Consider the following 71450-nt stretch of genomic DNA (forward strand, 5'->3'; position numbering starts at 1 on the left):
TGGGAGGGGGTCATCCGAGTGATAATATAATTTCCAAGGAAGGGGGGGGGTGTTCCAGGCGGTTTTAATCGTCGCTCCATTAAACACAGATCGCTATCATCAGCACCGCTCCGATGGACACAGATTGCCGTTATAAAATTCTTTATAATTTTTTGGGGGTTTCAAAATTATTGTAGGGATGAGCGCAGTCTCTGTATCTTAATATGTGCATAAACTAATTAAAGTATGTTTGTTTCCTATTATAAATTAATCGGTGAAAAATATCTCTCTCTCTCTCTCTCTCCCTCTCTCTCTCTCTTCTCTCTCTCTCTCTCTCTCTCTCTCTCTCTCTCTCTCTCTCTCTCTCTCTCTCTCTCTCTCTCTCTCTCTCTCTCTCTCTCTCTCTCTCTCTCTCTCTCTCTCTCTCTCTCTCTCTCTCTCAGTTCATCCGGTTATTAAACAAAATAAAGATAATGAACCAAAAATGCATGATTTAATTTAATAATCGGTTTAAGGTTTGTATTTTTTTTTTTCAATTTTCATTATTTCTAACTCTAACTCTAGATCTGCTAGATACATGTTAAAGATGAAAAGACTCTCAACTGCCTTTGTTATATCTGGCAGGATATTACTGCTTTGTTTGTCTATACATAGTTTTGTTCGTTTGTGTATATCTAATTAGAGTCTATTGTTTGTCCAACTTAAGAAAACCCCTGCAACTAACACAGAATATACAAGATATACACAACAGTTGTGTCGTGTGCCCAGGTGCATGTTTGTGTATATCTAATTAAAGTCTATTGTTTGTCCAACTTAAGAAAACCCCTGGAACTAACACAGAATATACAAGATATACACAACAGGTGTGTCGTGTGCCCAGGTGCACGTCAGGGTTTCTAAAGGCGTTAAATCTTAGTATGTACGAGTATACGATAAGTCTAGTGAATAAAAGTTAATTTACATTTGTAATTCATTTTCAAAGTATTATTTCCTAGCTCTGGGTTTCAAAGATGTTACGTCTACAAATTAACGATACATGTATGTAAGAGTAAAATCTTGAGGCTAATTAATTAATGTACCGGTGATCATAAATAGGGGTTGATTAGTTAAATATATGTATAAGGGTAAATATGTCAAATATACCCGGCCTGGCACATCATACAATTGTATGTACAAGTCATTTGCAATTGCCATATACAGTAAATACGTCACCGGTAATTGGTAATTTTGTTTGTTATAGAATTGATAGTTTAAAAATCATGTACATACAATTACATGTAAATATTTAAACAAATTGGAACGGCGCCGCGATCATGAAAACCGGGAAATTGCGGGATATTGAACAAATACCCTAATAGTATCAATGCATTTAATAAAAGAAATGATTTCATTTTCTTTCTTACATTTTTATAGCTATAAATTTAGGTGAACGTATATCTACTCGGTTTAAATTTATTAACTAAGAAAGCCTACTATAGTGAACCTAACGGTTTCCACTTAGGTATAATATATTTTTGTTCACTGAAGACCAAGTTCCGTATTTCATTCTAAATACATGCATGCATGTAATTTATAAATTAGATATAATTGATTGTTACAAACTGAATGGTTTGTCAAAATCTTTTCAAGTAAACACATTCAATACAGTGATTTAATATCCACTGATATATAGGATATAAAATCGCTCAGACATATGTAAGTTGCCGTGGCGTAGAGGAAGTGTGGTGATGCTAGTAAACTAAGGGTCCCGGGATCAATTATCGCCGTGGCCGGTTTTTTTGTGTTTTTTTTTTTCATTTTTCTTTCTAGAACAAAACCCGTTTTAATACCTTTTCTTTCATAAAGTTAATAATTTTGTTGGAAATTAAGCACAATATTGAATTAAAATATTTTTAATGGCTTAAAGGTGGCTTAAAGGTAGCTTAAAGGTGGCTTAAAGGTGGCTTAAAGAAGTTTGGACATTAAGGACCTATAAGTTGTCCTTAAAGGTGGCTTAAAGATAGTCTTTAAGCTGCCTTTAAGCCATCTTTACGCTTTCTTTAAGCCACCTTTAAGCAACACATATAATTTAAAGGTGGCTTAAAGATCGTCTTTAAGCTACCTTTAAACACCTTTAAGCTATCTTTAAGGAGGACTTAAAGATGGTCATTCATCCTGTGGTTCAAGAAATGTTACATTTTTATTCTCAAATCTACAAGATTACAGGAAATCCCCTCAACTGCTACATATATGAACAGGAAATAGCAACAGGCATTCTTGTTTCAAACAGAATTCAAAGTATTTCAGTTCAGAACAAACAGAATACATTTCATAGTTATTATTTCATAGGAAACGTTTAAATAAATAATACAGCTCATTGCTAATACCGGTATTGTAGAGCAGTTTTCCCCTCATAAAAAATGCAATAGAGTAGCCTTGTCCCCAGGGGAAGAGTTACTACATAGAAGTTTTTTTCTCTCCATAGTTAGTTTACACCCTCACGATTTTGGTTCAGATTTTAAAAAAAAATATTAACGAACACCCAGTAAAGATTAAAATCAATGTTTGTACACCCAACGATTGTTAACGGAATTATATAATGATAATCAATTGATAACATCACGGCATGATTAAAGTTAATTTAGTTCTTCATGGTATGATAAGGAATGCTTTATATTCAAAATTGGAAACATAAGATAATATAAAAAATCCAATAATTATAGCGTTTCTAACAAAGGACAACATTTCATCCATTTTATTGAATTAAGCTAAGAAATGAGCGTTATGATATTTGATTTGTCCGCGCCCCGACCGTAATAACCACCGAATAATAATCCTTATCACTTACATAATTTTTAACAATTATACGATTGAATATTGAATTATTGATATTTTATATCATTTTAATTTCGTATTATTATGCAAACCCTGCTTGTACTCCAACATGGGTTCTTTCGATACAAATATCACCATTCTCTCACCAGAGTTCATGCTACATCAGCTTTGCCTACCTCTCATTAATTGATTACCTCTTTTCTCATATACTTAAGGATTCTGATAGCTGTTTTTAAAGATTGAAAATGGGTTCTTATCTAGCCAAAAAGTGCCGCCTAAAAATCACAATCAAACGTAATGATAATAGGATAATAAAATTAGGATTTTTATCACTATGTGCATCAACTACCGTCAATATTCCACCAGAGTTCATTTGCTCAGAAGCCAATCTTTCTACATGAGGCCTCGACGGGAGGATTGGTTCATACAGACAGAGCGAAACACCGTGCCCTATTAAAAAAAATCGTATTTACAAACAATGTGCCGAATACCATTAGCCAATTTGACTTTCCATTTGCTCTTCCCTAGATACATCAACTTGTGCATTGGTTCATTCAGGTTAAACAGTAAGTAGAATCAACAAATGAATTTGATAATTTGCATTGAAAAGGGATTCATTTTTTTAGTATTATGAGTTGAGCATTATATTCAAACGGGACCTGGGCTAATTTAGTATATCTTGATACGTTTTATGGTAGATTTTAAAACGCTTCGACCATACTGATAGGTCAATAATATCCCTTATCACTTTTATTTATATACATTATTGAATCATTGACATTTTTACGTCATTTTCATTTTTTATATAATTATGCAAACCCAGTTTGCGCCCCAACAGTAAGTTATTTTGACACACGTCTCACACGTGTGTTGCTCACGGGTGACTAAAATCAACAAACACGTATCATTGGTGAAACGTTACAGATTTTATTCGTAATGGTATCACTAACTTTGCTATCAAAGTGATTTTTTTGGTCCACTCCGTTCCCATAAATCCTTGGCAGATGTGATGCTGCGGCGCTATCTAGCGAATAATTTTACTTTCACCCATTTGCAAATTCACGAAACAATGGGTTACATACACGCTACGGCATAACCATACAACTTGAAGTCGTGCTGACTGGCGAATCTTGGAACAGAGTTTTACGTATACGAATGAGGATAAACATGTACAGGATAAACATGTACAGGATAAACATGTACAGTAACGTAGAGAAAGCACACCACTTTATAGCTGCTGTTTGATTCCATTTTATTTCTTCACTGTTTTCAAAGTGAATATTTGCATACCTAAATCAGAAGCACACTTGAGAACCAGGCTTTCAGTATATTTAGTATGATTTAGTCCCAAATTATACTTAAAACAAATTAAGATTTGGATGATTTCCGTAATTGGAACATTTGATTAGATATTTAGGACCCCGTGAGTCACTCAGGTGACTTATTGCAATTGGTTTTTGTAAGTTGTTGTCCGTCGTCTTGCGTCAGGTGTTAACAATTGAACACTTTTTATCTTTTTAAAATTAAATGAGCAATTCTTTTCAAAATTAAGTATGATACATCTTTTGGGCAAGGAGAACATAAATTGTGAGAAAAACTAAACTCATGTACACTAGGAATCTTTTTACAAAAATTGTAAATTTCATGTCCCCCAGATATGGATTTTGGTTTAAAGGAGGGGTTTGAAATGGTCATGTAGCATACTGCACACTATATTTAAAAATTTTGTACTCCCAAACATCTATAAGTAAAACTGAATTCATTATTATGTAGACCAGGGAACCTACTACATTTTGGCTTTAGGGTGGGGTCAAAATGTTCAAATAGTGTGAATGTTTATAATAGGGTCGGGTGGAGTGTAAAATATGTATAAAATAAAAACATATTGTTACATATTATAATGAAAGTGATAGAACATAAATACTAGCCATCTTAAGTTTGTCTATAAAAATATACACGTTAAACCTTTCTTGAAAGTTAACAAGTATGGAAAAATTATTTCCTATCAGAGTCTTAACCTTTTCAATATTTAGTCATGCACTCTATTATATTAATTTTTTTTATACTTCAAAATAAAACTTAATACATGAAAATATACGAGAATCCTCGACAAGTCTGTTATAGGCTATGGTATTCAAATGACCGTTGGCCTCTTGTTTATTGAAGTTAAGGTCAAATGAGCTGATTTATTCTCAAAAGAAGTTAAATAATTCATTAGAACTTAACATATTAAAAATCGATACTTTTAGATGGCATATTCGAAATCACAAGTACCTGACACAGCTCAGCACTATTTGGTTTGTGGCATCAAAGACTGTGAAAAGAACTGTCTGTTTTACTGCAATCCTTGTCACCAACCTATGTGTGAACAATGCAGGGACGAACATCAGAAGAGTCCAGAAACCAAGAACCATGAATTGGTCCCTTACCGGCACCGCAGAGATCATCTTCCAGTAGAGAAATGCAGAGATCATCCCACTAAGGATCTAGACATTCTCTGTGACCAATGCAGTGTGCCTTTATGCTCCAAGTGTTCTACAATGCCTGTCCACAAGGGACATTCCTTTACCGACTTGGAGACCATATATACAGAAAATTTTGCAGCATGTCGTCAAGAAATCCAAAATATTCGAGCTTACTTCATCCCCATGGCAAAAGATTTGCAAAATGAAATAAAAATAGATGCCACAAAAATAAAGACAATCATGGATGGCATAAGATCATCAATGATGGATGAAGCCAAGTCTCTCAAGACACTGGTGGACGAAGTGACATCAGATAATATAGATCAAGTCAACAAAATGGAAGAGTCACTAAAGGAGATGCTTCAGAGTCAAGACAAAACATACGAAGATTACATATCTTACCTTAAAGACCTTGTTAATCAGTTCTATGGATACCTGTCTTCTACTCATTTTCAAAATAATGCCATCATTTTCCCACTTTCTGAATACTTTAAAATCCGACCCATACCAGATACCACCAAACCAGTCCCTCCAGTATTTACAGCTGGACGATACAGCAAGGAGATGGTTGCCAAAGTACTGGGCAAAGTAACAGTTTCTAAGACTAAACCAGAAACCAGAAAAGTAAAAGCCATGGAGACTGCTTCTAAACACTTGAAACCTACAAGGCTACAGGGAAGAGAGAAATATGGCGTGAAACAGAGACTGTCTTCCTCTGTCACCAAGGTTAGGGAGTACACAGTACCAGGTGTTGACGGAGTACACCATATATCACAAGGCAAATCAAGCTCACTCTGGGTCAGTGATTATTGTAGTAACATTGTCCAAACAGATCTACAGGGCAATCAGCTGCAAAAGATAAAAACCAGTGGTGGAAGATATGTAGGGAACCTAACAGTCACACAGGAAGGGGATGTTATCTATGCAGACAAAGTCAACAAAGTCATCAATAGGATAACACCGGATAAAACCATCACTGAATTCATTAAAACGGGAGACTGGACGCCACTCAGCATACACTCCTCCCATATCAATGGGGACATACTGGTGGGGATGATAAAGGAAGGAAAGGGTAAAGTCACCAGGTACAAGACAGGGAAAGAAATACAGAACATAGAGAGGGACAACAAAGGACAGGAATTGTATAGTTATCCACACTACATCACAGAAAATATTAATGGTGATATCTGTACATCCGATTCAATCAAACAGGCTGTAGTGGTGGTGAATAAATCAGGACAACACAGGTTCTCCTACACAGGCCAGGGGTCAGTGTCTTATCCCCGAGGAGTGTGTACTGATCGCCTTGGACACATACTGGTGTGTGATATTCACAGTAACACAGTTGATCTTTTGGAACATGACGGTCAGTTCTTGTGTGTACTTCTCACAAAACAACAAGGAGTGTTGTCTCCCTGCAGTGTATGTGTGGACGATGAGCAAAATCTTTATGTTGGACAATGGAAAACCAACACCGTGACAGTGTACAAGTATCTACAGTGATAATGCAATGTTACACTAACAACATGATGATACTGTTTACATGAACTACTGTAGGAGGTTTTACTGTGAAGATATTTACCATCAGATCTACATATAATTTTAATATATGATTTGTTTGGTTGTAAACAATTATTCATTAAAATAGAATGATCCATATATCTTACATTTCAATTTTGGAACCAACTAAACCTATAGATTTATTAAGAATATGTTTTTGGCAGCATCCAATAATGCTTTCCAATAGAGTATAGATCCCGTAGTGCTATGTCAAAAATGGCAAGAACCATACTTTACTGCCATATTGATCGGTTATTCCAATTTTAAGATTATTTTCCATGCATGAACGAACATTAATTGAAAGTTTAGAGGAAATTAGAGAATAATATTATATATATATATATATATATATATATATATATATATATATATATATATATATATATATATATATATATATATATATATATATATATATAAACATATCAAAAAATAGAACCAGGACAATAATCATTGTAACTCGGTTTTAGAGGTATTCAGACTCACAAATTAAAGTTAATTGGTCATCCGACACATAACAACCCGACTTAATAATGTTAAATTTTGCATTCACGATAATGATTTTATAGCATTTTTTATAGCAATAATCCAGTTTTCTGGATTTAATAGTTTGGAGAAAAACTAATTGCAGGGTACAAAGTCGATATATCTAGAAAATGATGCCGTATACTAATTCGGGCTGCGTAAGAAGAATTTAATGTTTGTTTATATTATAAAAATGATAAATATGTCGTAAATATAACTAATGTTGTGGCCTTTTTAGCTCACCTGAGCTGAAAGCCCAAGTGAGCTTTTCTGATCACATTTTGTCTGTCGTCCGTCCATCCGTCCGTCTGTCTGTCTGCCTGTCTGTATACTTTTCACATTTTCAACATCTTCTCCAGAACCAAACTTGGCACAAAGCAACCTTAGGCAAAGGGAATTTTAAGTTATGAAAAATTAGGATCACGCCCTTTTACATGGGGAGATGATTAAAATAATTGAAAATTTTCCTCAATTTTTCAAAAATCTTTTTCTAAAGAACCATTTGGCCAGGAAATCTGAAACTTATGGGGAAGCATCCTCAGAATGTTTGAATTTAAAGTTGTGAAAATCACGACCCCCGTGGGTAGGATGGGGCCACAATGGGGGTCAAATCTTTACATAGGAATATATAGTGTAATTCTTTAAATATTTTCTTTTCAGAAACCAATAAGAAAGGATAGCTGAAACTTATTCGGAAGCATCCTCAGGTAGTATAGATTCAGGGTTGTGAAAATCGTGACCCCCTAGGTTAGAGTGGGGCCACGATGGTGGTCAAATTTTTACATAGGAATATATAGAGTAAATCATTAAAAATCTTTTCAGAAAATCTGAATATTCAGAAACATCCACAGGTAGTGTGTACGTAGATTAAGAGTTGAGAAAATCATGACCCCCGGGTGTTGCGTGGGCCACAATTGGGAGTCAAATATTTACATATGAATATATATAGTAAATCTTTAAAAATCTTCTTCTCAGAAACCAATCAGCCATGATAACTGAAACTTATGTGGAAGCATCCTCAGGTAGTGTAGATTCAGATTTGTGAAAATCATGACCCCCGGGGGTAGGGTGTGGCCACAATAGAGGATCAAATGTTTACGTAGGAATATAAAGAGTAAATCATTTAAACTCTTTTTCTCAGAAACCAATCAGCTAGGAAAGCTGAAACTTATATGGAAGCATCCTCAGGAAGTTTAGATTCAAAGTTGTGAAAATTATGACCCCCTGTGGTAGGGTTTGGCCACAATGGGGGTCGAATTTTTACATAGGAATATATAGATTAAAGTATTCAGAATTTTTCTCAAAAACCAGTTGGACCAAAAAGCTGAGACCTGTGCGGAAGCATAGTAGGAGAAATTCAAATGAGTCCAAATCATGACCCCTGGGGGTAGGATGGGGCTGCAAGAGGGGTGGGGGCGCAAATTTTAAAATAGGAATATGTAGAGAGATCTTTAAAAATCTTCTAAAAAGCCATTTGCTTAGAAAAGCTGTAACTTTAGTGAAAGCAACTTAAGATAGTGTAGATTAAAGTTCGTTAAAATAAAAAACTTGAGGAGTCGGGTGGTGCCACATTGTGGATCTAATTGTACAAAGGAAAACATTTTAATTATTCACAAAAACTGAAATGTTATCACATATGGTTTTATCAATATTCAGGCATTTTGGCATAATGCTTATTCTTGAAAATTGTTTAGACTTTCGCACCTGGGCGATTCTTTGGTCTTACAATATACGAAAATATAAATGCAATATTATAAATACATGTAAGGCACTACAAACAACAAAATCATACAAAACCGCCCGAAAACGTTTGAAATTAAAAAATTACATTACTTCTATAAAAAAAAACCATAGCATGTTTGGCCTTGTAAGGGGTTAGCAATCCCAAAGAAGATAAACAAACAACAGTACTCTTAGACAGAAATTAATCCATATTAAAAGTAATAAAGGGATATAGGATATTATATTTAAGAACTTTTACAGTGTTTGGATGAGACACTTAAAATGAAATTTAAGGTAATGGTCCATACCATGCTTTGAAAATATAAAGATTACAGATTTCTTCACATGACTATAACTGAGCATATGTCCTTTCAATATAAGTGTTAAAACATAACAAAAGATATAAAGATGTTCTATTCGTATACATAAGACAGTTATTAAAATAACTCACTTATTTCGATGTATATGTTGATCTCCCGCCGTGGTTCATTCTATTCCCTTCCTGAGGATGTTTCCACACAAAATTTAGCCATTTTGACCAAATGGTTTTTGAGATTTAAAAGATTTTCTCTCTACATGTATATTTCTTTCCTCATTTGTGGCCCACATTATCCCTGGGGATCATGAATTGAGTATAGTTCACACAATTTTAGCGTTCTTGGACAATCAATCGACTTTTAAGAGCAAACAAGTTCTTTTATAATTTAAAATTATCTCCCCTTCAAACAGAACTTGGCCCCATATTTCAACAATGCTGAATCTCTTTCACCCAAGGCCTGGGCTAAAAAAAATTTACTTTGCTTTCAAAACTAGTAACTGTCTTCATAAATTTAACAGGAATATCACCATATCTATGATGAATTCATGATTTGATGTAAAACGGCAAATGATATATCTGAATCGCGTCTGCGCATGTGAATTTGATATTAATTCAAGATATTTTTTTGAATTTTTTGGGGGGATAAATCATGCATATATTTTTCGGTTCTTGATGATGATTCAAATGAATATTACCCGAGTGAAGCTGTTTATACACATACATTAAACTCAGAGAGTCTCAAAACAAACAGTTGATCAATATTCGTGCACTTTATATGACGTTTTAACAATTTTTATATTATTAACCTCAGTATCACTAGTAAAACAGACTGCATCTATGTAAAGGATATAACCAGTTTCAATCATTTTAGTGCGGCATCGTTAGAAGTGTTTGATTAGATTTGAGTCACGTGATCTAAATGTGTAAATAGTAGGGTAGAAGGGTCGCTCTATAGTAAAGTGTAAAAAGAATTGACTTAAGTGATTACGACCCAAATGAAAAAACAAATAAATACATATTAAAACGATATCAACTCAGTGTTCCTCCAGAAAATGAAATTGATTGATTAAAACTTCTTTGCTGAAGGAAGAATAAACTTTTGTGTTTATATCACAATATAATGAATATTATTTAATTAAAATTGCAGCTAATCATTAAGACCTGTATGTGAAATTTGAAATTGATAAGTAGTTGTTTACAATTGTTAGTATATCAGGGAGAGATTAAAGTCTATTTTTATTAACAATCAGGAAGATAAATACAGCTCTCGTTCAAATCTCTCTTACACACTTTGGCATAGACCTGCCATTTGTCAATTCTAGAGATATACCGGTATTAAAGTGTGGATTATTTAACTTAAAAATACCGTAAGTATAATAAACAGATTTCTTTTTATTTTCAAACAGAAAAAAAAATCTTATCTAAGGATAATAGCAGATATTGGTGATATTTTGATATCCGTCCACCGTTATTAATTTTCTGCTCCATGGTACTAAAAGATCGTATGTTCGGTCAAAATCGAAAACTAATGAAAATTTAGTAAACCTTTGATGCATTTCAGCGATAACAAAAACATTTTTGAATTGGGTCAACGGATAAGGAAAATATTTTTTTTAGTATTATCAGGTGATCGTGGCGTGATTTTGATATAATTTGATCATGCACCTACCGTTATGAACACTTCGGAAGCACTATTAGTTATATTCATTATAAGTTTCAGCAACTCTACAATAAATCATTAAAGTATTTGCATTTAAAGGTTATGGTTAAACAAACCTCACTTAGGTCTAAACAATCTACTTTTGATACAGGTGACTAAAAGGACATGTATTCGTCATTGATAAAATTGTTGTACTTTACGTTAGAGATTTGATTTGTAGTGTTACCACAAAGATGCTGAAAAAAGTGCATTAAGAACTACCACAATGACAAAAACATAAAGAAAGAAAATCAATAACTTCTTCCATTTATCATAAACCACTGAACTGCTTAAATAAAATGGCTTATAAGGTTTTAAAAGTAGTACAAAAACAAAGAGATTTTTTTTCATAATACGTGTACATGTATATGTATATGATGATATAAAAAGTTTTTGTACGTCTTCTATCCATGAGCCCTGGGGAATTCTTTTATTGAGATTACTTTATTGAATGTTTTACCAAACGTACATGTATGTGTAAATCCAGATATTCTGTCTAAAAAGCTATTCAGAATACTGAGTAATCAGAATGCACCAAACACAGGGCACAAAACAGACAAAACCAACATGATAAAGAAAAGACAATTCCGAATTTCATATTGCATCCCCCTTAATTTAATTTCATATTAAGTATTTTTGACAAGAAACTGTAAATGATTCAAATAAAAACATTGTATATATAAATATCTCTTAGAATTGTTGCACAAATTCGGTTTCCATTGTTTGCTATATCTTTAACTTTAACAGGTCACAAAACATGTCTACAGTCAACCAAATGACACAAAATCATTACCTTTTCTCTAAGCAGAGTTCTAAAGAGTCAGGCACATAGCATCAGGAGCCCCCCCCCCCTCCCAATTTTTCTCAAAGCAACTAAGTTTTTAAAATGAACATATAAAAAATAGAATTATCATGGAGTTGCCCCTCCCCCCCCCCCCCCCCCCCCCACTTTTATGGGAGTATGTAAAAAATTGGAATGAAAATATGAAATTGAAGAAATAGATATGCTATGCCAGCCCCCCCCCCCCCCTCCCTGATAAGGATTTTGAAGATTTTGGAAAGTTGCTTTTATTTTTACTTGTCAAGATTAGTCTGCCCCCTTTCACTACGTGCCTGAGAGTTGCAAACTATCCAGGTATGTCTTTTTCTAAACAGATCGAGACTGTAGTCGTGAACTTGTTTGGACTTGTTCGGAACACTGGAGATTAAGTAGTGGTCTAGGGGACAATTACATAGTAACAACGGCCACGGATTCTCAAATGTAGTATTCATGAATACTACATCCTAATTATCAAAGACCTTATATAAGTATATTTTCAACAACACAAGTGTTTATGAACTGATTTATTAAGTTGGCAGGTAATGTCCACAGTGGTCAAAAAATTGTTACAACAATGGGGTAGCCGACAACATGGCATACCCCCTACATCAACATTTTATGCCCTCCCTGCTGGGAAAAGTAGCACGCTGGGTTGACCGCAATCGTGCTACGGACACAATTCAACACAAAATTTGATAATATATTTGTATTACATAATTTAGATTTTCTTTACTCAAATGTCTTATTAGTCCATATAATATATCTATATACATCAACATCAACCACAACAAACTCACTTCATACTAAGATCAGTTGGATGGTTAAATTGAAGGTGACAATTACGCCTTCTCGACCACTGTGACGTAGCAGTAACCCAAAGGGAGCTGCTATCCAGGTCACCATCATCGGACCATTTACCCAGCTATCTGCTGAAAAGAGAAAGCAAAAAAACCAAACGGCAGCAAACTATTTCATAACCTTAACTGGATAAACTTAAGGTACATGCACTATGTCCTTAAAATTTGTAAAAAAAACAAAACATACCACAATACATGTAAAACAAGGGTTGGGTTGGGCGGGTATTTAGATATTTTAAAAATATTTTGGGCTCACAAATTACCAACCTTTCTTTCCACTGCTGTATGAAAAAGGGGAGATAATCGGGAAATAAAGTGCCTAAATACCAAACCCTATGCGATCGGATAATAAAATCCCGGACACATTATGTAGATATAAAATGAAGATGATTATTGCGGGGGAGAGCTTTGATAACGGCGCATATTACGAGACAAGCTCAAATATGCGCTATTATCAAAGACCTTATATAAGTATATTTTCAACAACACAAGTGTTTATGAACTGATTTATTAAGTTGGCAGGTAATGTCCACAGTGGTCAAAAAATTGTTACAACAATGGGGTAGCCGACAACATGGCATACCCCCTACATCAACATTTTATGCCCTCCCTGCTGGGAAAAGTAGCACGCTGGGTTGACCGCAATCGTGCTACGGACACAATTCAACACAAAATTTGATAATATATTTGTATTACATAATTTAGATTTTCTTTACTCAAATGTCTTATTAGTCCATATATTATATCTATATACATCAACATCAACCACAACAAACTCACTACATACTAAGATCAGTTGGATGGTTAAATTGAAGGTGACAATTACGCCACATGGGCACCTTTCCCCAGACCCGACAGATGTACACCATCCCGGCTGTACAGTTGTTTAGGTTTTCCTAAAAACTGTGTATGCCTAAGAAGCCTCCCCCCACAACCTAGGATTTCTTTGGCTGCTGCCCTGTTGACCCTGTTTCGTGACTGCTCCATCGCCCTGACGTTTTTTGAGTAACGCCATGCTACCCTGGGCAGCAAGAACGACCAAACGAGTTTTGTGTTCGGGAAGACAGAAGCAAGTAAACGTAAATCCCACCTTACCCTATCTAACAACTTTTGGGTTTTTACTTGCCCTATGTCATTGGCACCACAATGGATAACTATAAAATTAGGTGGATTCTCAAACTGGGCCAACCATCTGAGCTTGCAGGAAGATCAACAAATCGCAACCCCCCATAGCCCTGCCACCAAATGTCGATCCCTTTTGTCTGGAGTCCTAAGCCCTGTCCCCCTGGCCTGCTTAATGCTGCAATTCCTGCATTTCTTACAATGGAGGATCCCACTATCCAGACTGAACATCTTAGCCCTGCAAAATTTATTTGGAACATGTAAGTGGAGACCTGATATAAGTTTGAAATGCACTTGACTTCCATCTCCCTGCAAGCTTTATTTCCTCATCTGATAAACCTTTCTCAGCTGCAGCAGTGGCTGCACCTATCCTAAAGGAATGGGTTGTATATAACTTACTATTATAACCCAACACTGCCAAAGCTTTACCCATTACTGCTGAAAACTGATACCTAGTAATTGGTTTGTCATCAAAATGACAATACAGTGGGCCTGATATTTTTGGACGAATTTGCATGTAATCAATCATACAATGCACTGGACATGTAATGCCTGCATGACTATTTAATACAATTGTTACCCCCTTGTTGAACTGATCAGTCTTGGAATGCCTTAACACTATTTGTAAATTCTTATCTTTAATCTTGACATCTTGAATCCCTAATATAACTTCTGAATTGTTACCTTTTGATAAAGTCAGTTCCCCAACTCTTAGAAATGCAAAAAATGTTAAGGTATAGGCAGACGAAAACAAAATGGCTTCATACTTGTTATGGCATATGCTAGTCAGCACCCTAATCAGTTGAGCAAGCATGTGCTCAGTCAAGGGTAATCTACCGTCCACCCTATTTCTAAGACGCTTAAAACCCTGAAGGAGTTTTGCTACGATAAACCTATTTGTATTATCCATTAAACCTTCAATCTTGCATTTGTACCCAATAGCAGATATGTAAGCTCTTGCTGTTGCATCTGAATAGCCATTTAGGGACAGGTATGCTATAAAATTTACTAACTGATCAAGAGGAGGGGGCCAGGTAACTGACAACTGGGTTAGAACCCTAAACTTTTCAAATGCAGAAATTCCAGTGATGTATGTAGATGCGGTGTTAACTGCATTTGCTGCATTTAACAATCTAGTGGCCTCACTTCCAAGATCAAAGTGTGAAACCTTGCTGGAATTGGATCCGGGTCTTTTCTGGCTACAAGAGCAAGGTTCCGAAAACGCCTCCACTGCTTACGAGAAATTGCATCTGCTATACTGTTATCTAGACCAGCTATATGCTTAGCTTTAAATGTAATATTATATTTCATAACAAATAAAACCAGTTGCCTTAGCAAACACATAATTCTTGGTGACTTTGATGACTGTGAGTTCAGAATTGCAACTAAAGCCATATTATCTGTATGAAATTGCACCTTTTTCCCACTTAATGCCTCCCCCCAAACCATCACTGACAATACTATAGGCACTAGCTCTAGAAAAGTTATGTCTCTCATAATAGCCTGATTATTCCAACAACAAGGCCATTGATAATAAATCCATCTACCCCCAAAATAACATCCACATCCCAGTCCTGCTGAGCCAGCACTATCTGTAAACAACTGAAGAACCCTAGAACTAGTCCATTCCCTTTGGGGGAAATAAGCTTTTCCATTAAAATCAACCAAGAAACTTAGCCACATTGTCATATCCTGTTTAACAGCTGAATTGAGTCGAATATAAAAATCTGGATTTGAAATACCTATCATTGCATCATAAAACCTTCTGTTAAAAGCTCGGCCACCTCTGACTGCTTTGCTAAAGAAATTAAGCTTTCCTACCAACGATTCTAATGTACGAACTTTGACCTTTTTTCTAACAATGAGGGCTTCTAATAAACCTCTCAGCTCTAGAATTTTTTCCCTAGGTATCCTAATACACATTTGATCTGTGTCTATCTCTATACCTAAAAAAATTAAACAAGTGACTGGGCCTTGAGTTTTTTCAACTGCCAAAGGAATACCACATTCTGTGCAAATTGACTGAAATGAACTCATCAAATTGTAGCAATTTCCTGAACCTTTACTTCCTGCAAAAATAAAATCGTCTAAATAATGCGACAAAGTATCTAAACCTGAATTTTCAACTGTAGCCCACTCTAAAAATGTTGAAAACTTTTCAAAAATGGCACAGGATAATGAACAGCCCATTGGCAAACATTTATCATAGTAATATTTTCCTTGAAATTTAAAACCCAACAGCTCAAAGTCCCCAGGATAAATTGGAAGTAACCTAAAAGCATTTTTAATATCAACTTTGCCCAGTTCTGCACCCTGTCCCAACTCTGCAATCATATCCACAACAGAATCAAAAGATGAATATTTTACTGAACATAATTGAGGATCTATAAATGCATTGATACCAAGAGAAGGAGGGTAAGACAGATGTGTGATCATCCTCCAGCCTCCACTTGATTTTGGTACTAAACCTATTGGGGAAATGTGCATATTTGGTAGTGGTGGATTAGAAAATGGACCCATAACCCGACCTGCATCAACTTCTTTGTTAATCTTTTCTTCTAATTGATCTTTGTGCTCATTTGCTGACACGAGATTTCTAGAAAAACTACCTAACCTTGGCCCCACATAATTTAATTTAAACCCCTTTGATAAACCCTCAAGTAATTCCTTAGCAGCTTCCCTTACTGGATAGTCTTGTAAAATTCTAGAGATTTTATCAACCCTAATTGGTGAATGCCCTAGGTCCCAAATTCCTGTACCCCGAGAATTGCTGAGCTGGTCTGGTGGTGGAGAATGATTGAGGTCCCGGTTGTCTAAACCTTTGAGGAGAGCCATATCCTGATGGGCGAGGCAGGCGTTGGCTGAAATTTGACACATGTCTACGTGGATGAGCCGACATTGGACAGTTCAACATAGAATGCTCGTGCCCACATTTTATACACACATGTGAATATGAACATGGATTTCTGATGCAAAACCCTTGAAAATTGAACGCATAGCACTTATTGACACCATAGAACCCTGAAACTGGAGAAGAATTGCTAGGGCCCACCATGTACATAACCCAAAGTTCCGAGTCTACTACTGCCCATGACTTGGATGGGTCCATTGCCATTTTAAGCCTAAATTGCTCGTCGTACTGCTTCCACCCCACTGATCTCCCTGCCCCTACCCTAATGTCATGCATGTATTTCAACAAATCTTGAGTTTTGTCACTGTGCACAGCAGTAAATATACTCACATAAACTAAAAATGCATCGGTCCACTTTTCAATTGTAACAATTTTTTTGCTAGACTTTGACCTTGAACAAAGCTGACCATCATTGCCCATGACAAAAACCCTGTCACTTGCATTATCATCAGTGTTAGGATTTTTTAACAATGTAGCCAAATCAATGTATTTGCCCTGAATGATTTTCTGTCTAATTTGTGCATTAACATTGTGACCCAGCGAAAACTGCACAGAGTTTAATTGGGGCGGAATGCAACCTTCAATACACGCAACTGTTGCGAGTGCATTACCTGGAATGGGTGCAGCATCCAAGCCACCAGGGGCTCCTGGGGCTGCGTTACCATGAAGTGTCACTGGTGCCATCATTTGCGGAACTTCTTCGGAGAGACTCTCTGCCTGTGCGGACGATGTTCCCACGTCGCGGGTTTTTTCAGTTCTCTTCCTCTTATTCTTTGGCCCCTTTGTCCCCTCAGTTTGACCTTTTTTGACCTTTGGCATGTTCGCTCAAAAAATATCCCAATTATTTTAATTTAAACTTCAAATTCAATTATTAAAACGATAAACTAATTCTTTTCACAGTTAAAATATAGAATAGGTACACATATCTAGACAAATGTCCTCGTGTTAAAGGGCTGGTCTAATTGCTAGCATCCATATCCATTTAAATCTATTCCAATCAATCTAAAATTATGTCATCGAGCGAAATAAAGTAACCGCTTTAGACTTCGATACTTGTTTGCATTGATGAACTGTTATAAATATAATAAATGCTCAGAACTATTTAGATATTTTAAAAATATTTTGGGCTCACAAATTACCAACCTTTCTTTCCACTGCTGTATGAAAAAGGGGAGATAATCGGGAAATAAAGTGCCTAAATACCAAACCCTATGCGATCGGATAATAAAATCCCGGACACATTATGTAGATATAAAATGAAGATGATTATTGCGGGGGAGAGCTTTGATAACGGCGCATATTACGAGACAAGCTCAAATATGCGCTATTATATTTTTGATCCAAAAAATCTTAACACTTTTTTCAATAGTAATGCGAAAACATTATATTATATTGGTACTACATATTGCTGCAAACCTGATAAAATATAACTTTTAATTTCTTTTTATTTCGTTGGTATTGAACACTTTTTCGGAGAGTCTTATGGTAAAATAAAAAAATCGAATGTTACAGAAACATGTTCAAAAAGTCATTTTTAATAATTTGGATTTGCATTTACAAGTTGGTAAGAAGGAAAATCAGCAATGTAACTCTTAATAGCACAAGTGCCAAAGTGAACAAAATACCAATCAGCTTCAAAGAAGGTTCCGCTATACAAATACGCCACCCAAAGAACAATACTGTATCTTGTTAATAAAATATTTAAAAAGTTTTTGCTCGAGAATGAATGTAGCAGCAAAAGTATAATTTTGAATGTAAAACATACGAAATGAATATTTGTGTTAGGTTAAAAAAAATCCACATGTAAACTCAAATAAATGAGCATACATTCATAAACATATCAATTATCCAATAAAGACTACTGAAACTGTGTCAACAAGCAAACATGAGAATCCGAATCTCAGTAGTTCGATTATGATTAAGTTTCAAATTATGCCTGCGAAAAATTGAAAGTATACATGACTCCTTTTTATCACTTGCTACATGTTTTTAAATTTGATTGACTGAGCATAGTGTTTTCAAAAGAGTCAAATAATTTCATTAAAACCTCACATATTAAAAATCATTACTTATAGATGGCACTTTCGGAATCACAAATACCCGACACAGCCCAGCACTTTTTGATGTGTGGCATCGAAGACTGTGGGAGGAACTGCCACTTCTACTGCAATCCTTGTCACCAACCTATGTGTGAACACTGCAGGGATGAACATCAGAAGAGTCCAGAAACCAAGAACCATGAAGTAGTCCCTTACCGAGAACGCAAACGACAACTTCCAGTTGAGAAATGCAGAGATCACCCCACTAAGGATATAGACATTCTCTGTGATGAATGCAATGCGTCTTTATGCTCCAAGTGTTCTACGATGTCTGTCCACAAGGGGCATTCCTTTACCGACTTGGAGACAATTTATACGGAAAAATCTGCAGCATATCGTCAGGAATTCCAAAGAATTCAAGCGTACTTCATCCCCATGGCAAAAGATTTGCGTAATGAAATAAAAATAGATGCCACAAAAATAAAGACAATCATGGATGACATCAGATCATCCATGAGGGATGAAGCCAAATTTCTCAAAAAACTGGTGGATGAAGTTACATCAGATAATATAGAACAAGTCAACAAAATAGAAGAGTCACTAAAGGAGATGCTTCAGAGTCAAGACAAAACATACCAAGATTACATCTCTTATCTTGAGGACCTTGTCACAAAGTTCCAGAGCTACCTGTCCTCTACTCAACTTCAAAATAATCCCATCATTTTCCCACTTTCTGAACACTTTGAAATCCGACCCATACCAGAGACCATCAAACCAGTCCCTCCAGAATTTACAGCTGGTCAATATAGCAAGGAGGATGTTGCCAAACTGCTGGGTAGAATAGCAATTCCTGACACTAAACCAGAGGTCAGAAAAATCAAACCCATGGAGACTGCCTCTACACAGTTGAAACCTACAAGCAAACAGACGAAACAGGAGAGAAGAAAATCTGGCGTGAAACAAACACTGTCTCTGTCTTCCTCTGTCACAAAGGTCAGGGAGTACACAGTACCAGGTTTTGATGAAGTATATCATATATCACTTGGTAAATCTGGCAGACTCTGGGTCAGTGATGGTAGTGGTAACCTTGTCCAAACAGATCTACAGGGGAATCGGCTACAGAAGATACAAACAAATGATAGAAGTGAAGGCAACCACACAGTCACACAGGACGGGGATCTGATCTATAAAGACCATTCCAACAATATCATCAATAGGATAACACCGGATAATACAATCACCAAATTCATTAAAACGGGAGACTGGGTACCAATTAGCATACACTCCTCCCACATCAATGGGGACATTCTGGTGGGATTGATAAAGGAAGGAAAGGGTAGAGTCACCAGGTGCAGCAAGATAGGGAAAGATATACGGAACATAGAAAGGGACAACCAAGGACAGAAATTGTATAGTTATCCACACTACATCACAGAAAACATTAATGGTGATATCTGTACATCAGATTCACTCAAAGATGCTGTAGTGGTGGTGAATAAATCAGGACAACACAGGTTCTCCTATACAGGTCAGCGGTCAACGTTTTATCCCCAAGGAGTGTGTACTGATCGCCTCGGACACATTCTGGTGTGTGATTATTACAGTGACACAGTTGATCTTTTGGATCAGGACGGTCAGTTCTTGTGTCTACTTCTCACACAACAACAAGGGGTAGAGTATCCCTGCAGTGTGTGTGCGGATGATGAGAACAATCTTATTGTGGGACAAGGTCACTCCAACACTTTTACAGTGTTCAAGTATCTTCAGTGATGATACAATGTTACACTAACAGTATCATGAGTTGAACAGACTTTTAATCTTCACTTCAATACCTGAAGATGTTTCCAATTTATTCTAAGAGATTTTTTTGAAAACCAAAAATATTACAATTATTGTTTATCATATTCCTCTTGTAGGGTTTGGCCCATTGTTCACAAACTTGAATCCCTTCACCCAAGGATACTTTGTGCTAATTTAGTTTAAATGAAATTGACTCAATGGTTCTTTTAAAAAAAGAAGCACAAAATGTGAAAAGTTTACAGATTGAGTGACGGAAAGACAGATGGACACCTGGAAAGGGTGTTTTGAAAAGCTCACTTGAGCTTTCAGCTCATGCCTACCCATTTAATTCATCATCAACCTGACATTCATATTAAAATAAAGACATAAGTAACCCTTTTTAAAATAATTGTTTAAAATCAAACTATATAGTGTAGGAAAAAGACATGGACTCATAAAATAAAAAAATCTTGAAACACAAAAAATAGTTTTGATTGTTTTAATGATGGTATAGTACACATATAATGTTAAAAAAAAACAAGCAACAACTGAAAAACAAAATAACAAGTCCAACAACTGTATACAAGATAACAAAATAACAAATTCGTGCACTCTTTCTCACAGAGGGAGCTGTTGTTGTCATACATTGAGCCCTGTGATCAAGCAAAATCAGAGGCACTTGGATGAGTTTTATATAAAACTTAAAATTAATTTGTAATGCTTTTCTGCTCATTCGGTGATCTTCAAGACTAACAATTATTCCAAATGATTTGAACTATTTATACATTTGAACTTGTTTAGCGAAGTAAATTATTTTGTAAGTGATGAATCACTAGATTTTATTACTAGTAAACTGTTATTTTCTTTGTAAAACAAAATCCTGACTGCCACAAACTACCGCCACAACCACGATTCTCCCTCAAAAAGGGAAGCTGTGGTCATACAAAAACCATGGCTATTGAATGGCCTGGCTGCCATCATCTGCCACGACAACCACAGCTCTCTTTCACTGAGGTCACCGCGTTTGTCATGCGAACTCTGAGGCCCCTGCTGCCACCATTTGCCGCGACAACCACTCGATGCCGTCCTGAAGCCCGAGCCCGCTCTTGACATCACAAGCCTGGATGTGCCAGCTCCTGTTACAGCACAACTTGAACAGACCAAAGTTCTCCGTGATTGACTCTATGCTGATACAGTTGTCTGCATCCTGATTCCGAAAAATAACACAATCAGTGAAAATTACCTACTTGCCAAAGTGTCCTTGTTTTTAGTAATTGAGCCAAAGCTCAAAGGTCAACGTCAAAGGTACCTGGTATTACATCAATTTCAGAACATTAAACTTGAGAGCATATTGTTTAATGACCAAATCTTGTTCTTTGACCTGTATTAACTTGGAAATGCAATTCAAAATCAGTTTTGATATCTTAAGAATTTTGCTTTATCAATGATCCTGAAAAAAAGACCATGAAAATGATTTGATACCTGTTTGTTGGCAAAGATGAGCAGCGAGGCTTCCTTGAGTTCCTTCTCCTGGACGAGTTTGGCAAGCTCATTACAAGACTCGGCAAGACGGTCCCTGTTACTGCTGTCCACCACAAATATAACAGCTGTAACAGACAAAATAACTGGTCATAGGAAGATAACATTTTGTGCAAAATAACAAGTGTAACAAACAAAATAACAGGTAAAGAGAAAATTAACAACTGACATAAAAAAAAACCTGGTTATAGCAATATATCAACTGTTATGCAAACAAAACCCTAGGTCAGAGCAAAATAACAGGTTGGTCAAAATTACAACTGTATCAGACAAAATAACATGTAACAAGAGGCCCATGGGCCACATCGCTCACCTGAGGAACAATAGGTATGATAAATATAACAGCTGTAACAAACAAAATAACTGGTCATAGAAAGATAACATTTTGGGCAAAATAACAAGTGTAACAAACAAAACAACAGGTAAAAAGAAAAGTAACAGCTGACTCATACAGAAAGAAAAACAGGTCAGAGCAAAATATCAGGTTGGTCAAAATAACAGCTGTATCAGACAAAATAACAGGTAAAATGGAATATTAACAGCCATCACATACAAAATAACAGGCCAGGTTGGAACTATTTAACAGCGGTACCAGACATGGTAACTGTCACAGCAAAATAACAGCCAAAATAATGCTGTTACAGAGTGACAAAATAAGAGGTCAGAGCAAAATAAAGGCTAAAATAACTGGTTAGAGAAACAGTCAACTTTAATGGGAAATGTTCTACTTTTTCTAGCTATCCTGTAATTGCACAGGATGGTTTTCATATTCAACTAGACTTAAACAGTAGAACTTTATTTTAAGGAGTAATGTTCACTAGATAGTTATGCTTGGCCTGACAAAACAAAGTCTCTGTAGTGCAGTTGTATACTGTTTAATCATTAGAATTTGTGGTGACTCAATTTTTCGTGGCATTCAAGCAGTCTTCACTACAATTTTTTCAGCACATGCCCTTCGGGCATGTAGACCCATCATTTTAACCCAGCCCATTCCAATTTTTACATGCCCAACTCAATTAATTTCTTATATTTTCCGGTACATGTATGGTGCAACCAAAACAAATAAATAAATAAAGGTTTTATATCAATTATATTGTATTAGGGACAATGCTTCAAATTTTTTACACCATGCACAAGACATCAGATTGTTTTCCGAGTCATACACCAGCCATGGCCTGTCTTTCTGTCATTGGTGCTGAAACTTTCTGACACATTTTTGCTCATAATTCACTTTAGAGTCACTTGCTGGTTTTTTGACCAGTTAAGCTTATTTCAAAAATGGTATCTTGACAGTCCAATCATGACTACACGTGGCATCGATGTACGTCTCGTAATTTAGCAAACATATATACAATAGGTTTAACTAAACACTTCAATGATTACAATTGATGCTTATTTGACAAGTTGTACCGAGAATGTAGACTGCACAAAGCAAGTTACCGTATAACTTGGGTACGATGGAAGTAAACATATTGTACGTTGACAGTAAATTTAAACATGCCCTCCGGGCATGTATTTGGCAATTCTTATATGCCTGCCTGAAAATTTACCAGGCCCTGGGCATCGGACTCCCAGGTTATTTTGAAGACTGTTCGAGGGAAGCCCTCTGCAACAAATTCACATCCTGGATGAAATAAATTTTGAAACAGTTTGTTTCTTACCAAAACTAAAGACCGATGCATCCACGAAATTACATCCCCAAGAATAAGCAAACACACCCACAATCCACCAAAATTGGTCCCCCACTAATTTAAATGAATCCACATTGTCAATAATGGAGGAAAGTTGTGTATAGTGAGATAGCTGTAGTACAATGGTTAAGTGGTTCCACAGTCTGTACCTTGAGTATTGAAAAAGTAGTGTTTCCACAGTGGTCGGATTTTCTGCTGTCCGCCGACGTCCCAGATGGTGAACTTGACATTCTTGTATTCTACCGTTTCCACATTGAAGCCTGCAAGACATTTTTATTTCATGCAGCTCACAAGTTATTTTTAAAAAATTCATTAAGAGCGCTCGATGGTTGTGGCCATTTTTAGACAGTATTAACCTCCTTAATAGAAGAGCTCTATGTAAAAATATAGAAGAATAACCAAATTTAAAAAAGTAAAATACCGGTATATGGAATTTTCCTTTACTAAATAGTAGTTTACAGTTATAAAAACCATATCTTAAAATTTTATGTAAATCTAAATGCTAATTTGTTGAATATCCAGCCTCCTTAAATCCACATGTTTAAAATTCATGGACAGGATTCTCATTCTAACAACTTAACCAAAACAATGATTTCTGATGACAGCTTCTGCAAATCTCCAGGACATGCTCATTAAAGAAACAACCAAGAACTATTTCTTGGTGAATTGATTGTGTATTTACCTATGGTAGGTATGGTCGTGATAAACTCGTTCTCCTTCAACTTGAATAAAATGCTGGTTTTTCCTGCTTCGTCCAATCCTAAGATTACGACTCGCATCTCGATTTTTGGTCCAATGTGTACTCTGTTGTCCTGCAAAAAATAAAAATAAAAAAAATAACTATGAGCATTTCTAATGTGTCCATCACCAACATTTTCAAAATACTCAGTTCAGTTCTGAGATAAGTGTGTAACAGGATGGGAAAATAATGATGGACCAGACCGGGCTTTAAAACCCTGGCCCCCTGAATCTCTAGTCAGGTACTCTACCAACTGAGACATCTGGTGCCAGTTTTGGAACCCATCTTACTGTCATAAGGGCATAAGTTTGAGGAAAATTATCAGATTTGAGCTGAGAATTCAGATAAGAAAAATTGGTGAGGGCAGGGCCTGAAATTGATCTAAATCTTGATATTCACTTTATCATGCTATGTACTATCTATATTAGTGGGTTATGTGTAACTGCAGTAAAATTTTAATTAGCATTTATAAGAGATAAAGGCTCATCATTTAATTTCACTACTGTAATTTTTGAGATATTTTGACATAATAGCAAAAAATTCAATTCTGACTTGTTTGGCATTTCAAGAAACATTATTCAATATCCTGTTCTATTTGATTTTGTTATATTTGATTATTGTTGATAATTCATAACTAATCTAAATCAATATATTCTAAAAACTGCCTTCTTATTAAAGTTCTGAGCAAATTTGACATTAAGGGTCAATTTAAGCCTAAAAACTACAGGCTGACCCCCTGTCTCTTGGTCATTTATGAGTTAGATCCCCTTATGGTGCCCTGGCCCTTGGTGACATTAACCACTAAAATTAGCAAAACAAGCTCTGCCTTCACTAACTTTCCTCAAGTCAATATTCAGCCTCAAGTCGGAGTTTTGACCTCAAATTAATGCCCCTTTCTTTTAAGGATTTGAGTTAAGGACTAAGTTCAGTGATTAAAAATTAAAAAGAAATTGGTGATGGCAGAGCCATGTTATACAGTATTTTGTACTTCTTTTTAAGAAACAGGATGGCATAAAGGTACAAGATTTGACCTTTGTGAAGGTGATGGGGATGTTGGGATCTAGAGGAAGCTGGTCGGGTATGTCAGAGAACTGCTGCTGCTGTTTCTGGGTCGTCTCCAGCATCATCTGGACATCATGCTTGGCCATCAGAACTTTTGTGTCATCCTGTACCAAACAAGTATGATCAAACTTTTGAGTCATCCTGTACCAGACAAGTATAATTAAACTTTTGTGTCATCCTGTACTAAAACAATACATGTATTGTAAGTGTAATTTATTGAAATAAGATTTCAAATGCACTTTTGTGTTGCCTAGAAAAAGGTTCAACAAAGCCTGGCCTGTTCAGTAAGTCTGGCACTCATGAGTTATGTAAACACTTATATTGAAATAGAAATAAAATAATAGCAATTAAGCACTCCTGCAAATTTATTATGAAAGGAAAGGGAATTATGGTGAGCACTTGTTAGCACCCTATCTGTTGAAAAGGCTGTAGTTGTGGACCCACCTGCTGAAGTGTCCCCTCGCACTGATGACACACAGCAGACACCTGTGATAGAAGCGTCGCCATATCCTCCTGTTGCTGCCTCAGCATACACAACTTCTCTCGGATGTGAGCATCCACCGTCGTCAAAGCGATCACTTCCTGTCGATTCAGTGTTGTGCGTAGCTCGTCAAAATGAGCCTTGATTTTTCCACGGGCAAGTTCTGCTGTTCCCTGAACCTATGAATAAGAGAGATAGTGTTTAATGCTTTTAAAGGTGAAAATAAAAAAAAAACCAGAGTCATCTTTATAGTATCTGCAAAAATTTAGCTTAAAACATTTTGTTCGAATTTTCATATCTTCATTGAAATTTTTTAAAAATGTTTTCTTTTAAAAAAACCCAGATAAATAAATATGCTTGTGTAACATAGCTATATGATAAATCTGTGGGAACTGTTGTATTAAATAAGCAAATCAAATTACTGGTTTTCAATATTTAGCTTTAAAGGAAAATGGTGTGGTTATTAATACTATAGAGTTTTGTGCAGTATGTATATAGGAATCCAAAGTGATAAGACTCTTAAGTCCGATGGTCGCACCAAAGTCAAATATTCTTTGCCAAGCCCTGATGGTGTCACACAATGTGATGTTTACTTTGAATTCCTAGTACGACATTATCTATGAAGTCTTTATGACGTGACATCATTAACATTGTTATATTATCACCATTTATCTTTGGCGTCTTCATCGTCCAAAAACCATTGGACATTGGCGTGACCATTGGACTTCAGAAATTCATGCATATAAAGCTCACCCCTTGAACTGCATTGGACCCTTCATCACTCTGAACAACCTGTGCTCCCCCTTCGATCTGCTGAATGGTCTGACCCAGTTTCCTTGCTGACTCAGCAACTTCTTCACCGAATGATCGAATGTGGAGGACAGCACTGGTGATGGATCGTCTGACATTTTCTGCTTCTGTCTCTAGAAGGGTGTGCTGTTAAACAGAGTGATAGTTTGAGATATTCATGGAATTCCTTCTACCTCCAGCTATAATGTCCAACCTGGTTTAATATGTACTTAATTTCTAGCAGACATATCAATCAGAAGACATGCTTATTTCAAAGCTAGCTAGAAACTTTTTGTGTGAATAACACTCATAATAGTTCACCGAGCTAAATCTACCAGTTGATCTTTCCATCTTTTTCTCCCTATTACTCATCTCTTTCACTTCTTTTTTCTCTCTCTCCTACCATCTCTCTCTCCTAAAGCTGTTATTGACTCTTTCTTCTCTTTGTTTTGTTCATCCTTTCTTTCCATCTTCATGCATCTCCTCTCCTATTGCTCCTATCTTTCACTCTTATTTCTCTCTTTCCTTTTTTATATCCATTTTTGGTTCACTCACTCTCTCTATCTACCTCCTTCTCTATTACTGATCATATCTCTAACTCTCCCTCTCCTTTTATTCTCTGACTCTTCATCCTAATTTATTATTTAGCCTCTAACTCTACCCTCTCAATCTCTTCGCTGAAGTCTTACCCTGTGTTACCTCTCTAACTCTCCCTCTTGTTTTTTCTCCAACTCTTCATCCTTATTTATAATCTAGCCCCTAACTCTACCCTCTCAATCTCTCCCCTGAAGTCTCACCCTGTGTTTGACATGCCTCCCATAGTCTTTACAGATGTAACACATCAGAGGAGAGTTCTTACACTCCTCCTCAAGACAGGCAAACTCGACCAGATGCATTGGATGGAAGGAGCACTTTGGGTTCTCCTTGGGCTTTTCCGAGATTGGTACTCGCTTGTGTTTGGTGAGTGTTCTCGTTGAGTGAGTTTGCTCCGAGCACTCCACACACAAGTGGGTGCAACAGACAATGCAGAAAACAATGGCGGTATGGAGTTCATTCTCATCACAGGGAATACCAAACTGAAAGTAGTTAAAACTTGAAGAAAATAGACTCTTTCATGATAAATGATCGTTCGCAAGACAAATTTGACATATACCAGAAGTTTCTTGAAATATCAGTCACTTAACATGTTTATTCTAGTACGTCATTTTATTATTCTAATATACCAACTAAAGCTTTGTCAAAATTCATAAATTCACCTCGCAGGAGAGCAACACTGCAGTTATCCTGAAAGGATCTAATTGTAAAGAATATACAATAACCTAATATACAATAAACTATATAACTTTACTGAGCTTTTCATATATACAAAAAACTTCTACGCTAGCTACAGAAATAAATAACGAAGAAATAAATCAAGTAAAAGCACATGTTTGTGTGTGCAAAAAATACAATTTTTTTTTCAATTGGTGGCACTGCATGTAGCTCTCTGGTTGTCCATCCAAATTTTTGTCAGACCAGTGAGCATCTTCACAATGACAAGGCTTTTAGTTCCTTGATATTGTGAAGATGATCAGTGAGCTACATATCTAGATCTGCAGCTACTTCCATTAGTTCCATACCTGTCTCTCTTTAGCCAAACTCTCCTCAGTAAAGCTTGTCTTGCTTGTATGACCTGGCACTGGGTACTGGAGTTTCTCCAAAAGTTCAAGGAGAGCGAAGTTTTTCTTCAACCCCCAGACTCCCGAGTCTCCAATCTGTGTTGGTTGTCGGTCAAACGGACAGTTGAGCATGGCCCCATGGAGGGGAATGCGCGTCAGACACTGGTGGCAAACTGTGTGACCACAGACCAACAGTCGGGGGACCTTGTCGCCTTGGAAACGAAAGACTTCATTGCAAACTCTACATTCCAAGATTGTCTGAAAGGGAGATAATATTCAGATTTTTATTTATTAAAAAATTAAGTAAAATTAATAATAATGAGCAATTATTTTTACACAAACGGTATTAAATAGAAAAAAAATATAAGATTGATATTATGGGGAACAACTCTTAAAGCAACAATAAACAACACTTCATTCTAATATCGTTGTAGTTTCTGAAATGCAAATTAAATCCGAATTTCCTCAAACATTAAAATGACGATATAACACAATAGTGTATGTCAATGCACAAATCGCTGTGTGCCTACAAAACAAATAATTTTCTCTAATTACATTATCTGTATAATCATCGCTCGGTCGTCCTGCATTCATATAAAACCCAATATTTGGCGACGTTCCACAAGCCATTTGACAACCGGAAGTCTCTCATTTCATTCCATTAAAAATCGCTACCCTGATAACAGGGATCGAGTTTTTTTCTTACTTTATTGAATAAAAATACTTTTTATGTATAAAACTGACGATGGTATAAGTAAATAGGTATCCAAGTTTTCAAAATCTGATATCAAAATATTTTTATAAAAGTGATTCAAATATCTGTATCTGTTTCGATGATTCCAAAAAGCCAAGGGACTGAATAGTGTGTACACCTTAAAGAGCACAACAAAGCCATGTGTGCCTCCGAGAAAACAGTTGTGATTGACGGTTTTACTGGTAAGTTTTGTGTGTATTTAAATAACATATGGTTTATAATCCTAATTGAATGATATTTAACGACAGATTCAACAGAAATGCGAATCCTTCTTCTTTAAAAGTGGTTAATCTGTAGAAATTGACCCAGCACTGTTCACATATATTTGTAGCTGATGTATGTAAATCTTGTGTCACCCATAGTGAATTTGTAAAAGACCTCCTATTTTATACGTACCTAGTACATTGTAGTACCTTTATAATTAAAGAAGACCTTTGAATGAATTTGGATAAAACTATGTCAAGTTATAATTAAATTACATGTAAAGTAGATAGATCTATTAATATATAATCCTCAGAATCAGGATGCATAAAGCACTTTCAAACCTGAAATCATTCTTTGAAAAATTCGTTCTGTCCAATCTCTGTTGAGATTTGGCAATGCATGGGCATGACCCCATGGGCATGATGTTTAAGTTAATCTCAGCGTCAAGACTTAGAAAATTTTGACTCGCATCTTTTCTCTTTGGAAGAGACTTCAGTAAAAAATTTCAGTCTCAACAAATATCACTGCATGAGATTAATTTAAACTGAGATTCAATAAAGTTGTCAGTGAATGAGTTAAGCCAAGTCTAAGATAAAATTTGGTTAACATTTAATCCTGAACGCACGATTGGTATATCATTATATATTCTTCATTGACATTATTATTTCAGTCATACAAACAAAGTTTCAAGAATCTGGCAAAATAGGGCACAGTCTCTATGTTAAGGAAGCACAAAGTAGGGGGAGCAGCCAACCTAAAGACAGGACCCTCTTTGTTGTAAATGTACCTCCATATTGCACACAGGTAAAGTGTATACAAACAATTTCATTCATATATAACACTGGGCCGCAGTGATTTTTATGCAGCCAATTTAGGTCCAAATTTTGGCCCTTTCTTCTGGCAAATATCACCGAATTATTTTTTTTTTGACCATCTCCTACAGAGAGAGAGAATTGATTTTTATCTATAAGAGAAGAACACTAATAATACTAAAAACTAGAATACAAAAGAGGTATACATTATCTCTATATACAGAGTATTAATAGTAGTTTAATTTCCCTTTTGACCAATACTTTGATGGTTTTTCCCAATTTGAATGCTTAGGGTCCTCTTTAAAAGCAGAGAAAAATCACTGTAGGATTTGTTTTCTGTTAAAACCATTCATATACAGTAATTTTTAAAAACAAATTTTTTTGAAGACCTGCAGGGGTAATTTCAATAAGGTTTAGGAAACAGACACAGACTATTCTTATCCTGTCCTCATATAAGAAGGTCAAGTTGTAGTAATATGCACTGACAGCAGAGACTGAAGTGCTAGAGACAACTAATTTTGATTTGTTATAAAGCTAACAATTAAGAGGAGCTCGAGAGGAAATAGAAATGACTTAGCTGTATGCATGCAGAAATCAAGGCTTATTTTACTGTTTAAAACTCTACTGTCTGTAGTTAGGGTATATAAATTTATGAAATTCAAGTTTTAAAATATTTTTAAAGATTGTCTAGCTAACACAGATCCAATTACTATGCATTTAACTCAATTTGATATAAAGATTTTGGGTTTTGAATAAGACTTCACTTGGTTATAAGATTGAATAAGCATATCTGCTGTAACCATGTCTTATAGATGGTTTGCAGGAGTTACTTTCCGTCAGCAGCCTTGTTGTAGCAAGGGCAAGACTGTAAATATCCTCTTTGAGCAACCAACTTTAAACGAGATATGCAAAAATATGCAGGGGAAAAAAAAAACCTCAATAACAAAATCATGGAGGCTTAACAAAATGAATAAACCTCAGAATAAACAGTCCTATCTTCTTCAGTATAATAATTAAAGTTGAAATTGGTTAAGTAAATGAAGGAATCTTAGCATGTTGATCTTCAATATAGCCACCAATGGGAGGTTACTCCAACAAAATTGCGTCCATTGAAAACTATCTAGCATATTGTATATTGTTTTGAGTGGCTTCCATTTCAGGCCAGTATTAGGAGTGTGTTTTCTACATTTGGTGATGTAACAAAGGTTTACCTGTACGATAGGCCCCACAAAGAGGACCCCCCACCAACCAAGTCGACCTACTTCCCAGACAGACCAGAGCCCAAGGTAAGCTGACATTGTACAAGGAGACATTTCTTCTTTTAGCTCACCTGAGCCAAAGGCATAAGTGAGCTAGCTTTTTTGATCAAAATTTGTCTGTTAATTGTCATTGTTGTTGTTGTTGTATACAATTAATACCAAGGAATAATCTTACGCATTCGTCACAGTGGAATTTTTAATACAGATCAGCACACTGACAATGTTTGGGGCGGCCCAGGTTTCCAACATACCACAAAATAGCGCTAGCTTTTAATTCAAGGCCCACAGCTATGCCTAATTGTCAAAATATTTTGAATTTGATAATGTAATGCTGAATTGATTGGGTATTGCTCAGGTGAACAATGTGGCCCCTGGACCTCTTGTTACCAATTTACTGGGGGCCATATTTTACGTCATCCTTTAAATCTTTTCCTCCAGAACGAAATATCCGGATACCAAATTTTTACACCAGCTCTGTTGATATACTGTGGTTTTGAATTTGTTCAGATGATAATCATAATCCCAGGCCCTAACAGGTTCAAAGTTCATAAAAGAAATAAGTAGAAAACAACATTTACTGCAAATTCATTATTAAACGCGAGGAATTAATTTCCGCATAAAATTGCGAGATGCAGTTCTTGCTTCTATTTTTCAGACAGATTATTTCTGCTATATGAAATCATAACAAAAAATATGGTGCTTGCGATTTTTTATTCTTGTGATTTGATGCAAAACAGCGGAATTGTGGGATTGAGTACTTGCCTGAAACTGTAGTCTTCTAAAGAATCAAATTTAAGTGTATTTTTGTTAAAATAGAGTAGAATTAAGCTGTGATACCGAATTGTAAGTTTATTGCTATTCCTTTTACCTCTTTGAGTTAAAATGATGATATTATATATATTAGAAGTATTCCTCTGAAACCACTAGCTGTTCTAAGATGGCAGGTGAGGAAACAAGACTTTAAATTTTCGTTTAGGTTTGTAATAATGAATTCTCAGTAATAATTAGTAATCACTCTGTCCATCCGTCTTTCTGTCCGTCCGTCTGTCACTCTTCCGTCCACAAATTTTCTGTTTTTTTCTAATAACTTTTTTTATGGTAGCCCAATCAAGTTCAAATTTGGTATGGTAGTTCAGTAGACAGAAATACATATTTTGATGCTAAGTGTGGTTCTCTATGTCTTTTGGTTTGGAGCTGGGGTGGTGGGGTAGATTCCTTAACTATGCATAAGAATGAATGGGCAAAGAGAGATAACTTCTGAGAATGTTACCATTGTATACTTGGAAGGCTGTGCAATATTTGTCCTTTGGGATTAATTAACCTTCCACAGGAAGAAAATCCTAAGCTTTATCTTTATCTGTCACATTGAGATTAATTACTGCACTGCCTGTGTCTGCAAAGGAACTTTGTTTTGAAGTTAAGGTCAATTTTGAATGATGTGTAGTATTGTGTACATTCTTTGAAATATGGATTTAAAAATATAATATTCATACTTTATTTTGGTTAAAATACCGTACACAATGATTTTTGATAATTTTATTGAATTCTAAAATCAAGATATATAAGATATCCTTTTTCACTATTTTATTTTTTAATTATTTTTTTTTTCTGCCTTAATGCTGTTAATTTTAACAGGTAATCAGATAATAACCACATTCTGTCATTTCTGCAAAAAAAAAATCTTATTGTAAATGTAGGAGAAAAGGATGAGAGAGCAGAACAATTAACCCCCTAGGATTAATTATCTTGCCTGCATCATAAAATTTAGAGGCCTATCTCTATCTGCCATATGAAGATTAATGAACACCTTTGTATGCAACTGATGTTTGTTTTGAAGTTGAGGTCACCCTGGGTGATACAATGTATTTGCATTCACTGAAGGCTTGCATTTTATAAAACACCTGTTCAAATCTTTTTTAAATACACATTTAATTTAGTTATTTTTATAAGACATGAGGTTATCCCTGTTTTATGCAGATACAAGGTTACCATTTAGAGTTTTTGGACATTCAGGAATTATCTTGAAAATTTAAAAATACAGTTGTTACTTATAATTTTCAATTTTTTTAAAAATGTAATCAAATTAAACTCTCATTCCATGAGCTGCACCCTTATATTTTTACCCCTCAGTTTAACACTTTAATTGTTGGATGAAAATCATATCCAACTACAAATCATGAGATCCTATATATTGCAGTTCTTTACTTCTTATGCTGGGCATTTATTTTTCATCATTGTTAATATAAAGAGGATGGATTCAAAGTTTTTTTTCACTTCTCTATATTAATTGTCATAGCGGGGCCCTTCCTGACTGGTCAGTTTTCTAGTTTTTATTTATTTCAATTAAAAAAGTACAATTGTCAATAAAATCAGTGAAATGGAAAATATCCAAGTTATCTTGGTCAGGACCGTTCATACTTTTGAATGAACACTGTTCAAATTCTGAGGTATTAATATATATCGAGTAATTAAGCAAAATGTGAATTAAGGATGTCTTAATTGGGACAGAGAATAACATAAAGATATGGGCCTCTTGTTTCTTTATTAATAAGATTTAACATTTGAGAGACACTTTTGTAATGTATAAGTAGTAACAAATGAATGAATAGAATGTTTAAATTATCTGTTTAATTTTTTTTTGCTACATGGTATATAAAAATACATTCAATAGGGTCATGTAAATGTAGTTTAACAGTAAATTAATACAAGTAAACAGTATCATCATGTTGTTAGTGTAACATTGCATCATCACTGTAGATACTTGTACACTGTCACTGTGTTGGTGTCACGTTGTCCCACAATAAGATTGCTCTCATCATCCACACACAAACTACGGGGATACTTTATCCCTTGTTGTTGTGTGAGTAGTAGACACAAGAACTGACCGTCCTGATCCAGAAGATGAACTGTGTCACTGTGATGATCACAGACCAGTATGTGTCCCAGGTGATCAGTACACACTCCCTTGGGATAAAACTTTGATAGCCCCTGACCTGTATAGGAGAACCTGTGTTTTCCTGATTTATTCACCACCACTACAGCTTCTTTCTTCCAGTCTGATACACAGACATCACCATTGGTGTTTTCTGTGATGTAGTGTGGTCCACTAAACATTGCCTGTCCTTCGTTGTGACTGTGTATGTTCTGTATTTCTCTCCTTGTCTTGATGTACCTGGTGACTTTAGCCTCTCCAGGCTTGACCATCCCCACCAGTATGTCCCTGTTGATGTGAGAGGAGTGTATGCTGATCGGTGTCCAGTCTCTCGTTTTAATTAATTCAGTGATTGTATTATCCGGTGTTTTCCTGTTGATGACTTTGTTGTTTCTGTCTGTATAGATCAGATCCTCTGTCTGTGTGACTGTGTGGTAGCCTTCATCTTTACCATTGGTTTGTATCTTATGTAGCTGATTCCCCTGTAGATCTGTTTGGACAAGGTTACCATCTTTATCACTGACCCACAGTCTGCCTGATTTACCCAGAGACAGGTGATATACACGATCAACACCTGATACTGTGTACTTCCTGACCTTGGTGACAGAGGAAGACAGAGACAGTGTTGGTTTTACGTCAGATTTGTTCTGTTTCACTGTAGGTTTCAACTGTGTAGAGGCAGTGTCCATAGGTTTTATTTTTCTGTTCTCTGGTTTAGTGTCGGGAACAGTTATTCTACCCAGTAGTTTGGCAACATCCCCCTTGCTGTATCGACCAGCAGTAAATACTGGAGAGACTGGTTTAGTTGTCTCTGGTATGGGTTGGATTTTTAAGTGTTCAGTAAGTGAGAAAATGATGGGATTGTTTTTAAGTTGAGAAGAGGACAGGTAGCCACGGAACTTTTCGAGAAGGTCCATAAGATAAGAGATGTAATCTTGGTATGTTTTGTTTTGACTCTGAAGCATCTCCCTTAGTGACTCTTCCATTTTGTTGACTTTTTCTAAATTATCCGATGTCACTTCATCCACCAGTGTTTTGAGACACTTGCCCTCATCCTTCATTGATGATCTGATGTCATCCATGATTGTTTTTATTTCTGTGGCATCTATTTTTATTTCACTTTGCAAATCTTTTGTCGTTGGAATGAAGTAGGTTTGAATTCTTTGGATTTCCTGACGACATGCTGCAGATTTTTCTGTATAAATTTTCTCCAAGTCAGTAAAGGAATGCCCCTTGTGGACAGGCATTGTAGAACACTTGGAGCATAAACGCACACTGCATTGGTCACAGAGAATGTCTAGATCCTTATTGGGATGATCTCTGCATTTCTCAACCAATTCATGGTTCTTGGTTTCTGGACTCTTTTGATGTTTGTCCCTGCATTGTTCACACATAGGTTGATGACAAGGATTGCAGTAAAACTGGCAGATCTTTTCACAGCTGTTGATACCACACACCAATAAGTGCTGGGCTGTGTCTGGAATTTGTGATTTCGAAAGTGCCATCTAATAGTAAAAATTTTGAATCATTGTGATAAGTTTTAATGAAAGTTTTGCTTCCTTTGAGAATTATACTTAGCTCAGTCGATCATAACATCATTTTAATATGTAACTACATGAACAAATCATAATGATGTATAGATATCATGCATATCTTAATTATACCCCCGCTCCGAAGAAGAGGGGGTATACTGTTTTACCCTTTTGTGTCTGTTTGGCTGTCCGTCCGTAACAAAAATTTCTGTCGCATTTATCTCAGCAACTATTTATCGCAGATGCTTGAAATTTTTACACAGTGTTTGTTAAGGCATGCCATATCGTGGGATATATATTTGTACCAATCAGACGTCAACTTCCTGTTAAATGATGACTTTGTTTATTTTTAGCAAAATTTTCAAACAAATTTTTGTCAAAGAATTCTCAGCAACTGTTTATCGCAGATGCTTGAAATTTTTACACAGTATTTGTATAGACATGCTTTATCGTGGAATGTATTTTTGTACCAATCGGACGTCAACTTCCTGTTAAATGAGTACTTTGTTTATTTTTAGCCAAAATTTTCAAACAAATTTCCTTCAAAGATTTCTCAGCAACTATTCATCGCAAATGCTTGAAATTTTAAAACACTATTTGTTTTGGCATGCCATATTGTGGTAAATATTTTTGTACCAATCGGACGTCAACTTCCTGTTAAATGAGTACTTTGTTTATTTTTAGCCAAAATTTTCAAACAAATTTCCTTCAAAGATTTCTCAGCAACTATTCATCGCAAATGCTTGAAATTTTAACACACTATTTGTTTTGGCATGCCATATTGTGGGATATATTTTTGTACCAATCGGACGTCAACTTCCTGTTAAATGAGTACTTTGTTTGTTTTAGCCAAAATTTTCAAACAAATTTTCCTCAAAGACTTCTCAGCAGCTATTTATAGCAGATGCTTGAAATTTTAACACACTATTTGTTTAGGCATGCCATATTGTGGGATATATTTTTGTACCAATGAGATGCCAGCTTTCTGTAAATGTCGACTTTGCTTATTTTGCATATTCACATCACAGCGGGGGTATCACTAGTGAGCATTGGCTCACAGATATCTTGTTTTTTCATGTAGGTTTAATTTAATACATATGGTTAAATCATATCAAGGTATGGTACTAAAAGTCAAAATATAAAGGAGGCTGGATGGCCAAGAATTTACCAATAAGATCTGGCTAAAGATTTAAGGTACATGTATGATGTTTGGCCATAAATTATCATTTAATAAAAAACTGATCCAAGTATTATAGATTTAAACAATTCATACAGAGCTCTTTATCTAAAGAAGATCAATATAGTGAAAAAATGGCCACTATTATCCAGCCCTCCCATTAAATTCTCTTTTTTAGACTCAGTTTTTGTTCTCTTAATAGTTCATTTGGTATTTATATTTAAGGCAAATATTTACTTTGGCAAGAGTGTAGACATTAAAATTTATGTTTAACAGCAGTTACAGTATGATAGCAGTAAATTGTTGATGGAAATATAAAAACAAGTTGATATTTGAATTGTATGGAAGATCATTCATGTTAGTATACATGTATGGTTTTTTAGCTCACCTGAGCTGAAAGCTCAAGTGAGCTATTCTGATCACATTTTGTCCGTCGTCCGTCTGTCCGTCTGTCCGTCTGTCCGTCCGTCCGTCTGTCCGTCTGTCCGTCTGTAAACTTTTCACATTTTGAACTTCTTCTCTAAAACTGCTTATCCAATTTCAACCAAATTTGGCACAAAGCATCCTTATGGGAGGGCGAATATAAATTGCAAAAATTAAAGTCCGATCTGTATTCAAAGCGGAGAAAACCTTGAAACTGTAGAAAAAGGGGGGTGCATTTTTAAAAATCTTCTTCTCAAGAACTACCGAGGCAAATTCAACGTAGTTTAGCATAAATTATCCTTATGAGAAGGAAAATATAAATTGCAAAAATTAAGGGGTAATTTTGTTTCAAATCGAAGTTATTACGAAAATAATAATAAAGGAAAGGCGTATTTCAATCGGGCTCGGCATCCGGTAAAATGGGTAGGCAAGACTTGGCCTGAGCAAAACAAAAGATTGGCAGTTATTAATCTGCCAATCTCATTAAAATTTCAGGATATTTGATGGACTAGTATATTTGTATTCGCTGTAGATATTGCTGCAAAATAATGCGTATTTGGAATTGACGATTGCCGATCTGCCCCGGCATTTATTTTGCCACGGCCCGGGTTTGCATACCCATTTTACCAAGACTCGTATTCCATACTTCTAAAACGAGGTTCTTTGTTTAAAGCAGCCATGACATTATACGAAAAAGGGTCGATCTGACTATGATGAATTTGCTTGTTGTGCAACAGTTCGCGTATGAAGGGAAGTTTTGAAACATGCAAAATATATTGGTGCCGATTTTGTGAAGTAAATTGAGCTAAATATTTCAATGCGTTGACAGTTTTCACACATGACGTTGGTGTTAGCTTGTTCTGATTTTCGTTTCGTTTGCATTATTTATGCTTTGTAACCTGGAAACTATCGTCTGTATTTCGTGATTTTTACGTATCAAATCAATCAATGACTTCGGTAAATCAAACAGTTACGTTAACTGTTTACCTGCGCAAATTAAGCAAAATCTGATGTAGGGGTACTGAAATACAATTCATTCTATCGGTAATTCGGCATTATCTTTTGCGTAATGGTAGATTAATGCAATAGGTTTTGTTGAGATGCTCGGCATTTTCTCTAGTTTATTCAGTTTAAATAGAGTTTGATATCGCTTACGGAATTATGTAGGTATATCCATGTATATATATATGATTCATTTCGAAAAAATAAATTGTGTTCTTTATTTGTTATACATGTAATGCATGTTGTTTACAATTTCTATTTACTAACCATATTTGAGTGTTAAGCTTCGAATTATAAGCAAGATACAGAGTTTTGCTCACAATTCTATGTTTGTACACAGATCTTAAAAGCTAAAGATTAAAAAAGTATAAAAAATTGTCAATATTTATTACGAAAATTTTCAAAATCTGTTCTTCCAGAAACCCACTTATTGAATTGTAAACTTAACCTTTTTAGCTCACCTGAGGATGGGGCCACAATGGGGGGGGGGGGGGTCGAAGTTTAACATGAATATATAGAGTAACTCTTTAGAAATCTTCTTCTCAGAAACTTATCGGCCAGGAAAGCTGACACTTGTGTGGATGCATCCTCAGGTAGTGTGAATTTTAAAGTTGTGAAAATCATGACCCCCGGGGGTAGGGTGGGGCCACAATGAGGGATCGAAGTTTAACATAGGAATATATACAGTAAATCTTTAAAAATCTTCTTCTCAGAAACTAATTCGCCGGCAAAGCTGGAACTTGTGTGGAAGCATCCTCAGGTAGTGTAGATTCAAAGTTGTGAAAATCATGACCCCGGGGGGTAGGTTGGGGCCACAATGGGGGATCGAAGTTTAACATATGATTATATACAGTAAATCTTTAAAAATCTTCTTCTCAGAAACTAATTAGCCAGGAAAGCTAAAACTTGTGTGGAAGCATACTCAGGTAGTGTAGATTCAAATTTGTGAAAATCATGACCCCTGGGGGTAGGTTGGGGCCACAATGGGAGGTCGATGTTTTACATAGGAATAAACAGAGTTATTCTTTAAAAATCTTCTTCTCAGAAACTAATCAGCCAGGAAAGCTGAAACTTGTATGAAAGCATCCTCAGGTAGTGTAGATTCAAAGTTGTGAAAATAATGATCCCCAGGGGTAGGGTGGGGCCACAATGGGGGGGGGGGTCAAAGTTTAACAAAGGAATATATAGGGTAAATCTTTAAAAATCTTCTCAGAAACTAAACAGCCAGATGATTCTTTATAATTGTTAAGACTTTGGCCCCAGGACAATTCTTTGGCCTCACGAGAAGGTTCAGAATTTGATGTACGTTTATATTCCATATATAAAATATTGTTAGGGATCTTTTTTAGATCTGCAATACTCAACATATGATATGACTATGAAATCATCCTGTAAGAAAAGGGACTAATGATTATAAACATAAGAATATCTAGGGGAAAATGGATTTTATTTATACAGGATTTACATGAATTATTGTACATTGTCCAGATAGTTTGTATTATGACTCCATTGAGCTGATTTTATCATACCTCTTGTTCCTCAGGTGAGCGATGTGGCCCATGGGCCTCTTGTTTTAACTTAACACAAATATCGGTATACATTTGACAGTTTTATAGATATAACCAAGTACATATAATACTGATTTCAGAGTGTTGTTTGAAATTGTTAGGTTTTTTCTGTTTTATGCTAAAACACTTATAAATTCTACTTACGGTTTAACTAAAAACCTATTTGTTGACTCTACTTACTGTATAACTTTAGTGAATCAATCCAAAAGGTTGATCTTGATACTTTATCTAGGATGGGCAAATGGAATGTCAATTTAAGCGAGCTTTTAAACGAGAATTGAACGAGAGCGGTTATACACCTTCCTGGTTGTGGATAAAAATAAATTTAAATCTTGCATTGTTGTACCTGCCCAAACAGGTATAAATTTCAAATGTTATGTACCTGTACCTCTACATGTAGCACCAGCACTGAACCGTAAACATTATGCACAGCTTTTCTATAAAAAGCTATGAAATGTTTTGCTGATTAGAAAGTTGTGCATGATGAAACAGGGTACAATTAAAGAAATCATATCAAAAAGTGTTTTATTTTCTGGAGAACTGTAAATCGTGTGATTTAGATATTGATGTGATGATGATGTAACAAATTGTATAAGATTGTGTCAGATACATGTATCATATATACTGTATACAGGGTTATTTTTACCTCATGCAGTTTTCGCACCTGTACACTTGCAAACAGTTTTGCTCCATCATGAATTCGCCCAGACACAGTGGTGTTTAAAGAGAGGTCATTTGAAACATGGAAATTCGCCCAGTCTTAAATTCGCACGCTAACAACAAGGCCAAAAGGGGTGAAAATGAAACGGGGGGAGGGGGAGGGAGATATTTCCCTGCATAAAGTATTGTGATATTTGTATATTTATAAACTGTTATATTAGCTACATTAACTATATACTGGAAAAATAAAAAAAATCCTTTGCCATGTGGAATAGGTCTCACTGACAAAATTTATCCCCAATTATAGTTTTGCTGCTTTTACTCCTTTTATATTAAGAAAACGTGAAAAGTCAGCTGAATGCAGATTTAAAAGAAAATCTTTTCCAAGAAATTACAAAAGTTGTACACTAGTACTGTACTAAATAAATAATTATTTGTAACAGGTCCCCGCATTCACCAACAGTTTAGAAATTACTCAACTCAGCCCTCAATTCAAATTCTGTAAAGAACAGTTTATAACTTTGAGGATAAAAGTATGACATTAGGTTGAAAATTTAGATGACAAAAGTTGATGACAGTTGATTTCTTTACTTTAAATTGTGCATGAAAGCAGTACTAGTGTTGATTACAAGTTAGGCACTTTAAAAAAGGAGTGACCCATGTTAAGCAGTCCGTTGCATGTGCCATGTTTTATCACCTGTTAATTTTTTTACAGGGCTTCAAAGTTGCAAACATCATCTTTAAGAAGGTAGCATCACTGGCCAAGGCTACATCTCATCCCTACGACAAAGTGCTACGGCTCTCTCCTGCGGAAAACCCAATTCTCACGGGAATAAAAAGTAGGTTAACCATGATATTAAAATGGGCCTGAATTAACACAGACTGACTGAAGAGAAAGTTGTAAGGAGAAGCACAATTCTTTACATACGTTACACAAAACAAAAGGAATATTGGCTACATGTATATCACTCACTTGAATTTCCTATTACCGGTATAACATATTTAGTTTTAATTAAAAACTGCTTTAAAAAAAACCCGTTATCTTAAATTTACTGTATAACGGGTATTTTTTACGTGCTGCTAATTTTTAAAGAGTTTTTATAAATCCGTAAAAATTAAACGCGTAAATTTTCACAGAAGTTAAAAAACACCGCACGTAAATTTTCTACCTCGTACGTATTAGAGTAATGTTCATGACCTTCAGCTCAGTCCCTGACGGCTGTACATGTAGGTATATTTGAGCGTTTTTGGTCACGTGGTGATAACAGTTCAGATCTTTCTATTAAAGGGACTTGGACATGATTTGAGATCAAAAATTTTATTTTTATTTTTTATGTATAAAATGGTTTATTGGTGCATTTTAAATGATTGACCAAAATAATGAATGTTAAAGTCAAGTTACAATCGAGATACAGAGGTAAAAATCGATTGTTATGTAAACATAGCTCGAGTCTTATAGTTGTTTACAAAAAATGTAATGTGAGAATTACCATTTCTTAGGCAAAATGACATGTAAAAAACAATTTAAACTAATTCAATATCTTCTTAAATACTATTATCACAAAAGAAAGATACATTTGATTGAAACTTACACCAATACAACACATATGTAAAAATTGACAATATTCGAGCTTTGTTTACAAAACAAAGAATTATGAACTCTGTATCTTGCTTATAACTTGATATTTGACTTTCAAATTTTGACATAGCATTATAAATTTCTATATTTATCAGTATAAACATTGAAAATGGAAAAATAAAATTTGAAAATTGAAGGTCAAATCGTGTCCAAGTCCCTTTAAGTCTTGAGTATTTTTAAAACTACATATAATGCCACGTTAGTAGCTAGATTTCAATCACTTAGTAAATAACTATGGCCGGGATACGAAACTGTTTTAAACCAGTGTCTACAATGCCAAATCCAAATGGATCGCTTAGTGAAATGATTCCAAAGGAGGTTATAACTGCTTAAATAAATCGGTTGCCACAACTAATTCTCCACCAAGAACACCGAAAAGGGGAAAATATACGAAATACACCGATTCTGATCGTGTCGCTTTTGGCAGATAAATCGAACTGAGAGGAGCACATAGTGTACATCAATGATGATACCCAAATTAATAGGAATAAGTAAAGTGTATATCACATATGAAATAAAGGTAAATGAATAACCACAGTCATAATAATTAAGGACTCGTTAACAGAAAAACGATTTTTTTTTATTTGTATGTGTGTAAATGTAACGAAGTCTCGGTGAAAATTTCCCCCTTTTTACCACGGATGATTTTAATTTTTATGGACATGTCCAATTCGTAAAAAAAATAAGTGTAAAAATTCAAATCGCCCTATTTTAAGACAAATTCGTAAAAAATCACAGCAATTAAAAATACCCGTTGTACGGTATTTAATTCATTGATTGTCTACATAAATGAATAAAAGTAAGTGTGTTGTGATAAAGATGAGTGTGAATACTGAAGCAAAACAAGGGCAACTTAATGTATTCTCCCTATTGTCATCATGCAGTTAAGAAATTGCAAAAAAAGAAATCACTGAAAATAAAGTAACCAAAACACAAATATTTTCAAATTCAAAAAACCCAAGTAATCAAATGATACTTTTTCCTTCAACAGAATGGCAGATGGAATACCAGCAAAACGTCTGCAATCCAACAGCGTTGGAGGCAGAAATTGACAAGTATATGACGCATTATGATGAGGAACAGGAGAGAGAGAAGAGGCTGGCCTTGGAGCAGGAAGGAGTGCCGGATGAAGACGGATGGGTCACGGTGACGCGACACGGCAAAAACAAGGGGGCGCCTCGAACAGAAACCATGGAGAAAAAGGTTACCAGCAAAAACAAGAAGAAACAGGCTGAAAAGGTGAGTCTACCACACTTCATGTGTTAATGGTATGTCCCTATTAAAAACAAAGAGAAACAGGCAGAGAAGGTAAGTAATGTACAGAGAAAGGTAACGGCAAAAACAATAAGTACTGTGGTTTCATTAATTTTCGTGGGTATCAATTTTCGTGGATTTTCTGAAAACCACAGTTTCAAGGATACGTAATTTCGTGGCCAATGATCCTATCAATACAAATGTTAGTTGAAATTGAACTTCAATGAACATTTAATTTCGTGGATCAACTTAACAACGAAATCCACGAAAATTGGTGTTCAACGAATATTTATGAAACCACAGTAACAGTCAGAAAAGGTAAGGCCACCTATTTTCTTTATGAGTCCACATGCTTTTTGTAAGTAAAGGGTTGAAAAGGTGAGAAACAAGGGTGAAAAGGGTAGTCCTTCACAATTCTCATCATTGAAACTTTGACCTATAGTTACTTTGATGTTTAATAGTGGTGTCCACATCCTGCCTGTTGCAAATGAGATTGAAAAGGTTTGGTTTTAGTTACTTAGATAAAAAGGATGAGTTAACCTCATGTCAGTTAATAGTTAAAATGTTACTTAAATGTTTAAAAGATCAAATCACCTCGCACTTAAGAGAAAGTTGAAAATGTCTGATCTCTAGTTTAAAAGATGTTGAGAAAGGTTAGTCCATCTTACTTTTTGTCAATTAAATGTATTGATAGCTAATTACTTAGATGATGAGAGAACCCACCTGAATCCATCTTAATCTACCTTACTTTGTAAATAAGTTAGTACTACATAGGTATAGGGAAGTGTTGGGCATCAAGTTGTATTTATATATTTTCAAAATTGTCGCTTTTAACTTTTGTTTTTGCTTGAATAGAAAACTGACACTTAGATTTAATTACATTTTTGTTTTGCAGGAACTGAAGAATTTTTATGCTTTCCAAATGAGGGAATCCAAAAGAGATAGTAAGCTTTTTGTATTTTGATTTCATTATCATGTTATATCACTTTGTTGGACAAAAACTACATTGTAATGTATCAAATTTATCAAGTAATTATTTTATGTTTACATGAATTTTTTTTCTCCAGAAATTGCTGAATTGCGCAAGAAGTTTGAAGAGGATAAACAAAGAATTTCCTTAATGAAAGCATCAAGAAAATTTAGACCTTATTAAAACTTGATTTTGTTGTACGTAATTGTTTTGAGAAATAAATAAAACTAAATGTTTTGCTACCTAATTCCTGACTTAACCATCAAACTTTGTTAGAATGTTTAAGAACATATGGTACCTACCATACATGTATTTATATACGGTTAAACCTTGTCATCTTAAACTCAATCATCGATGGATGCCCACGGTTTATTACGCGACGTTCCTGTTAATGGTCCTCTCTCCATGAACGATGCGTAATCAACAGTGGGTTTCTGACGATGAAACTCAGTTAGACATAGATTTTTTTCAAGACATCAAAGGATTTGGGATACATAAAAAAAATACATAAAACAAATACATGTAAAGGATGGGCCTTATAATTAAAGCTCACTCTGATGTATGAAATCGTAAATCCTAAAATGTGTCGCCTTTCAAATCTGTATTAATTGATACTTAGAAAGTAAGATTAAATATTCGGTAGTAGATAATAAAAATTATTCAAACTGAATGGTAATGCAAATTTTAAAATAAAATCACAGTGACAGTGTACATCATCGATCAGGCGTTGAAAAAAAAGAGATGAAATAATTTTATTTCCCACCCTTGCTTATTAAAATTAAATATAAGACATTCATATTGTTCTTTATTCGACAAGTATATTTCTCATAAATTCAATGTATCTTTCTAACTAATTTAATCAGTGGCGGATCCAGGATTTGTTGAAAGGGGGCCCGGGGCGGCTGGGGGCCGCCTTAAGACCCCCCAGGGCTGGGTGGTCAAGGCCATATTTAGACTTTTCTAATCTCTATTAAATGAAGAACTTTGTATCAAAGTGATGGGAAATATTCGAATTTTAAATCTAAAATATCCGGATTATTTCTTTTTCAATTGGTGATAAATTAAGTCCAAAAGTATTTCATATTCAATATTTCACGCATGATATGCAACGGACTCTCTCTCTCTCCCCCATGAAAACCCAGTTATCCTTTGGACCCCTCCCCACCCCCGGAAAAAATTCTGTATCAGCACACAAGTGAAGATGAAATCAAAGTAAATGAAACAATGTTTAAATGTTCCTAATAGAGGGAATAATATACATGTATATACACATACACATCCATGATGATTCATCATACTCTTTATACTTTATAATTGCATTGTAAATGGAAATGGAAAATATGCATGACCTTTAGGGTTACCTTAAAGAATTGTACAAGGTTAGTGATTTTTTCCCGATATACATATATATTTTATTATAAACAAATTGCAATGGGATAGAAAACGCTGCACAGCATGGTGTATTTCACGTAATCAGGTAATGGTACGTCTAAAAAAAATCTCCACTTAGCATTATAATTTTTTACTATCGTCCGCAGCATGTTATCAAATAAACAGGCACGTAGCATAAGGGGGGCTGGGCTGCCCCCCCCCCCCCCCCCCCTTTGCGCAGCAAAGATTTTTCTTAAATAATTTACATACAAAAAATTGAATTAACATGGAGTTGGTCCATCCACTTTTATGGGACGATGTTAAAAATTGAATTGAATCGAAAGTAAGGAAATAAACAGGTATACTTGCCCCCCCCCCCCTCCCCCAGAATATAATAATGTTAAATAACCCTTTTTTCATTTCTCTTTCTTTATTTCGTTTTTTCTTTTCTTTTTGGCTTGTCAAGATTTGTTTGATGAGTCGCCCCCCCCCCCCCCCCCCCCACTTTTAAAAACGATTCTACGTGCCTTATAAATGCAGTGGTATGGCCATATTTTGTAAAATTGTGTGGCTTGCAATTCTTTTTCTCTCAAAAAGCCTGTAACAAACAAAAACAAACTTTCCACACATCTACTGTGATTCAGAGACATAATAATTATGTCTCTGCTGTGATATTAAAACGCTCAGAAAAAAAGAATAGGATACCCCTCCCTCCCCCCCCCCCCCCTCCCCCCCCTCCCCCCCCCCGGTTGCTCTGAAAGTTACATGTACCAATCAAATTATGTACAAAATGATGCAATTTCAATAGTCATAATAAGAAAAGGATAAATGACATACAAACTTCTTTTTGAGGCATTTTCAGTTGGTGCGCCAAAACTTCGGAACAAATATTTCCGTCCTATTCATTTTTTAAATTTTAGTGCGAAGGAAGTTTCCAGTGTCAATCGGCAAAAAAGAAAATGTTTTGTTCAGAGCGAAAATAGACCCATGTAAGTAAAATACAATAAAGTTATTGTTAAAATTTGGAACAGTTACACTTGTGTATGTTGTAATCATATTTCTACAGCTTGACCATGTTGTGATTTAATGGTAGTAGCGGTAGCGTGGGTGTGGGTGGGGGGGGGGGGGGGGGGGGGGCTATCATGTCTGTGTAGCGTTTTAGATGAACTTATATTCTGATCCAAGTAATTGTTTCCATCAATTTTTGCTTAATATCTAGATATTCATAAATACCTCTGTCAATTACAAGAATATAAAATTTCCCACATTTGTTTTGAATCGACTCCCTCTATTGGTTTGTATTTCATCTATAACAGCTGTTTTAAAAGTAAAAACAAGTATTCCTTTAGAAGGAATGATCAGAATGTACTATATCATTGGCCAGCTCTCTATGTGTAATGCGAAAGCACTATGGTTCCTGCATGAAACAACAACAATAATAACCTTAAAAGAATATATCCTCTCTTATACATGTATTATAGGCAAATATTGTACCTCCAGTTAATATTCTTGTTCATGTTAAGAAAAACAGGATTTTTATCATCATGTAAAGATGTAGATGTTTTACTGTTAAGGCAAACACACTAGAATACTTTTTTTTTTAGTTATTAATATGTAATTAAAGATTTACATGAAGCTGTCATTTCACAGTAAATAAAGTAGTACAATGCGCAACGCATGCGCATGCAGATACATGTTGTTAAATTTGCCAAATGCCTCATATGGACACAACTGTGATTAGTCAAAGAGGATAACAATTAGTCTAAAGCTTATGGGGATTTTCCATTGCATTTAACAAGAAAAGTAATTGGATAAAAATGTTGAAAAATTGTATGGTTTTTCAAGAACTTTGGAATGGATGAAAGATGTCAGATATTCTCATAATACTGTTGTTTTACCGCTAACAAATCAGTATGCGGTTTCATCGTGCATGCTATTATTACAGATCAAAAAACTTTAGGTAAAGATTTTAAATCGTTTAAAAGACATGGGCACTTTGTTATGGATAATCAGAGAATTTTTGAGTTGCCCTCTCATGCATTGTACTTTTTTTTCAACCACAGAATAATGTCCAAAATCCTCAAGAAGCTGAGTTATCTTGATTTCCCAGAGAATTCTCGACAAGCTCTGCAGTATGTAGCGTCCTGTTACTCTGATGGGTCGACCCACCATGGCCTCTCTATTCCTGGTCTGGAATCGGCCTCAGAGAACTGGGCTTATGAAGTCTGCCACGAGTATATCTACTTCCATTCATCCACTCGCCGAGCTGCACAGGTGAAAAAGAATTTTTAAAATTGCTGAACATAACTTATAGTTGCTAAGTTTTTTTTATTGCACAGTAAAAGTTTTATAGTTATTTTGTCAATTGAATACAATGATTACTAGTAAGAAGATGACAGTTTGAATGTGAAGAGGTTTTAGTGGGTCCTAAAATTATGATTTTTAATTTATTGGAATCATTACTTATAAAATCATTATATTTATACTGGTTTGTATTGTATTCGATCTACTGTAAAAGTGGTTATTTACTCTGGCGGTAAGGTACACGTTTTTAGAAGTCAAACAATATGCATTGATATTAAATCGGCGGATGCATGATTTATCACACTCAAGTTTGAATTTTTTTTTCCATACCCGCAGAGGTATTCTTGGCGGTTTTAAGCTTACTGTGTAAATAGTGCAAATTTCTCCCATGGGTAAGTAACCACTTTTACAGTATTCAATGAAATGCAGAGATAAACTGTAAAATGTGTGTCATTTGACATAAAACAATTTTGATTTTAGAAACTGAATGCAGTTCAAGAGTTGCAGTTACTGGAGATGTTAAGCAGCTGTCTGAGTGAGGCCAACGAGGGGTCACGATACAGTATATTTAACGCCATCTTTGGAGGCTCCCCAGAGGGGTACAAAATCATATTACTGACAAAGCTGGTGTCCATGGCTCTGTCCCTTGGGGTAGGACCAGTACTGGACTGTGCTGCTCTGTGGATGCAGGTAAAATCACACTCTCAGTCTGTTATTTTCAGACCCTATTACAAGTCGTCCGCTGACAAGGTCAGCAACTCAAACAAATCTTAGAAATTTATTTTTTTATTTATTTACATACTGAGTGTAGATATATATATACTTGTTCATATACATGTATATAGATTAACCTTAATATATTGTATGATGTTATATTACTAATATATTTTTGATATGTATGTGTTTACAATCTATGGTACATGTAATGGAAAGAGGAAATAAAGAATGGATGAATGATGTGGATTAAGTTCATCCCTTTTTTCCCCGGTCGAAATTGTTACCAGTATTTTTGATTTGACAGACTTTGATATTTTAACAGAAATTCATGTCAGTTAAAGCAATTTTAAAACTACATGTAATTACTTTGCTCCCTCATAATAAAAACCCCAAAATAATCTGTAGTTTCACAAGCCAAAAATTAAGGAATAGAATGGAGCACACAAGTGTTTTATTTTTATATTTTATGCAATATTTGCAAAGGATAAATACTAGAAATACTCAACGTTCTCTCTTTAATTTAAAATTGAAAGAAACCCTAATATTTTCCCTATTCAATATTGGCTATAAAATTAAACAGTGCTTCAGCATAATGTGTCGGTGTCGGAGAAACAAAATACTACAGTAAAACAAAGTTATCATGAAATTCTAGGGACGAGTGATTTAAATTGTATAACCATAATTTATTATGTCAGAATCTAATATCATTTTAAGAGGGCTCAAAGGTCATGGCCATTTTGAGACTGAATTGATCTCCTTTAGAAGAAAAGCTCTACATAAACATATACATGTAGAAAATTACACAATTTTAAATGGTGATGTTTTCTTTACTAAATAATGGTTAAAGTTTATAGCGTAATTAACAAATAATATCTTAATTAAAATTCTATGCAGATATGTTGGTTAATTTGTTGACCATCCAGCCTCCTTAAGATTAGGAAAATGAAGCTGAATTTGATAGGGGCATCTGTACTGTAACAGTGTTATACTGTATATTTCTTTGGTGTGTCTAAACATAGGATTTTTTTTTTGGCCCGAATATGTTTTCATATTGCCTAAGTATGATTTTTTTTGTCTAAAATTTTTTTTTTCCATCTAAATATGATTAATATGTAATGTTTGGTTTGTACATGCAGTAGGTTGGCCATCACAGTTAAGACATCATGTAATGTAACTCGATCACAGCTTAAATATGATTTTTTTATAGCTTTTTTCTGCATAAATAATTTTTTTTTGTCCTGAATTATTTTATTTCTAAATTTGATTTTATTGTTTTGTCTGTGTGCAGGAGCATGGCTGTCACAGTAAGGCGTCCTGCGACCTCGCCCACAGCCTGGTGGAAGACTACTGCCTGCTCTTCCCAGAGGTCAGCACGACCTTCCAGGGCCTGCCCAGAATCTCACCTCTCTTCACCTGTAACTTCATCACAGCCGTTGCCACCATCTATCCGTTTGACGGAAATGGTAAGAAGGGTATCATATTTTCATAAAAATGGAATCAGTAAGATTATTGACCTTTTATGGAGGTTTTTTTTTTGGAAAGGGAAGATGAAAGGTGTTAGATAAAACTTTGATTAACACAATAATGTATAATTTTTCATTAAGATGTTGCATGGAATGGATGATTCATGGTGATTGATTTATCTGAAATAATAATCAAAGTATTTAAAGTACTGCGTTGCCCATATATGCAAATAAGGTTGAGTAATAGTAATTTTATTTCAACTTATTAAACTGTTAATGCATGTAGACATTTTTATCCTTATAATAATAAATAATACATCAGGGCAGGCCACTTTAAGAGAGGCAGGCATGGATGAAAATCTAAAATTCGTTAACAAAATCAAATTTATTGCTTAATGTTTATACATTATGTATCTTCTTCTAGCCTTCCAGAAGCCCCCTCCATTATCATTGCTCCGATACATCACTACCTGGGTCTCCTCGGACCCCTGCCTGTGTTCCGAATCGGTGCGTCTCTCACGGATACAGGCAAACTTCTCCTGCCCCTCCATGGGCCTCGTCCAGTGGTGCATTCTGGGACATTTGTACACCCATTGTAAGGTGACAAATGAGGCTGAGAAGACAGAGATTCTTGGACTTCTTTCTAAACTCCATTTTGGAATTCTCCAGAGTCTGTTGGCCTATAAAAGCATGGAGCTGAACCAGGCTTTGTTTTACATGCCCCACTTTGTGTCCCTATCTCAGGCGCTCATGCAGTTAAATAGTCAAGGCTGTAAAAGCGAGGACACCTTACACCTGTTGATTGAGAAAATAGGTCAAGTGATTCAGGTTGCCATGGTGACAGGAAGCCTGAAAGAGGAAAAAGGTAAAAGCTCGAATAGCTTTATATCCAGTTGTTTTGCTTGGTCTATTAATCTTTGTTTTTTGAAATTATTTTCACATTGCAAATAGTACATTGCAGAAATGTCTAAAATTGCATGCTTTTTTAGTATTAGAATTTTTTTGTTTTAAAGTCACCAAATGACATGCACCGTCTAAAAAATGTTAAAGATCTCACCCATTCTTGCAACACTGATTTTTATGCCAATGGCTGTTTAATGATCCTCTAGGGCTAAAATATGCAGCGTTTGCTTTTGAATAGTATTTTTACTTTTTGACACCTTGTAAATTAGCCTTGTTATTATGTTTTTGTAAAAGATTAGTTTCTGTGATCCAGTTAATACCGAAAAATCGTGAGATAAGTTTGTTGAGTATGAAAGTTAACGATCTCCGATCCTCAGCCATGTTCGATAACTCTAAATTATCCTGACTTTTTTTATTTGTAATATATATCTGTCTTTTATATAGACAAATTTAATTAGTCTTTTAGTGTTAATATTATGATCAGTTATTCAATGAAATGCTCTCGGCATAGTGGCTCCACGGAGATCTACTAAGTACATGTATAGGTAAAGGTTTCGAGCCAGCGATGCACCAGTACAGCCTTTGTTTTAATTTGATCTCAACTTGTATATTTATCCATCTATTGTGGACAAATTTGCAATAACTTTGTGAAATGCATGGATACCATCAGTAAATTTCTTTTTATTTCATTCATTTATAAATTGTGAAGGACATATAACATTTTTATGATGAAAAAAATACTTTGAGGCTGAGAGTCCAATAACCTTAATCTAGGGTATGTCAGATTCTAATAATACTGTTAAAGGTTATATTTGTGTTTTTTAATTGTATTTCAGGATACTTTGGCTTAAAACAAATTTGCAGCATATTACCTCAAAACAGGTTTGTATTCATAAAACACTGCATTAAAAAATAACATCAAAGTTTAAATTATAGAATTAAAATCAAAGTGATAAATGAAATTGAATAACATCATAATAAGGAATTTTAATCAAAGTTATAGAATTAGATATATGTATAACATATCATAAACATTGGTTTTAGAATTTTAATTATAATATAGTAAAATATAGTAAAGTAATTTAATAATTAGTGGGTCTTTTCATCTTTGCTAATAACAATTCCACTTAACAGGTTACTTGAAATAATTCAGCAACATCAGCTTCCTCAGAGTATGGATACATCCTAGTAATTGATACAGCCTAGTAATGGATACAGCCTAGTAATGGATACATCCTAGTAATGGATACACCCTAGTAATGGATACAGCCTAGTAATGGATACAGCCTAGTAATGGATACAGCCTAGTAATTGATACCGCCTAGAAATGGATAGATCTGACATGGAAATGGATAGATTCTATTAGTTGATACAGCCTAGTATTTGATATATTCAACAGAATATTGGGTAGATCCAACCAAGTTATGGATACATACTTGTAATGGATACACCCTTGTAACACTAAATGTGGATACATCCTGGATATATCCTTGTAACATTAAATGTTGATACATCCTTGTAACATTAAATGTTGATACATCCTTGTAACATTAACTTTGGATACATTCTTGTAACCTTAACTGCGTGTCCTCCTGGTGAGGGATACTGGAATATCCCAGATACTTCTGGAAAGATTCTTGGAAAAGATATTCATATAAGTGCTATATGGTAAATTGCATTTTAGTATGTTCATTGGTAAGTAATACACATATACTGGTGGTGTTCACATATGTACCAGTATGTAATGTGTAAATCTTGTGATCATTTAAAATATAGATACACTGTACATCCTTTCCTGACAGTTTAAGTACATGTATAATTATGTTAACATCATAGTAATCAAACATTTTTGTAAAATATGCTTTCTTCAGATACATGTATCAACTTTTAGGTACTGTACCTGCATAAGTGTATAATTGTAGAAGATACTTTTTATGGCACTTTTATATGCTTGTAAAGGACACTTTCTTGTGACACATTCATATGATTCATTGATATCTTTATAAAGGATACTTTCTAAGTGTACATATATCCCAAATGGTAGCTTCAATTCTGGAGATGATAAACATTAAAGTGCCAATGTTGCACGTGCTCATGTACATTAGAAACATACCATTTGCTTGAAGTATTGTCACGATTTGTATGAACATGTTTCGATAAAATGAAATAAAGTAATTCAGGTTTTGGTACATGTATATATACCGCTATACTTTAAAATTATCCCATATAAAGTAATCATTAAGCCAAATAAGTTTTTTAAATTTTATTTGCGGCAAAAAGGTCTCTTCAATCGCTCCTATAACTAACAGTTCTAGTTATGTTGTTTCAGTGAATTAAAAAAAATTTTTTTTTTAACTTACCAACTTGTCCAAAGTCACTTTCCTCTCCTTTCATTGAACAGGAAGCAAAACGGAAAATTAGACATCAAGATAATATTTCTTTAATTATTATTCATATTTAACATCATTTAGAGAATGTGTATTGTTATATTGATCAACGTTATGATAAATCTCTCTTGCCTTTTGTACTGCATTTGCTTTGCGAAACAGGTACGTTACATAGTCGCATTGATATTTAACAGGGCTGGTCAGACCTACCGCGAATCCTGACAAGCAAAAGAAAAGAAAGCCAAGAAAATTAAAAAAAAAAATCCAACCACACAAACACCTCCCCCCTCCTACCCCCCCCCCAAAAAAAAAAAACAACAAGAAAACATCACCAAACCGCGAATCTTCAAAATCTTTAGGGGGGGGGGGGTTAGTAATATAACCCCCCCCCCCCCCCCCCCCCCGCCCCTTGATGCTACGCCCTTGCTTAATTATGCGCGGAATGACAAAAATAAAATGTACATACTATTACATTGCGATAAACTAATGTGTACAAATTGACAAATTTTATTAAGTCACATTATGATATACGAATAGTCAATACAGACGTGTAGATAAGAAACAATACAGAGTTCTACACGGACAAACGATACTAAACGGTTTATTTTAGGAATAAGTGTTGGTTACAAGCTTTTGTTAACAGATACATAAAAACGTCGTATAACATTTCATTGAGGAGGCAGATCTAAACCACGTTATACAAAACAACCAATAACCATCAAGTTAAGGGTTTTGCTGCATTCTCTTAAGAATAAGCGGACAGCATTATGCAATCATTGCCAGATGTCATATATTAAACATACTTTACACCCCGTACCCCCGTCATCGCATCACGCAGACTAACAAAAGCTTTTATACGCCATATGATATTTTTTTTAAAATGTTGCAGAATAAGACGATAGATATATTTAAAAATCCAGGCAAGGTTACTATAACCCCCCATGCAATTAATCAATCGGCCATGAATTGAATAAATCAATTGCCAATATGAAACCGGAATGAAATGGTTTTATTTTTTATTTTGCCGCGCCTTTTTCACTATTGAGGTCGGTCATATTTCTGGTTGCTGGCACTTTACCAAGCTTATCGGCTATCTAGGTTGAGGTCAAATTTTATATATAACCAATTTTGCATTAACTCCTGCCTTTATCTAGTTTAGTTTGTTGGATTGTTGTAAAGCAAAAATTCAAAGCGTGAGAATCTACAATCATATGACAAAAAATGAGAACTTTTGTGTTTTTCTCCCTGATATTTGCTACTGGATAAGCTGTTGTTCTTGAAGATGAAACGCTAAGAAACATACTGAATGAATTAAACACCTTAAAAACGATTGTTGCTGAACAGCAATCGAAAATTCAATTACTGGAGAAGAAACTGGAATCGGTTTCCGAACAGAACCGGAAGACTGAGTTTAATTTCAACACAGATCCGGAAGTACTCAGAGAAAAGATGAACCCGTCACAGACAAAGGTTCCGGAGACTTTTAAAAAGGTAGGTAGTGTGTTTATTTCACAGTTTACCCTTAGGTTAATTAAGAACTGGACGAAAATAATTTTTAAAGTATCTGTTCTTTTATAACTTAAGGAGGATGTCCGGTTATGTTGTACATTTCAGGATAAAAAATGTAAACATTTCTTGAACTGGCTTGTTTATGCCAAGAACCACGTGTACTGCTATTAAAAGAAAAAAAGTAATAGATATGTGGGTTTGCGTGCTTTGTATGCAAATTGTCAGAGTTGGGGTCAATTACTTTGAAAAGTAATTAATTACTTTCAAATACATTGGCAATTTTATCAAGTACTTGCAATTACAATTACATTGATTTTTTAAAATGTAATTAATTACTCTCAATTACTTTGATGAATGTAATTATTTACATTTCAAATACTTTAGATTTTTTTTTAAATCTTGATAACATAAAAATATATTAACAGCATTAAGATATACAGAGCTTTATGTATGGTTATGTTTTTAAAGGTTGTATAGTTCAGTTCAGATCAGATTTCTAGAAATTTTTTAGAAAAATTTTCTTAAACATTAAATAGTACAACTTTCGGCAGTACAGCATATCAGTATATAAATGATAATTGCTATAATTCACAAGAATGAGATATTTTGACTCCCTTAAGTCTAAAATCAATGGGGGTTTTTGGGTATTAGAGGAGTTCACACCTCCACAAAATTAGACACCTTTTTTATATTTTAAACTTGGGAAAAAAGTAATTGAGATGTAATTGAAAAGTAATTGAAAATACACAATATTTTTGGAATGTATTTAAATACATTCAATTACTTGTAATTGAAGACAGACTCAATTACAAATTACTTTCAATTACTTTGAAAAATGTAATTAATTACACCCAATTACAAATACTTTTTTCAACTACCCCATCCCTGCAAATTGTAAACACCAATAAAAAACAATGTTTTTGAATCACTTAAAACTCCGCAGCTGTAGACTTCAACTGAAGATTTTTAAAATCTTGTAAATGTAAAATCTTATATCTATTGATTTTGTTGAAATATCATTATATTAATAATTTTGGTCAGTTTTGACAAACAGAGTCAGTTTAAAAAATGTTTACAGTTTTCATCCACATATGTACAACATAGTAGTAACCAGGTATCTCCCCTATAAAGGGTAGTTGAAGTTCTTGTCTAGGTAAGGTCATGTATATATCTTTGTGTTTCTGTATCCGAACTGCCCCGTAAAACATGATGAATCTATACTACTATATTAAAATAATAGACTCGAATTTTTAGTCTTTAATACCGAGAAATCGGAAGAATACTGTCTTTTGTTTTATATATTTTAAACATCTTTGGTACTTGAAGATTACCAATTTGTTTTTATTTTTTCTCAGTTAAGCTTCGCTAATTAATAATCAACGAAAATTCCTCAAAAAATCCCGGAAATCACCTGGATTTTTTGGATTTTACAATCTTGCACTTGCGCAATACATTCACACTAACGGGATCTTTAGTTTATATTTGTTTCCACAATATCACATCTGCCTGAATAAACTCAGAAATGATAATACAAATACGGGTAAATTTTCATTGGACTTTCGCTATATATTTTGTTCATATAAATTAATGATTTCTTAAGAGAGAAAGTATAAAATAACAAATATACATTTCAACTAAGCACTTACTTTCATCTTCGTGATGACAACAAATATTTGATTACATGCAAAAATGTTACATTATATTTGTTAGGAGAGTGAAGATAGAATATGTTTTATCGTAAAAATGAATAATGTCCTACAGACCCAGTTTTACAAAGAATATACGATTACGTTGGTGAAAAGGTGTCGAGTTCTTCCATTCTATGGATTAAAATTTTTAGTTGAAAGGTATTTGCAGTCTCAAAAAGGTTTGTTGTGATGTATTTGACTGTTATTTTCAAGGCAACATCATTCATTAACTTTCTCCAAAATCGTTCCAGAGCGATTCTGCAATTTTCTGCTACTTTACGGGTATAAGTAAGGGAGGGGCTTTTCCCGAGACACAGTTAGGTTATTCAAACTAAGGAAAGTGTAGTGAAATTAATAGCATTATTGTAGGCTTATAGCTTTGTTATGTAAATGTCAATAATAAGGTGTATCGATGTACCTATTTCTAAATGTTCGATATGCAATGTCAACCCGTGCACGCACGGGTCAAAGTCTAGTGCGTATAAAAAGTGTAGATAAGGTAGAGTACTGTATAACTGACTGAAAATAAATCATTTTTACTTTCATTTCAAGGTAACTTATATTGTATTCTGAAATCGAATTGGTTCAAAGCTTAGAATTTTGCCATATTATTAGTTAGAAAACCACGTCAAGTTTCGGCTTTAAGGCTTACTGACCGTTGGCCAGCTCATTGTACTTTTTTTGTTCTCATGAATGCACTTTCCGATTAGCTACTTCCCACTTTCTTGTCTTTTGTTTTTACAGACTAATGCAGTCTCAAATAAACATTTTGGAGGAAGAAGAAATGCTAGGTTACGTAAGTTCAAGAATATTTCTCTGTCTGTTTCTTATAGCTTTATATAAGTAACGATAAATTGCATGGTTATAATCGGTCCTGATTTCGTCTAAAATGTGCATGTATAATGACATCGTCAAGTGGAACCCCCCCCTCTCTCTCTCCCTCTCTCTACAATGGCTGTATGTGCATACGTTCGTTTACTTACTCTATTTAACTCAAATTGTATACTATTACAGTTTCCTCATCTCCGTCAACGCAAAACGTCGGATTTACGGCATCACGACAAGATGGTTCTACCGTTCACGAAAACGGAATTATCGTATTCGAAACAACAATAACGAATGCGGGATCGGCATACAACCCAACGACAGGGATCTTCCAGGCGCCTGTCAGTGGTTTGTACGTTTTTTTCTATGACATTGAGTGCTCCAAAACTAATGGAGACACATACGTAGAACTTGTCAGAGACGGAGCTCGAACAGGGGTCCAGGCGTATTGTCATGGACTCGGGGATTTCGATAACAGCGCCACCTTGGGAGTTTTGTATCTGGGTGCTGGAGACACGGTCTGGCTTAGATTGTACGATGTGGACAACAGAACGTTTGGAGGAAAAACGCTCTTTTCTGGGTTTTTACTTTGAAGCTAAAATTCTAATAATGAATCGTTCGGATGATAAAAATTTATATTTAGTTCTGCTAAAAAATTTGCTGTCAGATTCGGGTTTTTGGTTTTTAAAAATCTGACAGCAAATCACAAAATGGGGTGGGGTGTCTTTATTTGGTTTGTAACTTTGAGGCTAGAATTCTGACAAGGCGTCGTTTGGAGAAAAAACATTATATAAATTGATTTCTTGCTTAGAAGATGTGATATATACTTAAAATGTGATTGCAATAAACGAATTGTCTCAATGAAAGTACGTTTGATTTTCTTCGTTTGATTAGAGATAAGGTACTGGTAGAGTTTTGTAAATCTAGAGTCCTGAAATGAAAGATCTGCAAAGAAATGCAGGTAGCATACTTGAAAAAAAAATACATAAACGATTTAGAGTATCAGATTTTAATTTGCACCAGCTGGGTCGTTATGTCTGATTATCTGACAACAGGACATATGGAGGATAATCAGACTAAGCACTAGCTGCTCTTGCTTTTTACTTTGAGGCTACAGTTCTGAAAAAGAATGATTTAGAGGACAACACGAGTATTTTATGGCTTCCATTTCATAAATTACAATAAGCGAGATTATGTCAATGAATTACTTAGAGGAAATCACCCCCGGTATATAATTTTTTGGCTTCTTAAATTCAAAACACGAAATGACAGGAAATATTTGGAGGAAAACGGATTTTTTGTGTGTATCTGACTTTTAATCGCAAGCCTTTGACAGCAAATTATTCGGAGGATCGAATAACTATCTTTTATATTTTCTAGTTTCCTTACTTTGAAAGAAAACAACAGAAGTATGCGGCATATATAGAAAGTGTGATATTATAATAAACATAATTAACATTAATGGTATTGGAAATGGATGTACATTTGATCAATTGGTTTGATATCGATAACATACCAGAAATTTCACGTAAAGCGGGAATGTGGTAATAAAAGACATTCAAAGCAAATGCTTGCTTAAAGAAAACGAAACAACTAGAATACAAAGAATATCAGTTTTTATTTGCATTAAGATCGTTTGATCTGATTTTCTGTATAGTGTTAAGATTACTGGTTGTATCGATTATCAATTAACAGATTTCTTTAATGATATAATAAAGTGTATATTTTTAAATTGGAATGCATTTATTGATTCAGAACTTATGAGAAAATATAAAAGTAGATATACTTAGTAATAAAAATGATGAATAATCTTCAAGGTTTGAAAGATCTCGCACAGGATATATATGTCATAGTGTAGAGCGGATACGATGCCCCTGTGGATCATGCATGTTCAATTAGAAGCATAAGAATGACATTCTCCTTTGAAAATGAAAGGACACAGCTTATTCACACTTTGAGTTTTGTAGGCCAAATAATATATTTTCACATGCATACCCACAATAACGTTTAAGAGCTTCCAAAACTCCTATAAGTATGATTAGATCGACCAATGAATATTGATGGAAACTAGAGTTAAAAAGAAGTGCACATATAGACAAAAATCATATCGGAAATCTCAGACTACAAAAAAAAACATGTGTGCATCTTTTATGAAGGTATGATCAAATTCAACATTTTTTTTATCATTGCTCGCCAAGCTGTGGACGGTGCTAGAAGAGAATTCGAAAAGAATCATTTAACACATTTTTTTTAAAAATCATTTGGAATGAATAACAGTAGCAGGTCTCCATCACTTGAAATGAACTTGAAATTATCAGCTTGAAATTTCACCCGCTATGTTATTTTTACAACCTCGTATCTTACAAACGTATCTAATGTAATTGATATTAATCTAAGCATGACGTATAGACCAAGATAAAATTTAATAGCCTAAAATTAAAAGTAATGGAACTATATGTAAATATATTGATCAATTTCAAAGAAAAGTCATTAATTATTAGATACAAGGAAACCATTGCATTTTTTGGTTAAATCCGCACTGCGGGATATGAAATAACAAAACCACTAATAGATCTAATTTACTAATCTGTTGGAAGTTTACTACTTATAGACATAAAAAAACATTGTTGAGTAGATCCCTTCTGCCTTTGCCATCTTTTTTAGAGAGAGATCATTTCACACGCTGCGAGCGTAAACATCAATAATCTCTCAAAAGTCTTTTTAAGGTCAAGATCTAGTAAATGAAAGGTGCCTACATGTTTATGAAATTCAAGATTTAAATTCTTTTAATGATGCTTCATAACAATGTCTTTGTTTCATAGGGTGTATCGGGGCTTAAATTTTTGATAAACACGATGAAAAATCATTTTTTAAACAACCATCTTCAATGAAATATGAAGGATGAAAGTAACAAATCTCGGAGTTTTGTCCATTTTTGACTAATGAAATATATCTAGAATGCCTACAGTCTCTCCAAAAACGGCATTAAACAAGCTCTTGACCTCCTCTTTAAAATGATGTCAAATTGAATATAGGTACCGGGATTACTTTTCCAGTGATTAAATATACAATGTCAAAATTTTGTTTTATTCTCTACATAATTCCTTTAAAGCCGTAAAGTACGGGAAAAGATTCATTAATTCAATTATGACGTCACAATGGTTTTAGCACCAAAAAGACAATCTGGAATCATTTACTAGATCATTTTATCAATTTCCACGAAAACGAAATCCGCATCATCTGGTTTTGAATAGTGTTTTAGAAACATCAGATTACACATATTCTAAGATACGTTTTTCCTGAAATCGGTGGACTTGGAAAGGTTTCAAATGAGATGTTTTCGTTAACATAATAGTAGTCCAAAATTAAGACTTTTGTTGCATTTTATTCTATTTTTAGATAGTTCATCAGAAATTAATAAAAGTGAATCATGATATTAATAGTGATATTATTTTCGAACATTTTAAGCATAGATAACCACCAAAATAGTCACATAAAAAATGTTCATATTTTCACGAAATTGTTTACATTTCATCAAAATGAAAATTGGAAATCATGAACTTTGACCATATGTAGTTATAAAACGGGACGAGAAAAAAGACTTTAGTATAGTAAACAAAATGGTATGTAACTTTGGTACAATCTCTAAAAAATGCAAGCCGCAAACCTTACCTTAAAATACTGAGTATGTCAGTGTGACTTTTACAACAAATGACCTTTATTTTTTATCACGAACATACTCTGCAAATATTTGTTTTCTATTTGATTATAATTAATGCAGACAATAACAACAAATTAAAATCCGGGTTTTTAATGTGTCCCGACCCGGGTTTGCCGACCAATTTTACCAACGTTTCTCAGACGTAGTTTCTACTTTCGTTTTAAGAACTTGATTATGGCCGACTCATCTCCATCGGAGAAAAACCTTGAGACAGACATGACAACGACATGTCCGATCTGCTTCGAATCTTTCAAGACGCCAAAGATTCTGCCATGCATGCACACGTTTTGCCACAACTGTTTGTCGTCATATATTCTATCCACGTGCAAGACCAAGGAAAGTCCGGTGGGATTTCCCTGTCCACTCTGCAGACGTTTTGTCCCCGCACCTTCATTTTCAGTCGAGGTTGAAAAATGGACGGAACTTATTCCTGTCAACAAAATAATCCATACTTTGAGTGTGAAAAGAGATAAATTGTGCGACGCCTGTAAGCGAGCAAACGAAGAGATAGAGGCCAGTGATTGGTGTGAATCTTGCTCTGAATTGCTCTGTGTTTTGTGTGTTAAATATCACGAAAGAAGTGCAGTTTCTAAAAATCATAGTCTCATTCCTATTGTTACGTTAAATAATGTGTCGGAACAAAACAAAAAAATTGAATCCCCGTATGCCCTCTGTCACGATCATAACAATCGGGTAGAATATTTATGTGTTGACCACGAGGACCTATGCTGCACACGGTGTGCGTGGAACAAACACAGGAAATGCATACAGATTGATGGAATCGCAGACGCTGCAGAAAATCTACGAAAGTCAGGGAAATTTGCAACTTTAACAAAGGAAATATCTGAATATGAAGATACAATGGTGAAAACTAAATCAGAGGGAGAGGGCACTATTAGATACATTGATGATACATCAGACCAAATAAGAAAAGAGTCCACAGAATTGAGAGATAAAGTAATTAATCACGTAGATGCATTATTAGAAGACCATTTGTCAGAGCTGGCTCAAAATGTCAAACAAAACAAGGACAAGGTTGCAAAAATTGTTGCTGCTGTATCCGACCGCCATCTTCTGATGACTCAGTACTTGCAAACTTTAAGAGATACTGAGCAAACATCATCGTCAATTCTTGTTCAAGACTACCTTAAGATAAGAAGACAGTTAAAACACGTTACAAGATCGAGTCCGTCCAAATTGATATTGAAATTGCATTCGCATTTTTCTGAAGACCTAACAAGAATCCTGCAGGTCACAAAGTTTTCAGACATAAAGACAGAGATGGAGTCAATCCCACTAAGGGGCATTGATTTAAGTTGTGCCAGCATGGCGCTGATTTGTGAATTAAATGGCTCCGATGGAGATGTTACGGGTGGATGCTTTTTAAAAAACGGGGACATAGTTTTAGCCAATAACAGTTCTAAGGAATTATTACATTACAGGAATTATGAGCTAGTACGAAAAGTTACCATTGGCATGCAACCACGAGATATAGTTCAACAAACCTCCATTTTCATTCTAGTTTCAGAATATCAGAACGGAAAAGGAAATGTTGGACAATATGACCTCAATACATTTAAAAATGTGGAAAAGATACTTCAAAGAGACAACACTGTGTACAGTTTGGCGGTATCTTCAGGATTTGTGTATGCTGCTTGTTCTGATTTAATACTGAAATTTGATTCACAAGGAAACGTTGTTCAACAATATAAAGTTGATAGAAACACATATTCTGTGGCAATAAACAACAAGAATGAAGTAATCAGCTCTAGCTGTGACAAAAACAATGTCACGGTCATGGATAATTCTGGAAAGGGAATGTACTTGTATAGTCATGAAAAACTAATTTATCCATATGGACTGGATGTTAATTTTTCTGAGGAAATATTTGTAGCAGGCAAACACAGCAATAATATTCACGTGTTAACACCTACAGCTGAATTACTGAAGATTTACGAAGTTAAGTCACCAAGGTGCATCACATTTAAAGAAAATTCGTACATGTGCTTTGTGGGGTCTGAGACAAAAACAACAAAAGTGTATGAATTCAAAGAAGATCTGCAATATTAAATCGTTTGTTCAACTCATAGAATGTTGGGAAATTCAAGTGAAGTTCACTTATCTTGACAAAAAATTAAATGCAATAAATTATAGTATTTTTCAGATATGAAATGTGAATACTTAATGTAATGTTAATTTGACATCTTATAGATTAAACAGGATTTAGTGTATTTGACTGCTTTTTTGCGAAGAATGTGAACCATATTAGAATTAAACGCCTTTCAAAAGTTATATTATCCGGAGTATGTAGTATGTACAACATTTTGTGAGGAACCATTTCCAATATTCTATAAAATTTATTTTTAAAAAAATCATCTTTGTTTTCTTATCTCTATTTTTAGTTTTAATTTTCATGCGGTTTTTGCTTTACCAACCAACTCAATCTTAATAAAAAAAAAAAAACACCCTCAAGGTCTGTTTTCTCTTTTGGTAATTTTGATTTTATTAATTTTAGTTTAAAATTTGTTGCACTTATATCCACAATTTTGCAACTTTATCAATAGTTTTTTCTGGCTGGTTCATGTGGGTATGAAGGTAGCGACTATTGAAGAAACAGAATCATTTGCAGCGTAACACAACGTGTTATTCTTTTTGATGCAATGATCAGTACCTCTAATGGTACATTTATAACACTTACGTTGAACTTGTCAGGAAAAGGGCTTAAACAGTGGTCCAGGCGTATTGTCATGGTGATTTTGATAACGGCGCCACCTTAGGTGTTTTGCATCTGGGTGCTGGAGGCACTGTCTAGTGTACGAAAATGACAGAGCATTTGTAAGAAAAAAAAATTCTGGGTTCTTACTTTAAGGCTAGACTTATGACAGCCAATTTTATTACTGAGAAAAAATAACTTTTATTTGGTACGTGTACGTTGATTACAAGAATTTGACAACAAATCATAAGGGGAGGGGGTAATGTCAGATCTTTTTTGGCTAACTCATACTAGAGGGCTACAATTTTTAAAACCAATCGTTTGGAGATAAATTAAATTTTTTTCTTACTTTCAAGAGGTGATAGTCGTTTAAAGTGATCGTTATAAGCGTAATTTACAAAATGAATGATTAAAATGTTTATTTGATGAGCTTCGTTGATAGAGATAATCTACCGCTAGTTTCTTATAAATGCCATCCGAAATTTTGAAATTAAAGCTCTGCAAAGAAAAACCGATTGCATTCATAAAAAAAGAGCAAAAACGATCTGTTTGAGTCTTTTTTTTTTATGGGGTGGGGGCTACAATTCTGAAGACGAATTATTTGGACTACGACTTCCTACGTTAAACTGTTATAAACTCTATTAGGTTAAAGAATCATCTGGAGGAAAAAAATGAGAAATGATAGAATCTGACAGGATCCATTTGGAGGACAAGCGGACGTTTTTGTTTCTGACTTCAAAACTCACTATTTTGTCAACAAATCATTCGAAGCTAGAATCGAATAACTATCTTAAATAGCTTATAGTTTTCTAACTTTGGAACAAAACTACTGAAGGATGTGATACCCTTGTGTAGAAATCATGATTATAATCAATGTAATTAAGCTATTATATGCAGTGGAAATGAATGTATATTTGATCCGTTTGTTTGATATCGATGAGATACCAGCTAGTTTATTGTAAACCGTGACTATTGAAATGAGAGGCATGCAAATTTTATTGAATTCCAATCTACTGATATTCCCAAAAATTGACTAACATTGCTTTAAATCCACTGAAAATCCATTGTAATCCACTGTTTCCGCCGACTTCAGCTGTGTCCCACTAAAATCCACTGTTTCCACCGTTTTCACCGAATTCTATAAAATCTTTTGGTACCACACTGTTCGGACAAACTGTATCCTACCGTGTATTGATAGGATTCCAGGCATATTGTTTACTGTATGTCCTGAAAATTGCAGTCCCAAGTAATCTAAAGCAAATTCTTCTGTAGAGATAAGGAAATGATTCTAATAATACCTTTAATTGGAATAATTTTTAATTTTTTTATTTGCATTGGTGTTATGTATATTAAATTTATCAATTTATTGACTATGATTATTTTTAAGGATTCTCATAACAGAGAGTGTATTTTAGATCGGAATACATTAAATTTTATTGAACTTGAAGGGAAATTTAAATGTTCATATACTTAATGGAGAGAATGAAACACACTTTCAGGATTTGAAACATGAAATGTCAGAGATCAGCTCGCATATCCCATAAGAAACATCTTATTATCGAGCTATAAGAAGGACATTTACCTTTCAAAGAAATTGAAAGAACATAACTTATTAACATTTTTAATTTTTTTAGGCAAAAATGTATTTTCACTTTCATACACACTATAACTTATCAGCATTGTGTGCTTATACGGCTCACAGAAATGGGTATAATAGCCTCATAAATAACTGTTTCACTTGATGACAAAAAATCTATATAGCAAAAATTATGAATTATTAAAAGCTTCTTAAGCCCATATAAGTATGATTAGGTTTACTGATGAATATTGATTAAAACCAGTGTTTAAAAGAATCGCACACAAAGACTAAAATCTCATTGGAGATCTGAGATTAGAATTAGATTTGGCAGCCTCTCTATAAAAGGAACTGTACTCAGATCAACGTGATCAATTTCAAACATTGCGAACTACCTTGTGCACAGTGATCGAGAAAAAAGAACACGATTAAGAAAATTTAAAATCTTCACAATGAATGACAGTAGCGGGTCTTCATTACTTCGGGGTGATAACAGTTTTGGACGTTTCCAATTCGTTCGGGAAGCTCCCGAAATAGCCTTGACAAGCGTCCTAATTCTTACAATGGCGGCGCTAGTTGGGACCTTCGGAAACCTGCTGATTTTGGTGTCCGTCTGTCATACGATTAAGAGAAAGTCCCTGGAATTTATTTTCATGGGAAATTTAGCTGTGTCGGATACATTCGTCACTCTTATTGTTGACCCTATCAACATATTAGGTAAATATATTATATTATATGAACATGATATAACTGTTTTCATAAAATTAAAGAAGTCTGAAAATCGTTAATTTTCCCTATATTTTTATTTCCTTACTATTCCTGTATTTTACATTTTGAACTAACATGATTTAGTTTTTAACTGTTTCCCTTAAAATATATTCTAAAATAAACTTTTCAAAAAATATTCTATTTATGCATTTTAAAAATATTTGAAGTTGTACCTGAAATTATCAGCATAATAAAGTATTTCACCCAGTATGGTATAAAGTGGAGTGGTCAACGAATTCTTTAAAATTGCATGTATGAAATGATTGTTAAGTAAAAATTCCCCGAATATTTTTATATATTAAATATTTTTATTTATTTATATATTAAGTATTTTAGTCTCTTTAATGCATTTTTACAATGTTCGTAGTTATAGGGAATTAAGCTCCAAAATGTTTATAATGAATAAAATAATTTTGTAATATGACTTTATAAAAAACTTCATGTTATATTGCGAGAATACATCGTCATTATATTGTAACTATTGTCTGGACCTCGGAGATAGGTATATCTTAATAACGTTCATTTGACGATTTTTATAGGTTTATTGATTTTTAGTTGCAGAATGTAATCATTTTTGCCCCATGGGTCATGTCGAATAGTCATCCAACCTCATCTATTTTCAAAGAATTAAAATTCATTTCCAAGGTCGCTACTATGTATTCAAAGATATTTTGCTTCATACGTTCACACACTATTTATTTTTAGCTCTGACCTGAGCTGAAAGCTCAATTGAGCTTTTCTGATTAAGTTTGTCCGTCGTCCGTCCGTCCGTCCGTCCGTCTGTCTGTCTGTAAACTTTTCACATTTTAAACTTCTCTGAAACCACTTGGCCAATTTCAACCAAATTTGGAACAAAGCATCCCTATGAAAAGGTGATTATAAATTGCAGAAATAAAAGACTGATCTTTATTCAAAACGAAGAAAAATTCGAAACTGTGTAAAAAGGGAGGATGCATTTTTAAAAATCTTCTTAAGAAATATTGAGTCAAATTCAACGTAAGAACTATATATGATATGAGTCAAATTTTGCTCCCATAATTTGCCATTTTTTAAAGTGCTTCAAATACATTAAATTGTTATGTTACTTCTACGAAGAGTTGATATAAGATATATTTTACACCATTTTTTTGTTATTTATTTACACTCACTGGCAGTATATGACGTCAGAAGTGACGCTATAATATACAGAGCTTTGCTCACAATTCTCTACTTGCACACAGAGCTGAGGCCATGCTTTTGTTCATTTACATTTAAAATGCTGAATAGAAAATACCAAGTTTAAAAATTTTGAGTTGAATGTTAGAAACTCTTTTTGGTAAAAAAATTGACTCAAACTTAGCAGACATGTGCTCTCTGTATCTTGCTTATATTTTTACAATTGACGCTGAAACTTTGGTTGATCACAAGTAATGTCTCTCTGAACGTTAAAATACTTGTACAGAAAAATTAGAACGATGATATGACAATGATTTTTATAAAAGATCAAAAAAGATGATATGCTGTAACTAATTTTTAGGCCCCCTCCATTTACGATGAATTATATGAAATCTACCCCTAATTTGATTGTTTTTCAGACACGATTAAATAAAAACGACTTCTTTAAAACAATTTCCCTAGTTCTGACACATTTCTGTTACGAAGATAAATGTATTGTCGCTGTTCTTGAGAAAATATTACAGCGGAAAATCATCTTGGTTTGTAGCCATTTGTTGTTTTTGAATAAAGATGAAAATAATGTGTGGGTCTTAGTAAAATAAAGTGATACTGGCACTGTACCAGTTATCGGCTATAATTTTACGTTTTCTTTTCGTGTTTCCTTATTTCTTGATATATTTGAATAAAACTTGACATATTTTAAATGGTGAACTCCTAATTTATCAGTCTGTTAGAATATATCATCATTTAAAACTCAAACATTTTGTTTTTGTGCTATTTATCACGCTCCAAATTTGCCGAGTTTTTACGATTTACTGTACCAGTTATCGGCTTCGTGATAATAACACAGTAAAATCCCTTTCCATGTTGATTTTATATTCTGCAAAGTTTAAATTGAATTATGTCACTTGCGGTGTCAGCCTATAGGTCGTAGGGGTTACTCTACATAAACAAAACTCATAAAATTATCCGTTTATCATCATACGGTAATACATAAAAACGTATGCTGTTCAATACATAATTGTGCAATCAGGCGTTCAACTGCACCATGAATCTCTCAGAATTTAGTGAGTTTCTTTTGTTTAGAAATTTCATATGTATTGATATTATATGTCAAATGAAATAAGGGATATAATAACGTATCACAAAGAGGTCATATTCTATTTTTAACTTATTACGTCACTTTCCCCATAGCTGAAAGTGCAAAGATGATATTCAGCGGTAAACAATGATCGTTAAAGCTCATGTTTAAAACATATTCAAGAAAGTTTTAAAGCAAACTTACTTTTCCTTATTCGAAACGGACGACTGAATTAAAAAAAATTCGGATAGTCGCATGCTATAAACCCGAACCCTCAGTTTAGCCGATAACTGGTCTTAGCCGATAACTGGTACAGTACCAGTATGCCTGTCAATATATTGCAGTGGCGTCTGAAGCAAATTGGAAGTTGAGGGGGGGGGGGCTAGACCTTATTAGAAATCTTGACAAGCGAAAAAAAAAGGATTTTGAGTACGGCTATGTCTAAATTTCCAAAAACATAGTAAGGAGGGGGGGGGGGGGGGTGTTAAGCCCGCCCAAGTTCCGTCACCTAAGTATTAATCAGAAAAGCTCACATATCACATGGCAACATTTTTCATTCGAGTATATTCATCGGTCAAGTGAGTAAGGTTATAAAACGTCATGCAAGTTCACAACAATCGTTTAGAATGCGGAAGACCAATTCAATCTTTGAATGTTTTTCATTTGAGCGCATTGAGGTACAATTTTCTTTTTCCCAGATAGGATTTATTTTTAGATAAAATACAATAACTAGTAAGTAGTTGGAGAAGAAAATGTACCTAAATGATCTCATATGTTTGGTGGCTTAATAAAGTGGGGGGGGGGGGGGGGCAGAACTAAAATTAAGGGAATTGGAAGTTTACAGTGTACCCCTACCAGTGTACCTATATCTTGCATAGGATCTTGTAAAAATGGTATTTCATAAAGGTACAATGTCAAAGATTAAGTGTATGAAAAATAAAGTAAAATTTGTATACTTTACGGTATTTTTTGTTATTCTACCGAGGGGCCATATGGCACATTATCCTTTTCAAACACCCATATAAAGCCATTGTTGCTCAAGTGAGCAATGTGGCCCCATGGGCCTCTTGTTTTGACACGGATTGTTAAATGTAAACTTGGTATGGTGAGAGTTCATAAAATGAACAACGCGCTCATAAAGTATTTATCAAAGAGTTTTGTTCTATTATTATTTTATTAACTCAACTTTCAACTTTAAAGTTTTTAGTTTACTTGTCTGAAAATAATTCAAGTAAGTCGTCAAACACACGTCTTTTGTTAAATTCAGAACTTTGATTTTTTATAAGATATTTTCTTTTTAACAGGAAAGTTGGAGGGTGAGAGAATATTCCACTATATACCAGGTTTCTGTCGTGCAATAGCTTGTATGTGTACAATATCCTGCGTCAATTCCCTGGGCTCCATCGTATTGATGAGTTCAAGCCGTTATATATCCATCTGCCACCACAACCTGTACAAAAAAATATTCAAAAGAAGCACCTGCCTTGTGATGTGTGTAAGCCTTTATTTGATTGGTCTACTGTTAATTCTTTTGAATTTGGCGGGAATCGGAGATCACTCGTTTAACCGGAAGAGTTTGGAGTGCATCTGGGATCGCATGACAACCTACTACTACACGGTTTCTTTCACGGTCATCTTTGTCTGGGTTCCTGTAATCGTCACTGGAATATTTTATTGCCTGATTTTCATTAAATTTCGAGCTAGCACCAAGAGAATCTCGCATTCGACGAGTACAGGGCATAACAAAAAGCCCATGTATCTCGCAAAGTCTTTATTCTTGATCTATGCGGCCTTTGCCATTTGTTGGATTCCCTACGCAATACTCATGGTTGCCGACCGGAATGACTCGTTTCCGTATGAGATTCACGTGCTCATTACGACATTGGCGCACATGCACCCTTCTTTTAACTGGCTGGTTTTGTACTACACAAATACACTATTTCGCAACGCTTTCAACAATTTGGTTAAATTTGACAAGTGTTTTAAAAAAATCTCGAAGGAAAATCGTCAAGCAGGGAACGAAACCGTTGTATCTACTGTAATAATTTCTCACAATTCTAAATAAGCTGAATATTTTCACTAAAACTTCTTTTTTTTACGTACACATATTTTGACCTGAATTTTGACACGATCTTCTATATAATAAAAATGTTATTTACACTATAACCCATTAGATTTCAAAACTTAGCAGAAACGGGCTTTGACACATGAATCGTTTGTAATGCCTTGTATTTAAAATCAATGGTTACAATAATTTGGAAGACATTAACACTCATGTCACACGAGATACAAATCACGGATGCTCCTAATTCTATCAGAATTTGAATTCCTATAGGAAGTTCTTTTATTCCAGTAGGAAATGACAAATATCCTATAGAAAAATTGTTTTCCTATTGGAAAAATTATTTACCTGTTAGAATTTATTTTTTGAAGGTAAATACCTCACCTGATAGGTAATATACATTATCAACAAAAGAAGCTATTAACAATATACTACACTACTTATTTTTTTA

The 71450-nt window shown here is 34.6% G+C and overlaps 8 protein-coding genes across 13 annotated transcripts; 5 read left to right on the plus strand and 3 right to left on the minus strand.

Annotated features, from left to right (window-relative positions):
• The first annotated feature begins 3031 nt into the window (after positions 1–3031).
• On the plus strand, positions 3032–21086 carry LOC105341406 (E3 ubiquitin-protein ligase TRIM71). 4 transcript variants are annotated; one of them, XM_011447935.4, is made up of 2 exons: positions 3032–3359; positions 18869–21086. In XM_011447935.4, the coding sequence occupies exon 2, from the start codon at positions 18869–18871 to the stop codon at positions 20600–20602; it is 1734 nt and encodes a 577-aa protein (XP_011446237.3). In that variant the 5' UTR covers positions 3032–3359; the 3' UTR covers positions 20603–21086. The 4 variants fall into 4 exon arrangements, with proteins under 4 accessions (XP_011446237.3, XP_034310296.2, XP_065928806.1 ...); XM_034454405.2 differs by lacking the exon at positions 18869–21086 and adding an exon at positions 5043–6917 and having other exon boundaries at positions 3055–3359; XM_066072734.1 differs by lacking the exon at positions 3032–3359 and adding an exon at positions 8004–8050.
• On the minus strand, positions 12377–18121 carry LOC136272314 (uncharacterized). 2 transcript variants are annotated; one of them, XM_066073741.1, is made up of 2 exons: positions 17405–18121; positions 12377–12832 (listed from the first exon to the last, which is right to left on the minus strand). In XM_066073741.1, the coding sequence occupies exons 1-2, from the start codon at positions 17610–17612 to the stop codon at positions 12702–12704; spliced, it is 339 nt and encodes a 112-aa protein (XP_065929813.1). In that variant the 5' UTR covers positions 17613–18121; the 3' UTR covers positions 12377–12701. The 2 variants fall into 2 exon arrangements, 1 of the variants encoding a protein (XP_065929813.1); XR_010710299.1 differs by lacking the exon at positions 12377–12832 and adding an exon at positions 13610–14120.
• Positions 21087–21095: 9 nt separating the features above from the next.
• Positions 21096–29259, minus strand: LOC105341407 (E3 ubiquitin-protein ligase TRIM23). The gene is made up of 10 exons (XM_034454406.2): positions 29126–29259; positions 28532–28828; positions 27710–27988; positions 26877–27059; positions 26087–26302; positions 25612–25746; positions 24524–24653; positions 23991–24101; positions 22094–22218; positions 21096–21818 (listed from the first exon to the last, which is right to left on the minus strand). The coding sequence occupies exons 1-10, from the start codon at positions 29198–29200 to the stop codon at positions 21639–21641; spliced, it is 1731 nt and encodes a 576-aa protein (XP_034310297.2). The 5' UTR covers positions 29201–29259; the 3' UTR covers positions 21096–21638.
• Positions 29260–29360: 101 nt separating this feature from the next.
• On the plus strand, positions 29361–45009 carry LOC105341403 (ribosomal RNA-processing protein 7 homolog A). Its single transcript, XM_011447928.4, has 7 exons — positions 29361–29506; positions 30199–30332; positions 31501–31626; positions 41609–41732; positions 43524–43771; positions 44682–44730; positions 44854–45009. Exons 1-7 carry the CDS (start codon positions 29464–29466, stop codon positions 44937–44939), a joined length of 810 nt encoding a protein of 269 aa, XP_011446230.3. The 5' UTR covers positions 29361–29463; the 3' UTR covers positions 44940–45009.
• On the minus strand, positions 33942–40538 carry LOC105341402 (E3 ubiquitin-protein ligase TRIM71-like). The gene is made up of 2 exons (XM_011447927.4): positions 40414–40538; positions 33942–36036 (listed from the first exon to the last, which is right to left on the minus strand). The coding sequence occupies exon 2, from the start codon at positions 36034–36036 to the stop codon at positions 34348–34350; it is 1689 nt and encodes a 562-aa protein (XP_011446229.3). The 5' UTR covers positions 40414–40538; the 3' UTR covers positions 33942–34347.
• Positions 45010–47048: 2039 nt separating the features above from the next.
• On the plus strand, positions 47049–53700 carry LOC105341401 (integrator complex subunit 15). Of its 2 annotated transcripts, XM_066073393.1 has the most exons (8): positions 47049–47116; positions 48191–48401; positions 48912–49121; positions 50437–50611; positions 51036–51476; positions 52351–52396; positions 52649–52688; positions 52740–53700. In XM_066073393.1, exons 2-8 carry the CDS (start codon positions 48195–48197, stop codon positions 52752–52754), a joined length of 1134 nt encoding a protein of 377 aa, XP_065929465.1. In that variant the 5' UTR covers positions 47049–47116; positions 48191–48194; the 3' UTR covers positions 52755–53700. The 2 variants fall into 2 exon arrangements, with proteins under 2 accessions (XP_065929465.1, XP_011446225.2); XM_011447923.4 differs by having other exon boundaries at positions 52649–53700.
• Positions 53701–54970: 1270 nt separating this feature from the next.
• LOC117683998 (complement C1q subcomponent subunit C-like) lies at positions 54971–58755 on the plus strand. The gene is made up of 3 exons (XM_034454398.2): positions 54971–55392; positions 57843–57894; positions 58113–58755. The coding sequence occupies exons 1-3, from the start codon at positions 55351–55353 to the stop codon at positions 58514–58516; spliced, it is 498 nt and encodes a 165-aa protein (XP_034310289.2). The 5' UTR covers positions 54971–55350; the 3' UTR covers positions 58517–58755.
• A 2976-nt stretch (positions 58756–61731) lies between these two features.
• LOC117683997 (E3 ubiquitin-protein ligase TRIM33-like) lies at positions 61732–64036 on the plus strand. Its single transcript, XM_034454397.2, has one exon. It carries the CDS (start codon positions 61819–61821, stop codon positions 63712–63714), a length of 1896 nt encoding a protein of 631 aa, XP_034310288.2. The 5' UTR covers positions 61732–61818; the 3' UTR covers positions 63715–64036.
• Positions 64037–71450: the final 7414 nt, after the last annotated feature.

This window comes from Magallana gigas, chromosome 10 (assembly GCF_963853765.1).
Source record: "Magallana gigas chromosome 10, xbMagGiga1.1, whole genome shotgun sequence".
Taxonomy (NCBI): Eukaryota; Metazoa; Mollusca; class Bivalvia; order Ostreida; family Ostreidae; genus Magallana; species Magallana gigas.

Excerpts from the sequence above, each read along its gene's own strand:
- LOC136272314 (XM_066073741.1), bottom strand. The coding sequence starts at position 17,612 with ATGCCAAAGGTCAAAAAAGGTCAAACTGAGGGGACAAAGGGGCCAAAG. Across the intron at positions 12,833-17,404 it reads GGATGCTGCACCCATTCCAG|CAGATAGCTGGGTAAATGGT; the intron begins GTAATGCACTCG and ends TTCTCTTTTCAG.
- LOC105341406 (XM_011447935.4), top strand. The coding sequence starts at position 18,869 with ATGGCACTTTCGGAATCACAAATACCCGACACAGCCCAGCACTTTTTG.
- LOC105341407 (XM_034454406.2), bottom strand. The coding sequence starts at position 29,200 with ATGGCTTGTGGAACGTCGCCAAATATTGGGTTTTATATGAATGCAGGA. Across the intron at positions 28,829-29,125 it reads GCGATGATTATACAGATAAT|ACAATCTTGGAATGTAGAGT; the intron begins GTAATTAGAGAA and ends TCTCCCTTTCAG. Across the intron at positions 26,303-26,876 it reads GGTCCAATGCAGTTCAAGGG|GTTCAGGGAACAGCAGAACT; the intron begins GTGAGCTTTATA and ends TCTTATTCATAG.
- LOC105341403 (XM_011447928.4), top strand. The coding sequence starts at position 29,464 with ATGTGTGCCTCCGAGAAAACAGTTGTGATTGACGGTTTTACTG. Across the intron at positions 30,333-31,500 it reads TACCTCCATATTGCACACAG|GCCAGTATTAGGAGTGTGTT; the intron begins GTAAAGTGTATA and ends CTTCCATTTCAG. Across the intron at positions 31,627-41,608 it reads CAGACAGACCAGAGCCCAAG|GGCTTCAAAGTTGCAAACAT; the intron begins GTAAGCTGACAT and ends ATTTTTTTACAG.
- LOC105341402 (XM_011447927.4), bottom strand. The coding sequence starts at position 36,036 with ATGGCACTTTCGAAATCACAAATTCCAGACACAGCCCAGCACTTATTG.
- LOC105341401 (XM_011447923.4), top strand. The coding sequence starts at position 48,195 with ATGTCCAAAATCCTCAAGAAGCTGAGTTATCTTGATTTCCCAGAGAAT. Across the intron at positions 51,477-52,350 it reads AAGCCTGAAAGAGGAAAAAG|GATACTTTGGCTTAAAACAA; the intron begins GTAAAAGCTCGA and ends ATTGTATTTCAG. Across the intron at positions 52,397-52,648 it reads AGCATATTACCTCAAAACAG|GTTACTTGAAATAATTCAGC; the intron begins GTTTGTATTCAT and ends TCCACTTAACAG.
- LOC117683998 (XM_034454398.2), top strand. The coding sequence starts at position 55,351 with ATGAACCCGTCACAGACAAAGGTTCCGGAGACTTTTAAAAAG. Across the intron at positions 55,393-57,842 it reads TTCCGGAGACTTTTAAAAAG|ACTAATGCAGTCTCAAATAA; the intron begins GTAGGTAGTGTG and ends TTGTTTTTACAG. Across the intron at positions 57,895-58,112 it reads AAGAAGAAATGCTAGGTTAC|TTTCCTCATCTCCGTCAACG; the intron begins GTAAGTTCAAGA and ends ATACTATTACAG.
- LOC117683997 (XM_034454397.2), top strand. The coding sequence starts at position 61,819 with ATGGCCGACTCATCTCCATCGGAGAAAAACCTTGAGACAGACATGACA.